The 67,652-nt window shown below is 47.2% G+C and overlaps 8 protein-coding genes and 1 non-coding gene across 28 annotated transcripts; 6 read left to right on the forward strand and 3 right to left on the reverse strand.

Annotated features, from left to right (window-relative positions):
* Positions 1-10,932: 10,932 nt before the first annotated feature.
* Positions 10,933-17,087, reverse strand: LOC120662924. Its single transcript, XM_039941971.1, has 3 exons — positions 16,890-17,087; positions 13,531-14,600; positions 10,933-11,042 (listed from the first exon to the last, which is right to left on the reverse strand). Exons 1-2 carry the CDS (start codon positions 17,085-17,087, stop codon positions 13,752-13,754), a joined length of 1,047 nt encoding a protein of 348 aa, XP_039797905.1. The 3' UTR covers positions 10,933-11,042; positions 13,531-13,751.
* A 2,367-nt stretch (positions 17,088-19,454) lies between these two features.
* Positions 19,455-21,541, forward strand: LOC120661821 (protein STRICTOSIDINE SYNTHASE-LIKE 4-like). The gene is made up of 6 exons (XM_039940783.1): positions 19,455-19,834; positions 19,954-20,175; positions 20,282-20,349; positions 20,453-20,689; positions 20,781-20,913; positions 21,021-21,541. The coding sequence occupies exons 1-6, from the start codon at positions 19,697-19,699 to the stop codon at positions 21,324-21,326; spliced, it is 1,104 nt and encodes a 367-aa protein (XP_039796717.1). The 5' UTR covers positions 19,455-19,696; the 3' UTR covers positions 21,327-21,541.
* Positions 21,542-24,409: 2,868 nt separating this feature from the next.
* LOC120661822 lies at positions 24,410-31,521 on the forward strand. 3 transcript variants are annotated; one of them, XR_005670097.1, is made up of 13 exons: positions 24,410-25,043; positions 26,259-26,408; positions 26,515-26,727; positions 26,832-26,921; positions 27,136-27,249; positions 27,620-27,889; positions 27,985-28,141; positions 28,497-28,574; positions 29,004-29,104; positions 29,579-29,754; positions 30,139-30,213; positions 30,624-30,719; positions 30,962-30,979. XR_005670097.1 is itself a non-coding variant. In XM_039940784.1 (13 exons), exons 1-13 carry the CDS (start codon positions 24,636-24,638, stop codon positions 31,295-31,297), a joined length of 2,274 nt encoding a protein of 757 aa, XP_039796718.1. In that variant the 5' UTR covers positions 24,411-24,635; the 3' UTR covers positions 31,298-31,521. The 3 variants fall into 3 exon arrangements, 2 of the variants coding, with proteins under 2 accessions (XP_039796718.1, XP_039796720.1); XM_039940784.1 differs by having other exon boundaries at positions 24,411-25,043; positions 29,579-29,749; positions 30,124-30,213; positions 30,962-31,521; XM_039940786.1 differs by having other exon boundaries at positions 24,413-25,043; positions 29,579-29,749; positions 30,962-31,521.
* Positions 31,522-33,969: 2,448 nt separating this feature from the next.
* LOC120662925 (protein NEGATIVE GRAVITROPIC RESPONSE OF ROOTS-like) lies at positions 33,970-35,465 on the forward strand. The gene is made up of 5 exons (XM_039941973.1): positions 33,970-33,975; positions 34,118-34,202; positions 34,292-34,857; positions 35,023-35,209; positions 35,446-35,465. Exons 1-5 carry the CDS (start codon positions 33,970-33,972, stop codon positions 35,463-35,465), a joined length of 864 nt encoding a protein of 287 aa, XP_039797907.1.
* A 2,758-nt stretch (positions 35,466-38,223) lies between these two features.
* LOC120661823 (elongation factor 1-delta 1) lies at positions 38,224-40,792 on the reverse strand. Of its 5 annotated transcripts, XM_039940790.1 has the most exons (9): positions 40,664-40,714; positions 40,172-40,315; positions 39,946-40,080; positions 39,757-39,873; positions 39,585-39,669; positions 39,214-39,337; positions 38,948-39,061; positions 38,681-38,842; positions 38,224-38,461 (listed from the first exon to the last, which is right to left on the reverse strand). In XM_039940790.1, coding segments are annotated over exons 3-9 (690 nt in total). In that variant the 5' UTR covers positions 40,032-40,080; positions 40,172-40,315; positions 40,664-40,714; the 3' UTR covers positions 38,224-38,459. The 5 variants fall into 5 exon arrangements, with proteins under 5 accessions (XP_039796724.1, XP_039796722.1, XP_039796721.1 ...); XM_039940788.1 differs by lacking the exon at positions 40,172-40,315 and having other exon boundaries at positions 40,664-40,792; XM_039940787.1 differs by lacking the exon at positions 40,172-40,315 and having other exon boundaries at positions 39,946-40,057; positions 40,662-40,777.
* A 998-nt stretch (positions 40,793-41,790) lies between these two features.
* On the forward strand, positions 41,791-44,599 carry LOC120661825 (transmembrane protein 87A-like). The gene is made up of 5 exons (XM_039940803.1): positions 41,791-42,158; positions 42,262-43,210; positions 43,301-43,396; positions 43,879-44,015; positions 44,111-44,599. Exons 1-5 carry the CDS (start codon positions 41,965-41,967, stop codon positions 44,307-44,309), a joined length of 1,575 nt encoding a protein of 524 aa, XP_039796737.1. The 5' UTR covers positions 41,791-41,964; the 3' UTR covers positions 44,310-44,599.
* Positions 44,600-44,604: 5 nt separating this feature from the next.
* LOC120663075 lies at positions 44,605-44,801 on the reverse strand. Its single transcript, XR_005670300.1, has one exon. It is a non-coding gene; the product is annotated as a U2 spliceosomal RNA (small nuclear RNA).
* Positions 44,802-45,066: 265 nt separating this feature from the next.
* LOC120661824 (pentatricopeptide repeat-containing protein At1g05670, mitochondrial-like) lies at positions 45,067-52,073 on the forward strand. 14 transcript variants are annotated; one of them, XR_005670101.1, is made up of 7 exons: positions 45,067-45,477; positions 46,106-46,391; positions 46,746-49,292; positions 50,118-50,408; positions 50,480-50,588; positions 50,663-51,849; positions 52,059-52,073. XR_005670101.1 is itself a non-coding variant. In XM_039940800.1 (6 exons), the coding sequence occupies exon 3, from the start codon at positions 46,907-46,909 to the stop codon at positions 49,091-49,093; it is 2,187 nt and encodes a 728-aa protein (XP_039796734.1). In that variant the 5' UTR covers positions 45,083-45,477; positions 46,106-46,391; positions 46,746-46,906; the 3' UTR covers positions 49,094-49,292; positions 50,118-50,408; positions 50,480-50,588; positions 50,663-51,386. The 14 variants fall into 14 exon arrangements, 10 of the variants coding, with proteins under 10 accessions (XP_039796734.1, XP_039796735.1, XP_039796728.1 ...); XR_005670100.1 differs by having other exon boundaries at positions 45,077-45,477; positions 46,746-47,689; positions 47,785-47,959; positions 48,456-49,292; positions 50,118-51,849; XM_039940800.1 differs by lacking the exon at positions 52,059-52,073 and having other exon boundaries at positions 45,083-45,477; positions 50,663-51,386.
* Positions 52,074-62,226: 10,153 nt separating this feature from the next.
* On the forward strand, positions 62,227-64,819 carry LOC120661827 (protein TIFY 10b-like). The gene is made up of 5 exons (XM_039940804.1): positions 62,227-62,658; positions 62,901-63,024; positions 63,705-63,982; positions 64,107-64,164; positions 64,260-64,819. Exons 1-5 carry the CDS (start codon positions 62,538-62,540, stop codon positions 64,378-64,380), a joined length of 702 nt encoding a protein of 233 aa, XP_039796738.1. The 5' UTR covers positions 62,227-62,537; the 3' UTR covers positions 64,381-64,819.
* Positions 64,820-67,652: the final 2,833 nt, after the last annotated feature.

A 67,652-nucleotide genomic window follows, 5' to 3' on the forward strand; every position in this document is an offset into this window, starting at 1 on the left:
GGTAACTTCCGGAGATGGCAGACTAGAGTCAAATTTTTGCTCATGTCTATGGAACTGTGGTGGGTGATCCATCCAGTTATGCCATTCACGGTTGAGCAGACCGCGGCGTTTCCGGGTGATAGTGATAAGGCACTTGGATGTATCCTATCCCTACTGTCAGATCAGTTGTACGATCTATACATAGATTACACAAACCCCACAGAGTTGTGGGATGCACTTGAGCGCAAATTTACAATCTCAGAAGGTGGTCGCTTACTCTATACCTGTGAGCAGTTCTACGACTTCAGCGTTGATGCTGCAAAGTGGATAGTTGCACAGGCACATGAGATGCTGCTACTGGTTGGGGAGATTGCAAGTCTGGGCTGTCCTTTGTCGGACAGGTTTGTGGCAGCGTGCATTATTGCCAAACTCCCTGTATCTTGGAGGGATTTTGCCACAACCCTGAAACACAAACGAGAGGATATCTCTACCGAGAATCTGATTATAGCTCTCGATGTAGAAGAGAAGGCAAGGGCAAAGGATGCTCTAGGAACATCCGCTCAAGGTGCAAGTGCAAACATCATAGTGAACAAGCCAACCTACAAGGGTAAGGGAAAGGGCAAGATGAACTATGGTGGAAAGCCTAAGAAAATGAAGCATCCCCTCATAAGAGAAGACTTAAATGTGATACAAATATCAGTCCCAGGAGGCTGATAACACATTTATTACATCAGATGGTACATCACCGTACAACTCTGCGCGGTAATGGGCAATCAAGCGCCACTATCGCGAGGATAACAACTAAAACCCAAACAACGATATTAACTACAAAGAGGTCATCAGAGTCTTGCGCCATACGGAGCTTCCTGCGGGTGACCCTATCCACAGGCAAGGTTGGGTGCAGAACGGAACCCCTACTCAACGTCCTCGGGAACAAAGTCCGGATCTTCCTCTGTAAAAATTAAGTAAGGGGTGAGTACAAACATACTCAGCAAGTCCAACCATACCCACGGAGGGGGTATAATCAGAATATAATGCACAGGATAAATTAAGGATAAGACTAGGGTTTAATTTGTGGAAAGTTAATTTTTATGCATGGGTTTATTTGAAAAAGATTTTTCTTAAAGCAATTTTTTTGTAACCGAGTGTGGTTGATCCACACAGGATCCAAGTTTTAAATTGCTACCAGACTCCTCATCCGCCGTAGCACACGACACAGCTGCCGGACACTTTTCCAAGACAACTCATGCCAACCCATCCATTCCCAGAAGAAACACTAGTTATGTGACCAAACCATAACTCACCCAGTACCGTGGGCACGGCTATTCGAATAGATTCTATACTCTGCAGAGGTGTGCAACTTTACCCACAAGCGGGGTACCACATCACGATTACCGTAGTGTCGGTGCAGATCCCAATAAAGCCATTACCCACCTTAGTTAGACCTGACTAGCCACCACGGGATCAACCAAGGGGCCATTGACCTATCTACAAGGTTTAACCGGGGCATAAGTCACATAGAGCTTATCCCTTCTCCTTAGTCACCCGTTGCTCTCAGCTCTCTTGATGGCTACCAGACTAACTAGTGGGGTTTATGCTAAATCGTTGCCACATACAACGGTCGAGTGGTTTGCACGGTGGTTGAGTTAGGCAAGATGACACATCAACTCGGTCCTTAATTGTGACCAGATGGATATCTCCCAACCTTGCTCAACCACACAGGTACAAGCACACCTTTTGGCAATTCACACAGAAGTGCCACCCATCTCATCTTTCTTTTGGTTTCCAGAGACTCCACACTTTCCCTTCTCACACACTCACATATTTTCCTTTTATAAAACAAGAGGTACCATGTTCAAGGCCCTAAGCATCCTAGCAGCGATTAACATCCAAATAGAATAACTCATATTTAGACATTAATATAGGTGGTCAAGAAATAGGTATAATAAATCAAGGGGTGGCTATCCAACCATGTTTTCAGCAGGTAAAATATATGCAGTTTTGTAAAACAGGCCAATAGGTTGTGCTTATAAAACTGGGACAAAACATGCATCAAAGGATGAGATTGAACTTGCCGTTCTCAAAGCCTTCCGGGGAGTCCTGATCGAGGTACTGTCCTTCATGTTCGGGGTCGCGGAACTGGTCCTCGCACACTTGCTCGCGGTACTGCTCGTCGACGGGTTCTCTCTCGTTCACACCGTGATCTGCGGCGCACACAAGCAAGCACCCAATAAAGAAAAAGAAATAAATGGAAATAAAGGTTTTATCATTGAGCTCGAATCAAGAATAAATTAGGAAACGATGGTAGAAGGAATATTTTTGGGATATTTTTGTATAGCATGGTCAGAATATTGTTGGAAACGGCGTGGTCGAATTTCGGGGTCATTGGAGGATTTTTGGCGCATGAAATGATAAGTCAAAAAGGTGTTTAAGGGTTAAACCAGGGTTCAAGGAGAGGTGAAAATAGGATGAATGGATAGTATATGATTTTAGAAGAATTTAGGAAAAAGAATCAATGAAATCAGAATTTGGATGGGCGAGATATTGTAATTGTAATATTGGGTGTTTATTTAATTCCGAAAATGAATTAAATAAAATAGGAAGGGCTGCACGGCGGTAATTCGGGTGGGCTTTTTGGGCTGCTCGACTAGCACTTTGGGGCTGGTGGACTTGTTTATTTGTGGGCTAAGCAAAACAGAGGTGGGGGCTCTTAAAAGAAGGGGTCAGTTGGATCCATGGCACTCCAACTTCTTGAAATTGGATTCCATGTTGAAATCCATGCCATTGAGTGGCATGATTTTGAACATGAAACCCAATTTCACGGAGTTGTGGTGGCATGAATCGAATTTTCCCTAAAAGAAAAATGAAAAGGGGAGGGGGCTAAGGGCAAACTTGCCTTCTTCCTCCTCTCTCCCGTGCTTTTCCCGATAAACAGAGGAGAGCAAGGAGGGGCGGCATCCAAAGGGATCCGGGGTTCCGGAGCACGGCGGCGGCCGGGGAGAGGGGGAAAAGGGAGAGGAGAGCAAGGGGATTCGATTCCCGTGCTCACCTTGGGCTGGGGCGGCTTGTGGAGGGCGGCCCGCGGCAGCGGGCGGAGGTGGCAAGCGGCGGCTCTGGTGGTGGTGCTGTGGTGCTGCGGCGAAGGGCTGGAGGTGGCGAGCGAGCTCGTGGTGGTGAAGGGCTGCACGAGGGCCTATTTATAGGCGCTGGAAGGCAGTGGAGGGGTGGGGCCGGCTGCTGTGCTCGCCGTCAAGCTCTGCTCGCGAGCAGTGCGGGCTCGGGCGGCGAGGTGGTGGTGTTGTGCTGGACGACGGGCGGCGCGGCAAGCACAAGCGACGGGACGGGTCAGGCAGGGGCGAGCGGCGAGGCGAGTATCCCGGCACGTGGAGCGCGTGGGGGCGAGGCGCGCGTGCGGCATGTGGGGCTCAGGGCGTGTGCAGACAGAGAGCAGGAAGAGGAAAGAAGAAAGGAGAAGGAGGGAGAAAAAAGAAAAGAAGAAAAAGAAAAAGGGGAAAAGAAGAAGAATAACAGTAGAGATAGAGGAAAAAGAGAGAGAGAGGGGCGGTCGGCGGGATTCGTGGCGACGGTCGGGAGCATGTGACGGCTTCAGCGGGACGCGACACACGCGGACGAGGAGAACAGAGAGATGAGACAGTGATTGGTGCGGGTGTCGGGACGGCGGATCGCTGGAAAGGATTTTGAGGGATTAGGGGCTCGGACGGAAAAGGGGTTTAGGAATGATTTGAGCTCAACGATGAAAGGAAATTTTAAAAATTATTTTTAGCACGTGATTTATCTTGGTAAATTTTCGGGATGTTACAGAAAACCACTAACTTCAAGAAGAAAGCTGAGAAGGATGAAAAGATCAGAGCATATTTTGTGTGTGGCAAAGAAGGGCATCTTGCGAAGACTGTCGCTACCGCAAGGACCGAGATGATGGCAAGCCTAACAAGAAAGTGAACGTCACCATAGACAACGGCGATGAGGCCGGTGGATCTCGGTATGGTAATTTTCTAGTTGTATTTTCGGCAATTCAATCTACAGATTGGTGGGTTGATAATGGTGCGAATATAAATGTATGCTCTGACATATCCTTGTTTACTTCTTACCAGGGAGAGCGGTCTTCCTCCGTCTTGATGGGAAATGGATCTGTTGCGCCTGTTCTTGGTGTTGGTACGGTCGAACTGAAGCTGAGTTCAGGGAAGATTGTCCACTTGAAGAACGTGCAGCATGCTCCGTCAATAAATAGGAACCTAATTATCGGGTCCTTGCTTTGTCGAGATGGTTTTAAGTTAGTGTTTGAATCCCATAAAGTTGTAATATCTAAATTTGGGAACTTTGTTGGTAAAGGCTATGAGAGCGGAGGCTTGTTCCGCTTAAATACTGTTGATCCAAATTTTCATTTGAATATTGCATCCATGAATAAAATTTGTGAGTCCAATGTGTGGCACTCTCGTTTTTGTCATATAAATTTTGACACCATTGCTAGAATGTCCAGATTAGAGTTAATTCCGAAATTGGAAGTAGTCAAAGGATCAAAGTGACAATCATGTGTACAAGCAAAACAACCTCGAAAATTTTTTAAGGGTTTAGAGGAGAAGAGAGACTTGGCACCATTAGATCTTATTCATTCAGATCAATGCGAGATGAATGGATTGTTGACTAGAGGAGGCAAGAGATATTTCATGACCTTAATAGATGATGCTACACATTGTTGCTATATTTACTTGCTGAAAACAAAAGATGAAGCATTTCACTACTTTAAAATCTTTAAGGCTGAGGTTGAGAACCAAATTGAGAGAAAGATCAAGCGTTTATGTGACGATCGTGGAGGAGAATACATCTCCAATGAGTTCTCTCAATTCTGTGCTGAACATGGTATAATTCATGAGGTCACACCACCATACTCACCTCAATCAAATGGGGTGGCTGAGAGAAAAAATCGGACACTTACAGACATGGTAAATGCCATGTTAGAGAGTTCCGGTATGTCCTATGAATGGTGGGGGAAGCTATTTTGACAGCAAACTTTGTCCTTAATCGAGTTGTGATAAAGAACAAAGAGGATGGAAAGGGCGAAAGCCTAATGTCAATTTTCTGCGCACGTGGGGTTGTTTGGCGAAAGTCAATATACCCGCGCCGAAAAAGAGAAAGGTTAGACCCAAGATAGTTGATTGTGTGTTTTTAGGTTACGCACAAAACAGCACGGCTTATAGATTTTTAGTTGTGAAATCAGATTCTCCTGATGTGAGCGTATACACCATCATAGAGAGTTTATCCAATGAGATTAGCAAGCAAGAGTGAAACTCAGATTTACAATCAATCTGAAACAATTGCTCCACCTGAACCAAATAATAAACCAGTTTTATCCGACGAAAATAATGATAAAGTCGATGATGCTCCACGCAGAAGTAAGAGACAAAGAGTTGCGAAATCCTTTGGTGATGACTTTATTGTTTATCTTGTGGATGACGTGCCAAAAACATTTACAGAGGCTTATGCATCTCCTGATGCAGAGTATTGGAAAGAGGTAGTCTATAGTGAGATGGACTCCATCATGTCCAATGGGACTTGGGAGATCACTGATTGTTCAAGCGGTTGCAAACCAGTTGAATGCAAGTGGATCTTTAAAAAGAAAATGAGGCCAGACGGTACTATTGAAAAGTACAAGGCAAGACTTGTGGCCAAGGGTTATACACAAAAGGAAGGAGAGGATTCCTTTGATACTTACTCTCCAGTAGCCCGGATTGCAACAATTAGAGTACTGCTTGCATTAGCAGCTTCCTATGGTTTACATGTCCATTAAATGGATGTAAAAACAGCTTTTCTTTATGGAGAGTTGGAGGAAAAAATATATATGGAGCAACCGGATGGCTTTGTTATCCCTGGAAAGGAGAACAAAGTGTGCAGATTAATAAAATCTTTATATGGCCTAAAGCAAGCACCTAAATAGTGGCACGAAAAATTCGACACCACTTTAACATCTGCAGGATTCAGTGTGAACGAGGCAGATAAGTGTGTGTACTACCGTTATGGTAGAGGTCAAGGTGTTATATTGTGCTTGTATGTCGATGACATAATTATATTTGGGATCAGCACTGCTGTGATTGATGAGATCAAATCTTTCCTATCTCGGTGTTTTGATATGAAAGATTTAGGTCCAGCATATGTAATTTTGAATATTAAATTGATGAAAAATGAGAATGGGATTACACTAAGTCAATCCCATTATACGGAGAAGGTCCTTAGCCGCTTTGGCTTTGCAGACTGTAAAGTCGCTCCAACTCCCTATGACGCTAGTGTCAAACTTTGAAAATTCGAAGGACAGGGAAGAGATCAATTGAGATATTCTCAAATCATTGGATCCCTTATGTACTTGGCTGGTGCGACAAGACCAAACATCTCCTATGCTGTGAGTAAATTGAGTCGGTTCACATCAAATCCAGGAGATGATCATTGGAAAGCACTCGAGCGAGTGTGTCGTTATCTGAGAGGTACTTCAGATTATGGAATTCACTACTCGGGATACCCACCTATATTAGAGGGGTATAGTGATTCCAATTGGATTTCTGATGCGGACCAGATCAAAGCTACTAGTGGCTATATATTCACTCTAGCGGGTGCAGCAGTTGCGTGGATGTCCTGCAAACAAACAGTCTTGACAAAATCAACGGCTGATGCAGAACTTGTAGCACTAGAGACTGCCACTAATGAGGCTGAATGGCTTCGAGAGCTGCTTATGGACTTGCCTTTGCTTGAGAAGCCGATACCACCCATCCTAATGTATTGCGATAACCAATCAATGCTAGCTCAGGTTATGAATACAAAGGATAATTTCAAGTCCAGCAAGCATATTAAGTGGAGGCTTAAAACTGTTAGAAAATGAGAAACTCCGGAGTTATAGATGTGAGCTATGTGAAAAGTGAAAATAATCTGGCAGACCCTTTCACAAAGGGATTATCACAGAATGTGATTTCTGTGATCTCTAAGGACATGGGTATGAGGCCCATTTGAGTATGTTACATCACAATGGTAACCTATCCTATGTGATCGGAGATCGCGTGAAGTAGTAAATAGGAAAAACAAGTTGATGTTGTAACTCAAAGAGTACATTAAAGTAATAAAAAATATACTCATGTCCAAATGACAAATATAGTACTCTTTACTGCTTGGAAGGATGGCATAGAGCCTTAATGTTCCCCGTTGAAAAGATACCAGCCAGCAGGATATTCTTGAAGGGGAACAGCTACGTGAGTCTAACTGTAGGTCGCAGTTCACAAGGCGCTCTCATTGAAAACTCACTAAAAGATACGAGAGTAGACCATTAACGCTCCGATTAGGCGAGGTTGTTTTGGCAGCCTAGTATCAGTTGTGATTTCAGGTGAAATCTGATCACGTATGACTGAGAATTCAAGGCCTAATCCATTCTTCAGTTGTGGGAAGATGAATCTTGTTATTCTAGGTATTAGTTCAACCCGTACGGTACTCATACCGAAAGACTGGTATATTAACGATGATACAGTACAGTGATCATGTTGTCCTTCATTTCTTACTTTGGAATTGGTGGGAGATTGTTAGAATTTGATCCATTTATGGCCCATTCAGAAGAATTCCAAAGCTACATGTGGCTGGTTAGTATTGTCCCATACTGCTAGTACAAGCAAGTGGACACCAATTTGAATATTGGAGCACTTTCCATGCGTTGAATGGAGCAGCCAAGAGATGAAGTGTGTAGTGTTTGCTAAACACACACCAACGCACGCGCGCGCGCGTATCCGCGTCTTTTGGCGTGTACATCCGCGTGACTTGTGACTTGCGACGTGCGGTTGTGAGGCTGTAATTCAGACAATATTTTGCCACTTGTGTCTCTCACATTTTGAACCGTTGTACATTGATTAGGCGCTAATTAATGGCCAGTTAATTCCTTAATACCCAGTAAATTGTCATGAGCATCCTGAATGAGTTTTAATGTCTTTTATGGACGTCATCAAAGTGATAACGTCTTCTTGAAGGCAGCCGCGCCTATATGAGAGGACTGGAAACATTAAGGAAAGTCTCTCTTAATTCGCAGCCATTCTTCCACCTCTTACTGTGCTGTAACATCGAGCTGCTAGATCTCGCCGGCCCCTCCCTTGGCATGCACTGAGGAGAAAGGTGGGCGGTATCTCCGAACCCTTGCCGTCGTGAAGCCTACACAAGGGACGGCAATAAGGTTTCTGGGCAGCGCAACTGCACGACCGCTGTAGGCCGATCGACTATGTTCTGCGCTGCTACATTCTGCACTGTATCGTCTCTTCACGAGGACGGAGCGCTGATCGGTAAGAGAAATCGAATTTAACATGAGTATGTTTGAACTCGATTTATTCGTACAGTTTTCAATTCTATTTGACATAGTAGTAGCGTTGCTATTTATATATTACCTCAAATTAAAATTTAGTATTTTTGAACGCATATTTCCAACAACCGCAAGCGTCTTGCGAAGAAGGGTTTCAGGGTCCAAATCAGAACCCTATAGCACGTCCACGACTGCAGGAGCAGTGAGAGCCGGCTGCTGCAATGTTGACGCTGCTTCCAAACATGCTGCGAATTGATTGGTAACCTGGCCTTTGTTTAGATGCGAAATTCAAAATTCCAAATTTATCACATCGAAAGAGAATCTTATATACATGGAGTATTAAATCTAGACGAAATAAAAAATAAATTGCATAGTTTGCTTGTAAATTGCGAGACGAATCTAATGAGTCTAATTAGGATATGATTAGACACTAAATTGCTACAGTACACATACTCTAATAATGGATTAATTAGACTCATTAGATTCGTCTCTTACATACGAGTTCTGTAATTAATTTTATAATTAATCTATATTTAATATTTTAAATATATAAAGATTTTATTTCAAAAATTTTACTGACGCAACTATAAAGGCCTTGCTCCGGTGACTCCACTACGATTGGCCCCGGGCTCCGGAACAGCCGGAGGCCGGCGGCGTCACTGCCACCAGCAGGGGCTAATGATTTGTCGTCTGAAACGACCGCACGAGGGCCCCGACGGACGCCACCGATCCCGGCGACCGGAAGAAACCGCTAGAGGGTAGTATGGACTAGAGAGGCATCTGGGCGGGCGACCGGCCGGCGAGAGAACGGGGGCCGCGGCGATGGCCCGTCACCAGGGTTTAATTTTTCGGCGAAATTTCGCCGAAATTTCGGTTTTTTTTTCGTTTCCGCTAGTTACCGGGATCCAAAATTCCGGTATTTTTCGATATATTTCGTTTCAAAATTCAAAATTCAATAAATTTCGTCCAAATGCACCGAAATCCACCGAAATTTACCGAAATTTCGGAACGAAATTTCGTTTCCGCTAAACACCGAGATTTCATCGGAAAACGAAATGATTAACCCTGCCCGTCACCCGTGGGGTGAGGTGAACCGGGGGTGGGGATGTTGCGCTGGGAGAGCGACCGCGGATGCCGGCTGTTGCTGGCTTGCTGCGGGCGCAGGCGGGCCGTAGCTTCTCTGTGTTGACACGTCCGTCGCGGTCCTGCACTCCTGCAACACCGGTGGCTCTTCGACTACAGTGGCAGTTGTCTATCACTTTTCTCCTACTAGCTGCCTTGCGGAGTACTCCGTACATCGGTGTAGAACACAGGATCGTGGCCTCATGGGGTAGAGCTAAGCAAAGGAAGCATGTGCTCCATGGAGTAGAAACTACTAGACGGGGATTAACTTAAGCTTTACTTAATTGGTTGTGATGTGGGTATGAACCTATGTTTTGAGGTGGTCTTCTCTCTCTCTCTCTCTCTCTCTCTCTCTCTCTCTCTCTCTCTCTCTCTCTCTCTCTCTCTCTCTCTCTCTCTCTCATTAGGCGACGCCTTGCCTGTATCATTGTATTGGCATTCAGAACGTGATTTCGGTAAAAAAGGATGAGAAATATTCTCCACCACGGATTGTTCTGACCCTTTTTATGGTTGATATGGATTCCGCGTCCACATCATCTTGGAGGGGGGCATGCTGATGTGGATCCATCCAAGCAGTCACCATAGGGAACTAAATCATCCTCCATCGACTCACTTTTAGCATCTTCACCGTTACCACGCTCCGGTGATAAGATCAGAGCAAAATATCCTCGTCATTTCTTTCAAAAAAAAACGATTCTCATCGTACCGCAAATTTACCACGAGGTAAAAGAATCCGCGGCGATTCATGCTATGAATCCGGCCCCTTTTAATGTGTTTCGCGAAAAATAAAAGAAATCCAGCACCTTTTCGAAACGAAGATGACAATATGATTACATCTAGTAGTGTTTAGATGGGCGCGCACCACGACCGACCCATGATATTTTTCCCCAAGTCTTCTTAATCAAATGCGAGTCGTGGCCACGTCGTCGGCATGGTACCCACCCCGTAGCTCAGGCTCCGGCATCAACGCTAATCCCCGACCGACTAGCCGCTAATCAAACCCGAAGATTTCTTTCAAGAAAAAAAAATCCACAAAAGATCTGTGTGTGAAACTGAAAGATAGCTAGTAACGATCGGGATGGCGGTGGATGGAGTGCTGTAGCACGGACACCGACTGGCTGGCGATTGCACGGACGGCGATCGCCGCCGCCGCGATCAACGTCAGGGGGCGCTCGCCCCCCGCGTGTACCATGCGCGGCGAAAAAACTACCCGCGTGTCGCTGTGCTCTACCCGTATTGGCTCGGCAGCGCTGATGCCTGGCCAATGGCAGCGATGAACTGATCGCTGGCGCCAGATGATCCACCCAACCAACCGTCCAGGGAATCAGAAGCCGGCCACCATCCGATCCGTTCCGACTGATCGAGAGTGGGAACAGGGCATGGCTTGTGCGAACAAGCAACAGTGCATTATTGCGTTTCATGTCTACTACACGTTACAGTTCCATCAGTGGGGAATTGAGCTTGCAGAAGAAGCACAACAAAGTACAGGAAAGAAATGCAAATCATTCCGTTTAATAAAACAGAAAGAGCAGAAATCATACTCCAGCAGAAGCAGGAATGTACATTCAGTTATTAGTACCTGAGAAAAACGTGGAATTACTTCCATCTATTATATTATTAAAGGAGTGTTAAAAGAAGCCACCACGCTCGCCGAGAGGGTCTAGAAATTCCCACGTTAATCTAAAAAAGAGAAAGATTTACACCGTTGGATTTTATAAAGATCTAACAGTTTAATATAACTCAAGAGTCCATATTAAATATGATTAAAAAATAGCTAATTTCGGATTAAAAATATTAAGAAAAATTAGGACATGACAAAGAGTTCTTGCCGAATTTGATTAGTAAATAGCTTAATTTGAAATTTAAAAATAAGGAAATTAGGACTTAACCAAAGATACTAAATAGGCAAATTTGAAATTATAAAATTATAAAAAATAGCATTACACTCGATAAAAAATGATATTAGCCGAATAGCTAAATTAAATATTTAAAATCTATTATATTATTAAAGGAGTGTTAAAAGAAGCCACCACGTTTGCCGAGAGGGTCTAGAAATTCCCACGTTAATCTAAAAAAGAGAAAGATTTGCACCGTTGGATTTTATGAAGATCTAACGGTTCAATATAACTCAAGAGTCCATATTAAATATGATTAAAAAATAGCTAATTTCGGATTTAAAATATTAAAAAAAATTAGGACATGACAAAGAGTTCTTGCCGAATTTGATTAGTAAATAGCTTAATTTGAAATTTAAAAATAAGGAAATTAGGACTTAACCAAAGATACTAAATAGGCAAATTTAAAATTATAAAATTATAAAAAATAGCATTAGCACTCGATAAAAAATGATATTAGCCGAATAGCTAAATTAAATATTTAAAATATAAAAAATTGGCATCGAATATGACTAATAAATAGATAAATGCAAGAACTAGAATACAAAAAATTATTGTTGATGTGTATAGTTATTAAGAAGCATATTAAGTAGGAAAATAGCTAAATAAATAGTATAGGTCAAATGCAATAATAAATACCCAAATTTGAGTTTCATGCCAAATAAAGTTAATAAATACTCCAATTTAATGGAGATCTACATAGTATTTGTGTATATGATTTACACTATTCGGTTTAATGAAGATCTAGCCATCTAAATTGGCAGAGTCCATGTCTAATTTAGTGAAGATGCAATATTCTAAACTACCCAAAAGTGTTTGTATCCAACTAAAGTTAAATATAGAGGTCGCATGACATAAAAGCTCATGTTACCATCTATGTCTCGCATTAACCCTCTTTAAAGATGCAAAAAAAAATGATAGCAGTATAAGCGTGACAGTGCGACCATAGTTGTATTGTGTCTGTACTATAGAAAGAGATAATTGCTTTCAAAAATCTTCGGAACGCCCTGCACTACGGCGCCACCATAGTCTTAGCCTTAGATTCCAAATCACAACTTTTCGAGTCTCAAGAACGTCCTGCAGTACATACAGATGCATGAAGCACACTGGATTCTACTCAAAATCATTGCCGAACTCAATCAATCCATTTCTTCTAGAGCAACCAAACATCAAGATAGGGATGAAAAAAACAATGACAATGCATAGAGTTTCAGATATTGCAATCTATTGCAAGACCATCGGCACCTTTATGATTGTCAGTGTGGGCCAATGAATACGCATGCCAATCAATGTGAGAGAAATATCCACCGAAGAATCAATGCTTTCTCCAAACAAGCATTATCATCATAAATGTTGCATATTCCTGAAGAACTTTAGTTATACAAACTAATCTGATGGTGGTCAACGAAGATTCATGATTCTGTGGGCATACAAATAGTTACATACAAATAATAATCGCTGGGATAAAGAGTAAAGCATTGGGAAAAATCAGGAACTTAGTCGTGTGAGGAATCAAATAGCATAAATAATTCTTAACTTTATTATCCCCGTCTAATCTTCTATAAATACATGAAAAAACACTAGGCACGGAACACAAATGTGATTTATACCTCTAAAAAGTATAGAGAAAGAGAATAGAAAAGGATAAAGAAGCAACAACGCTGAATGGGTAAGGAAACTAGAAAAAGGAGAATAGAAAAGGCAGGCAGGCATAAATGTTGCATATTGCTGAACACCTTCAGTTATACAAACTAATCTGATGGTGGTCAACAAAGATTCACGATTCTGTGGGCATATAAATACAGATATGTACAATATGCATCTGTATTCAAGATGACCCAAAATTAAATTCAGTCCTCAAATTAAGATTTTGCAGGTTAAAGTACTAAAATATGCAACTATAATATATAACAAAGCAACATAAAAATAGAATCTGTTCCACTAAAAGATCCCAAAGTTAGATATATACCATCGTGATCCATATGTCATTGACTCATGTGAGCCCCACATGTCAGTGATATAAAATTTGATGATTGATACGAATTCCTATGCATAGAAAGTTGCAGATAGTATTCAACAAGACCAAACGAGAGATAAATAAATTACCAAATACATCTCTTCTGTCAATGTAATTTTTTTAAAAAATAAATAAATAAAAAAACTAGCTACCCGTGCTATTAGCGCGGGCCACCTTCTAGTTTCTCATATATAGTTTGTCGCTCTTCTTCCCCATATGTACACATGTTTATTGATCTTGGATTCCACTAACTTTACTGCTAGTAGCTAGAGAAGCAAAAAGCGATAGTAAGAAAGGTAAAAACGAAGGCAAGCAAGCTGCAAAGAGACCACCAAAGTACCACCATTCCTTGATGCCTTTTTCTCTCTCTCCCCTCAGCATCTTGCGTTCTTATTAGCTTTCATCATTCCACGAGCGCGGCGAAGCAGCTCCCCGTCCTTGCCAGCGAGCTCCCGGCGGTGGCGACGGAGGCGGCGATGGGGAGCGGGTGGTCGCGGCCGGGGCTGCTGGGCGTGGAGCGCGCCCTCCTCGGGGCCGGCAGCGGCGCCGGCGACCCCAGCCTGCGGCGCAGGAGCAGGCGCAGCGCGGCGATGAGGTCGTCGGGGCTCCCCGCGGGGGACGGCGGCGCGGACGCCCGGCGGCAGACGCAGGCGTGGCGGTCGAGCGCCTCGGCGGGGGAGATGGGCGGGTACGCGCGCCCGAGCTCCTCGCCGACCGCGTCCCCGCACAGGCCGCAGATCCAGCGGCCCCCGTACCGCTCGCGCACCCCCGCGATGTACGGCGCCGTGCACTCCTCCGTGAAGCCGCAGCACTCGCACGCCACCTCCTCCTCCTCCTCCACTTGGATGACCTCCCTCTCCATGTCCACCAGCTCAGAGAACGCGCACCTCGCAGCAGATCGGCGGCTGCTCCTCCCCCTCGGCTCCCTCCGCTGCAACGACGACGGCGAGCACCCGGGCGCTGCCTCCTCCTGCTTCCATCCGCTGCCCCCGCGTCCTTGTCCCGTTGATCGCGTGATCGGCGAGGCGAGGCGAGGCGTCCGGCTTTTTAACACGCGGAAGGAACGCCGCACCGGCGTGAAATGAATTATGAGCTGGGCCCGCCCCGCCACGTAGGACGACGGGGCCACAGGACGCGTCGCCGGGGGGCCAGCTGTCGGCCGCCAAGTGGGCCGCGGAGGAGGCCCCGCTTCCTTCCCTCCCTCCTTCCGCGTGCCTGGCTGCCTGCTGGGGCCGCGCCGCGCGGGGCCAGGCTGACGTCACGCCCGCGGTTCCCGTTCCGTGCGACGGGGTTTTGCTTGCCCCACGGAATCACGGCACTCGCCGACCTTATCCCTTGTTTAACCGCGTAAGATTATTAACTACGTATTTTCAATGGACATTATTATTCAGGCAGACCGATAAAGTACGGGTCAAGCTGCAGCCTATCTATCACACCCAACTGTTTCGCTCGGCGATTGGTTGTGAGCGGTTTTCGTGCAACATGAAATGTATTTTTTTTATAGGGAGGCTTCTTGTGCAACATGAAACGTATTTTTTTTATAGGGAGGCTTCCTTCTTCGCTCTGTTGGCAAAGTGGCCGGCCAGGGGAGATCAAGCGCTTGCACTTGCACGCCAGGCGTCGGACGTTGCTTCGCAAGGAAGAAGGAACAAGTCGGCACGCCCGGCGTCGTTCACAGTTTCACACGCCACGCCACACCACGTTGCACTTGTTTGTTTAATGAATTTTTTGCGAGAAATGGTTCCTTCCCGTGATCATTTTATCATTTCACTCGTGCGACGCACGCGTGCGCAGCGGCGAGCAAGTGACGTCGCGCCCGCGCGGGTAACACGTAAGCACACGGGGGTCAAGTGCTGGAACGTGCGGACACGGACAGCCGGCGGCGGAAGCGTAAACAACGGAACTGGCCGGCGGGGCTTGTTCTGTCTTGTTCTTGTTCTTCTTCACTTTTTCTTTCTTTATTATCGGGAGGCCACGCCACGGCAGAGGCTGCAGCTGGGCGGCGCTGCAGGAACTGGCCCGGCAGGCCGACCGCCCGGCCGTCTCGGCGGCAGCGCGCGCGTGGCGTGTGGCCGGTGCCCCCTCGGCACGAGCGGCGGGCGCGGCGTGCAGGGTGCAGACCGCCCGCGGGACGGCATTGGGTTCGGGCTCGGGAATAGTTCGCGCGTGCGTGCGCGCGCCCGACGGTCTACGCGTTGGGCGGCGCGGACCGAAGCGGTCAACGTGAAGGCGTCGCGCCGACCGTGTACGTGTACCCACCGTGCGCGTGCGGCGCCGGCCGCGGGGCTTGGACGGGCAGGCGCGCCGTGGCGAGGTCGGAAGCAGGCAGGCAAGGGCTCTCCTGGTAACTGGCCGGCCCATCATCGAAAGATTCAGAAGCTCACTGTTTCTACTGGGTTTACTGGGCGTGGCCCAACTGAAATACAATAAGCAAAACATTCAAGCCCAAGAGCGTAGCGGCACTTTTTGCTGCTGCTGCGGCCTTTGGTTCAGTTCAGTGTGCTAACGTTGCAATGCTGAGTTTCTTTTCTGACGATGGGACGATGATTCCTCACGGCGACCCTGTGTCATTAGAGCTCACCAACAAGACACAAGACACAAGACCAAATTGGCGAATAATGCAAGTAGGTCTGATCCATTGGGCCTGTTTTTTGTGACCACAATGGCCAAGATGAACAAATTACTTGCAACTTAACAAGGCAAGGTACCGTACCGGTACTGCTGCTACTGACGTGAGAAGCAGCAGTCCAGTCCACATGCTGTGAGCGTGCCGTGGAAGCAGCGCCGCGCGCTAGCTCGTCCTCCCACCGCCCTGGAGCGGCATCCAAGTTCACGTGGTCTGCCGTCAAACCTTTCAGTACCATTTACCTGTTAAAAAAATTTTGGGTAAATTTTTTTGGCAACATTTGCAACACTAATTAGAAGTATTAAATATAAATTAATTATAAAACTAATTACATGAATAGATAGAAAATCACGAGACAAATCTATTAAGTCTAATTAATCTATCATTAGAGATTTTTACTATAGCACAACATTATTTAATCATTGCATAATTAGGTTCATTAGATTCGTCTCGCGATTTCACACGGGAGTTATGGAATGAATTTTGTCAATTATTTATATTTAATACTCATAATTAGTGGTCAATCGTTTGAGTTGCATTTGCAGTTGCAGAATGCCCAAGTCGAACTCTCTTCTTCAGCGACGGCGGCGACGCCGCGACGGTACGCTCTCAGCTTCAATGCATATGAATCTTTCGGTGCTACCAATCCAATACTTGAACATTGGTGAGCAACATATTTGCAGTTTTCGAAGCATTGGTGATATAGAAAATCTCTTATCTCTCGGATTCGCCTAATAAAAGTTTAAATAGAAAGTGGATTAGTTCGACGACGGAAGACCTTCGTCGACCCAGTTCGAAGGCACGGACGACGACCACATTTATGCAGAGTTGCAGACCAGTCCGTCGCGATCTACCTACAATTCGCTCTTCCCGCTGATGCGCGCGGAGCGTTCATCACGCCATGGTGCCTCTCGCCGTGGGCGCCGTGTTGGCGCGCAGGCTTGAGGGCTTGAGGCAGTCGGCGGCCAGGGCGACGCCCACGAGCGCGTTGCTGCTTCCAGGTCGCAGGCGTGCAGCGGCGCTCCGGCGAGTCATGATGGACTCGCGATGGCTTCGGAGCCCAGACGGCGCGCGCGGGTAGGAGCAGAGGCCCGAGGAGTGCTCGCCGGTCATGGCTGCTGCAACGCCAGCACCGAGAGAGAGAGAGAGAGAGAGAGAGAGAGAGAGAGAGAGAGAGAGAGAGCGGAGTAAGAATGGAGGTCTCCGGGTGGAAGAAATGGTAGAGAGAAACCCCCGCGACGCGGCGGTTACGCTCCGGCGAACCACGGAGAGCTGCGGAGGCGTCTCGTTTGCAGTGACCAGGGGGCTGGACGGTATTCTGAACGTATTCTGAACACCGACCGGGTGGACGGTAATTGAAATACCGTCCACCCCTAAGCCCCTTTTAGCCGTTGGATGGGAGATGGGCGGGTAAAATTGGCCGCCTATTGCAGTCAAGCCAGGGGAGCCCGTGTCGTCCTCGCCAGGAAGACGCGCGAGCTGGACGACTCCATGGCGGAGGCGGAATCCTGATGGTGTACTCGTCGAACGTCGGTGCCGGCGAACCCGGGCGGTGGCGGCAGGTTTTGGGTACGCGATGAGGCAGGGTGCGGTCCAGTTCTCTGACACGGAACTAGTTGCCAGGGGATCTCCCTGACGGGTGTCGGCATCCTCGTTCCATCGATACCACTCGCGGGGTCCGGCACTCCGGCTAGCTTGGCGGCGCGGGGAACGCGTCGATCTCCGCCGCCGCGCAGAGGCTCGCACAGTTCTGGTGGTCTCCTCTCTCCTTCTCCGGTCACGGCCAAGGCAGTCATTTGGACGCCACCTGGATCGCGAAGCTGGCAACATTGGGCTATGGCGCTGTGGCTCGGTAGGAGGGCGATGTCTGAACCTCCACGATGAGACGCCAATGGCGCAGAGATTAGTAATCGAGCTATTCATTCGGTTGTGTATGCGCTTCTGGTATTGATGATTATTCCATTTCCTTTCTATTTGCGAGGGGCTAGCATGAGTTCTACGTGTATTGGTAGCATGACACTCTGAATATAAACACGTACGTGACTAGCATGCTACAGATCAATACGGTTTTCTACTTTTCTCCGTTCAAGATAAGGTGACTTGACCTTGGAGCCCGACTGATGACTGATGTGATTCCCTCTAGAACAAAAATGACAGTACGGACGCTGTATGCCATGCATCAGATTTTTTGGCAATAAATGAAAATGTTCAGGCCTGCGGTACTTCCACAGGGGAAAAAAATACACAATGACAGTATGACATGCTACTCCATGGTGTCCAGGCAATGAGGCTGTTATTTCTGAAGTGGAGGTGGCCGTGGAAAATGTATCTGCAATAACTGATAGTGAATGCAGATGAAGGGAAAGAATTAAGTTACGGCATCTGATCCCCAAAGCTATTGCCCTTGGCTTTACAAATTATTTCCTCTTTTTCTATAGAGATTGCTCTTTCAAATTTTCTGGCAGTTCCTAAACTTTTTTCTTGCTAGTGTAAAATAAATAAGGGAAAAATCTAGTTTACACCCTCGAACTACGAAATCAAATAACAGAGGCCATCCAACTGTCGAAACCGAGCAAGTTTGGCCATTAGGGTGGTTTCAAAAGTAGTTTTTAAATTTTATAAAAATTAAATATAAAAATTATAAGAATTAATTTTAAATTAGAACAATATGAAACTAGTACCAATTTTTTTTCTAAAAATGCAACCTACCTATTAGCAATCTACTCCTCAGTTATTCGGATCCATTTTTTCACATTTCTAGGTTATTTGCTTGTAGTTATGCCTATTATTTTTGAATAAATTAGACTCAAATAGATCAATAATAGATAGGCCACATTTGTAGAAATTTTTTTGTACTTTTTTCATATTTTTTTGATTTAAAATATTTTTTTATTCTTTTATATCTAATAAGTAAACTGTTTTATTTTTTAAATACAAAACCACCTTTGAAACCACCACCCTAAGGGCCAAACTTTTTCAGTTTTGGTAATTGGATGGTCTTTGTTATTCGATTTTGTAGTTTAAAGGTGTAAATTGGATTTATCCCAAAAAAGTAATTACTTCTTTCTTTCATGTAGGTTGACGTTCCTCCAAGTACACTAGTACAGCCAACCATTAGCTAGTTTCTAGTTAGATATAATCATTTGTGTTGATGCCCAGCATGGTACACATCAAAGCACTATATCTCACAATCACACGTAGGCTTCATGCCTTCACCTTCACGTCGTAGTAGAGGGTCACTTACGCTACAACAGAAAGGAACGCTTGAGCTGGCTCTTAGCGGCGAGTCTAGCAATGCAAGTCCTGCGCTCGCGGCTCGTCGTGCAGACGGACAAGGCATCACCGATCACGCCGCTTGCGCAGGGCCACGTCCCTCCCGTAGCTCTTGGCTACTAGTCGGAGCCCGCCTTCTTTCCTGGACCAGTCCTTTTGTTGCGTGCGAAGCCGGCGCAGACTGAGACCTCAGAGCCCTGGCGAGTTTGGGCCACTCTACTCGTTGTTTTCGTCTCTGAAATCTGCACCGTGAAAAAGATGCGCAAGCCCGTTCCAAGCGTCGACGTCCACTGAATCTCTGAAAGTTTCATTGCCCAGCTCTAGTACGAGGGGATAAAGCTTAACAAAGTTTGAACATCCGTGATCCTATCTACACCCCAGCCAGGCCTTGGGGAATCGACTACCAACTGGAGGTGCTTTGGAGGCTTGGAGCTCGTCCACTGGTGGCCATGGCGCTTGGGCTCTTCGCCACCGCCGTGCTGGCCGCGGCGGCGTCGCTCGCGGCCCACGTGTGGCTCAACTGCCCTATCGAGCCGGTGCCGTCGCCCACGCTGCCGCCCACGCCGACTCCCAACAACCTCCTCCAGGTTAGCGGCTGCCTCCTTCCTCTGTAATCTGAACTCTTGTTGCCCGGCCCGCCCGCAATTCTAGCGTGCGGTTTCTCATGGGCGTGAGTGACGCGCTCCTGCACGCGGCGGCGGCGCAGAGGCTGGAGAAGCTGGGGGAAGGGGCGCTGGACGCGCCGGAGGACGTGCACGTGGACGCGGCGGCGGGCGGCGCGCTGTACACGGCCACGAGGGACGGGTGGCTGCACAGGATGCACCCCGGCAACGGGTCCTGGGAGCGGTGGCGCTTCGTCGGCGGCACCGGGCTGCTCGGGATCACGCCGTCCGCCGACGGCACCATGCTCGTCTGCGACGCTGACAGGGTACGGTACTAACGTTGTTATGGTGTGAGTTGGTGATGAACAGCCGCATGAAACACGTACAGATGAAATTGTTAAAGAAATGGTTCCTGAACGTTGCATTGACTAGGGACTTTTGAGAGTTGGGGACGAAGGAGTGACCCTTCTTGCTTCGGAGGTCGATGGCTCCCCGATCAGGTTCGCACATCCTAGTCAAATTTCGAAGCAAACCGCCCCGTGCAGCTCCGTGAACCCCTGAAGATGTACTCCTACATGGTACATGAACATTTTCTGACTTCAGGTTCGCGGACGCGGCGATCGAGGCCTCCGACGGCGCGGTCTACTTCAGCGACGCCAGCACCCGGTTCGGCTTCGACAGGTGGTACCACGACTTCTTCGAGTCCCGCGCCACCGGCCGCCTCCTCCGCTACGACCCGCGCACGGGCCACACCGCCGTCGTGCTCGACCGCCTCGGCTTCGCCAACGGCGTCGCCCTGCCGAGGGACGAGGCCTTCGTCGTCGTCTGCGAGTCCAGCAGGTAACTCAACGTCTCAACTGAACCTTCACGGCTCTAATAATCATACGGCATCCATGGAACCAACTCTGAAGAAGAAGAAGAAAAAATGCAGGTTCAGATGCATGAAGGTGTGGCTGAAAGGGGAGAAGGCTGGCCCTGCCGAGACGTTCATCGACAACCTCCCGGGGTGTCCAGACAACATTCACCTCGGATCAGACGGCTACTTCTGGATCGCCCTCCTCCCGGTCAGCCTTCCAGCCGCTACTGGCTAACAGCTCCTCCAGATCATCGTCCACACGAAGAGTATATATCACGCCTGACAGCTTCGTGTCCGAAATTAATATACCTGCAGTCGAGGTCGCCATGGCTGGACCTGATCACCCGCTGGAGCTTGACGAAGAGAGTCGTCGCCACGTTCCCGGCGCTCCTCGCGTGGAGCAAGTCGACGATGAAGGGAGCCATGGTGGCCCAGGTGTCGGAGGACGGCGACATCATCCGGGTGCTCGACGACTCGCAAGGGAAGGTGATCAACTTCGTCACTTCGGTGAGCGAGTTCAACGGGGACATCTTCCTCGGAAGCCTCGCGACCAACTTCATCGGGAAGTTGTCCCTGGCACAGGTGACAACACAGAAGCAGGGCACAACAGTTTCTTCGTAGAAAAATTCAGTGATACCAACATCGGTTCAAACCAGAATAAGGCCTTGTTCGGTTAAACATAAATTCATTCCGGATCGGAAATGATAGAAATAAGAGACATAACAAGAGATTAGGATTCATTCCGAGTCAAAAACTAATTGCAACAAAATAGACTCATCATAGGTACAACAAGATATCAGGATTAATTCCACACCTCTAAACTCATGAATTGATTCCATGTCTTTTAATGCAGCTATCATAAGATTCAGCGCTTTAGCATTCTTACAGCGCGCTTCTGTACAGTGAACGGTAACCAGTTAAGATTTCACGAGCCGCAAAAGATTCAGCAAGACTAGTGGCAGACAGATGGTTCTGCTCAGCCTTCAGCTCTGCTTGCCAGGGTTGGTAGCTTTCTGGTGCTCTGAAAATTGGATCATCCTTCCTGACAACCCCCACCTGGAACAGTCGTTAGTAAGTTATTAGTTACTAGTTTATTTTCCAGAGCATGATGCAGAAGTTAAAAAAGATAATTACCTCAATCTCAATGGGATTGAACCACCAAGCAATGAAACTGATCGCCGGCATCGGTTTCGGCCCCGTGCTTCAGAGAGCTGGGGGACGCGAGAGACGACGGGGGTGTTTGGGTTGGGCTGACGGTGGGGTCGCTCACGCTCTGCCGAAAATGCGGCTGCCCCGGTTTCCACTCGCGCAGAGCCCAGCACGGCGCGTTATGGCCCGCTAGCTCGGGCGTTACGTTGCTGGGCCGCATCGCGGCTGAAAAGGCCGCCCCAAAGCCCTAAATAAAGAAAAAAAAGGAAGCAATGGCCGCCTCAGCTTTCCTCTTTGGGTGGCAGGTTTATCTTGGAGCTTTGAAGCATCACGATCAGCTCAGCTGCTCTCGTATCCGTCGCACAAGGCGTACAGATATTTTTTGAACGCAAAATTAAGTACCAGCATTCACACAGCCTGTCAATATACCAGCCTTTCTCCGTCAATCCAATTCGCTGTGACACTCTCATCCGAACCGAAATTATTGGGGTCTTCGACCGCGACGAAGGAAGCGCGAGCAAAATAAGCGCACGCGGTGTGCGAATGATTCGGGCGGCCTCGGCAGTTCGGCGGGGATAAACGGGCCAGAATTATGGCACGATCGCGAGCGACACAATGCTATCCTCAAGGCCGGCGAGCGAACACTTTGACTCCCCCGTGGCGCCGTGCCGTGGCCGTTCTCCAATCTCAGGTGACCTCCACAACGGCGGGTAGCACAGCAGGCCGAGGTCGCTGCCAGCCCTCGTCACCTCGCACGCCACGACCACGAGCGCCTCGCGGGGAGGGGTGGGGCCGGGGGGCGTCGCTCTCGCCGGCGCGTCACTGTTCGAGTGTTCTCGCGCTGTCGCCGTGGGCCGCCACCGTCGAGAATCAGGGTGGTGTTTAGTTGGTAAAAAAGTTTGGATTTGGATACTGTAACATATTTTGTTGTTATTTGATAATTAATATTTAATTATGAATTAATTAGACTTAAAAAATTCGTCGCGTGGTAATTAGTTATTTTTTTCAAATGCATTTAATGCTTTATGCATGTGTCCGAAAATCCGATGTAACGGTTACTGTGCAAACTTTTTCACAAACTAAGCGCAGTCTTTTAAAGAGATCATGTCGACAGGTAGAGAAAGAGCAGGGTCGTTGCTGTCGAGTTTTCAAGACGGTCTACTGAATCTACAGTCAGCGGATCAACTGATGCTCACCGCGGATTATAATCCGCGCGTGTCCCTGTCTGAAGCTGTTCCTCCGGCCGACGCGTAGCGTACGCATGCAGAGCGGTACAGGCAAGCAACGCCCCCGGCTCCTCCGTGTCTGTCTCGTGCCACAAACATGGCCAGCCGCGCCCATGGCTGCTCCCGAGTCCCGTAGCTACAATTATTTTTTCCTTCTATTTTTAAATAACTCTTTTTATTTTTTGTATTTAAAAAAGGTCTCAGCCGAAAGCTCTAGAACTGTCCAAGGACGGCCCGCGGCCCCAGGAAAGAGGACCCATTGGGGCCGTACTGGGGACCCACATGCACGCAAAAAAGGGTAGGCTACCGACTAGCCGTTGCAGCAGCCACGGCCGGGCCGGACGGGTGCCCCCGTCGGTTCCGCGGAAGAAGAGAGCGTCCCAGCGGCCTCACGTGGCGCGGCGCAAGCTGGCTGGCCAAGGCCAGTGTGGAACTGGCCGTTGGGACGGCGGGGGTTTCGAGATTTTTCCGTGCGTGAACAGGGACGGGATTTCGATTCCGGCTCGTGCGTGTCCGCTCACCGCCCGTGGAGCGGTGGAGAAGCGCTGGGCGCCACCGTCGGCAGGCTGATGGCGCGATCAAAGCTGGCTAATCTGATGTTACGGGCGGGGTTGTGTGATCGATCACATCTAAACACTGCGCTAACAGTTTGGTGAAAAGCGCGTGGCCCTGATGGTGGCCAGGATCATCTATAAAGGTAGAGCGACTAAAATGGACCAAACGGGAACGTCCACGTCGCAATTCTTAGAGCTTTGGACGGCCGGGCAGCGTCTAGAGGTTATTGTACTTTGCAAAGACATTCTTATCCAGCGCTTGCGATACTTTAAGTTGGGCAAACCGAGGGAGAGGGAAAAGATTGTGCTGCTTCTTGTAACCTAGAGAACTTCGAGATCTTTGCTGCACCCAAATGCATATCTTGCTGCCTAACTTCACAAAACCTTGCTATCTAGGAACACAAATCAAGCAATTCCATATCCTAACCTATCTATCATAAACAACTAACAAAGCATCTCGCAAGCTTTCGGGAGTAGGCAATGTGGATGGTGACACGACGTAGTAAAACAAATGAAAGGAAACAGCGAGGGCCAAAGCAAGATGCCAACCCCCCAAACTCCACAAGATATCAGACAGCACTGTACCAAGCACCAACCAAATCTTACTGGGAAACGCCCGGTTAACGAATCCAACAAGGCCACGGGTCGACGCCACCACGCGCACGGCGCCTCGCGCTTATTCTCACCGCCCAGGGGGCAGGGGCCCCACACGCAGCCGGCCACTTCCCCAGCCCGACCCAGCTCATCATTTCCCTCCCCGGGGCGCGGGGCGGCTTCATCAATCGCCCCCACCTCGCCTTCCTTCCCCTCGACGCACCAGCACCACCCAGCCAAATAAAAACTCGCCGCGCCGCCCCGACGCGGCGCTCCTCGCCTCCCTCCCTCCCCGCGAGTCAAATCAATCGAGCCATCCGCCTCCTCTTCCCCCGCATCGCGATCCTTCTCGCCACGTCGGAACCCTAGCGGATCGCCCATTCGCGCGCGCCCGCCCGCCCGCCGCCATGGACGAGTTCGCGCGCGCGGTGGAGGACGGGCTCAAGCTCTCAAAGCGGCTCGTGCTCCCGGGCGGGCTGCCGCCGCCGCGCCCGCCCTCGGGGATGGACCGCACCGTGTCGGCGGCGGCTGCGTCGGGGCCCGACCCGCGGCTGCTGCCCACGGCGCCCATGGCGTACGCGGTCGTCACCGACCCGGGCGCCGTCGACACCCCCGACGTGCCCAGCTACCAGCCCTACGTGTACGGCCGCCTCGACCCGCCCGCGATGATCCCACTGCAGATGAAGGAGGTCGACCTGGCCGTCGACTGCGCGCTCGACGCCGCGCACGTCACGCTGCGCGCGCGGTGGTGGCTGCACTGCATCACGCGCAGCCGCGAGTGCGACGTGCGGCTCGTCGTGCCCATGGGCGAACAGGTGAGCACGATCGGGCTCCTGCTCTCTCTTCTGTCGCGGTTTGGCATTTCGCTTTTTTTTTTTTTTGTATTCTCTTTCTGTTGACCGGTCTCGTTAGATTCAGTTTGGTGGGGATTGAAATGGATTGCCGTTGCAGTGTAACTGGAGCTGTTTGACCAGCGTGATTGGGGGCGGGTAGGCCCATTGATTTTGTTGGTCGGTGTCTGGACATTCCCGCTTTGCTTGTTTTTTTTTTCAAATTTGCGCAAATGATTTGTTATTTAATGGTGTTAATTATCAGCATGACCATATGTCTTACTTGATGCTTTGATGTTTTTACTTTAACGTCGCCTATGATGTTGGACTGGTTGGTTGCAATTTATAATGCAAAGTTTGTAGAATCCAATTTTTTAGGACGAACACTTCACGAATTTGACCATGCTTTTCTCATGTGTTTTGATTAATCCTTTTGTGGTAAGGCGACTATCTGCGATTGTTGGTTTTCTTTATAAACCACAGATATTGTTGAAGCTTTATTCATATTGATAAGCAAAAGGAGTTTCTTCACTCTACAGTTATAATATAATAGAAAATTTCAGTGTTGTTGCTTAAGCAATCCAAAGTAATCCATCGCTTTATCCAATGGAAATCAAACACTAGAAGTGATATGTTGGTCTGCAGAGAGGTAACCTGTTTTGGATAACAATAAACCTGTAATAATTTAAACATTCTAACTCAGAGAGCGCAGAGGTGATCTTGCGTTCCCATTTGGTCATATGTTGCATTACTCGGATCCTAATTTACATCTGGCAGTATTTTTTTTTCTGTTCCTTGCACATCCACTAAGCTTATACTTGTTTTGAAAAAGAAGAAGATCAATATGATTTTGAAGTTCTTAAGTTATTGGGTTCATGCAGGGCCATTTCTATTTATCTTGTCTTGTTGATGGGGTTGAAGGACTTGGATGATATAAATAATTAAATAAGAAAATGAAGCACTCGCATGGACATTTGTTTTGTTGTTGATTGAGATTCTGATAGCTCAAATTTAATAATGTTATAGGTGCATGTAATAAAGATCCTCCTTATTTCTTTATTTTTCTCTAGACATTACCGTCAAACAATCAAGCATTGAATATCCTGCATACGTATATTGTGAAATGTCTGTACTTATTATCATAGCTACATCAGTTTCCATGTTGTATTGGTCTCAACCTAAGAATGGTTTGGCTAATAGGGTTCAATTCTAGGCGCTGAGGTTACCATCGGAAGAAGATCATTAAATACACAAGTAATTGAAGTAGAAGACCATACTGTGCAGAATCATGTAAACATTGAGAGTGGCAGTCTTCTGAAGCCTCAATTGTTTTTCTTGACAATATCTCAGGTATGTGCTACATACTTAAACATCTTGTGTCTCTGGTAATTGGTTTTTGATTACTGGAAGCGTCATCATACTTTGTTGATTCACTGCTTCTGTCTTATTAATCAAGGTTGAGGGTGGAGCAGATATATATGCTACATTTCGATGGTCCCAGAAATTACTATATGACAGTGGACGCTTCTCTGTCGACATACCTTTTCGTTTTCCTTACTTTGTCAACCCGCTACCAAAAGTTTTCATGAAGCGGGAAAAAATTCAGTTGACTGTGAACAGTGGTTTCAGTAAAGAGGTTTTATTGCAAGGAACTAGCCACCCGTTGAAGGTAGTAGTCTTTAACTCCTTTATTTATACTGTTTTGATGTGCATTTGGGATATTAAAACCTCTTCATATGTTCATTATTCTGTATTTTTTTATTTCTATTTCAGGAAAAAGGTAGGCATGGTGATAAATTGTCTTTCATGCATGAAGCTGTTGTTGAGAATTGGTCAAGCAAAGATTTCAACTTCTCTTACAGTGTGAGTTTTTATTTCGCTATGATATTTCTTGGTTAGCTCCCTAGTTCCTTTAGAATCTGTCATCTCAAGGCATCTTAAAGGAAAATTATACATGCAGATGATGAGCTATCTTGCTGCTAGCTTGTCATAATACTCAACAGCTAACAGTTTGTAATCTTGCTGAATCTGTTGTCGTTTGCTTAATTTAAATTCAAATCCATGTTGATGTGTGTAGGTTTACTCTGCTGACTTGTCTGGTGCTGTTCTCGTCCAACCTGCAACATTGCGTGACTACGATGATAGAGATATGTTCTGCATTTTCCTTCTACCTGGAAGTGGCAACAGAAAGGTTTGTCGCTGCTACTTGTGATATTTTCTTACTTGAATGAGATGTCTGCACTTAGAAAGCTATCCATTTTAAGGACAAGGACATCAAGCTGATGCAGCACTTTTGATAAGCTGCATGAAATTGTTATCATGAAATTCTTCTAAATTATCACTCAGCTCTGTTCTCCTTCCTAAGATTAGTACATATGTTGTTATAGCTTGATACTTTGCAAGTGCGTCACTAAAGTTGGAATAAACTATCAGTACTTTGATACCCTTTTAAGTACCTGTTTGGTTCATCAGCTCAGGAATTTATTCTCATGTCATCCTCTTTTATATGTTATATGAAATATGCCTTCCTGGTCCTTATCTCACATGAGATATTTCGATAGGTCTTCAGAAAAGCAGTTGTGTTTATTGTTGACACAAGTGGAAGCATGCAAGGAAAGCCTCTTGATAATGTGAAGCATGCGGTGTCTACTGCTCTTTCAGAGCTTGCGCAAGGGGATTACTTCAACATTATAACATTTAATGATGAGCTTCACTCATTCTCTTCATGTTTAGAGCAAGTAAATGAAAAAACAATAGCAAGCACGACTGATTGGATTAACTCAAACTTTGTTGCGGAGGGCGGCACAGATATTATGCATCCGTTGAGTGAGGTATTATATTTCGGATAGCTTGAGTTGGCATTTATTTTATCTTATAGTACCCTTTTGTTTTGTTATTCATACTGTCACTTGTTTCTTGATTTAAGGCAATGGCGTTGCTATCAAGTGTCCATGATGCACTTCCACAAATATATCTCATTACTGATGGTTCGGTTGATGACGAACATAACATCTGCCAAACTATGAAAACAGAGATCACGAACAGAGGATCTAAATGTCCCCGCATTTCTACTTTTGGACTAGGTAATATTTTGGAGTGCTTCCAAAAAAACTCTGTTCATTTAAAAAAAATTTGGAGCACTTCCAATCCTCTGCTCTTGCAGTACCTTAAACTCTATAGAAGCAGTTCTTGACTTGAACTAGACTCCTTCCTGTTTCTTTTCTCTACCACCTTCTCATAACTTTATGTGCAAATATCAGTTCCCTCATGAACAAAAATAGCTCGGAATTAAAAAAAGGATTTGTAACTATGGTGATTTAGTGATTTATGACTGTTCTAAGTCCAATCATGTTTCATACGTATTTTTTAAAAGTTTGTTATTTATTAACATTGCATAGTTTCTAATGGTTTTTCATTTCTGTGAATGGAACATGTTAGGATTGCATTGCAACCACTATTTCCTGCGCATGCTTGCGTCAATTGGCAAGGGACATTATGATGCTGCACTTGAGACAGGTACTAGTGGTTCTGTCTTTGTGATTATGATCTAGCTGCATGCACCCTTTCCATCGTCAGTTGGTTTTTTGGCGTTATCGTTCCCATTTTGTTGATGTATTAATATAAGCTGTGATAAGTTCAAGCTATATGTACATTTTGTTGAGCTTTTCTCAACCTGTACTCAGCTTGAACCCAATTTTGTTGAAGCTTTTTTGCAATCTGGGTGTTCAGAGCTTGCTAACCCTTATTCCTTCTGCATTCTATGATTGGATTGACATTTGCTCTATTTTTTCTGTTACAGTATCACCTTTGTTGTGTACATTATTGTTTGTATTTTCATATACGAAATCCATATTTCTGAATCGCCATTCTGCCTTTTTTGTATGCGTACATTGGACTAGTAAAAATATGGTGTTAACATGTTTTTTTTCTGAATTTATTATTCAGCATCAATTGAGAGTCGTATTCTTAAGTGGTTCGGAAGAGCATCAAGTACAATTGTGGCAAACATCTCCATTGATGATATAAAACATCTTGATGATTTCGAAGTGAGTTTTTGTGTGGTTCAGTTAGTAATTACTTATTTTTATTAAAGTTTACGTTATCAGCTTGTGCCTTTGCTATTGGCCATTCTTGGTAGCCAAAAATCTCATTGCAAAGTTCATGGTGCCTTAACATTTCATTATGCAATATCCATTTTATGTCACTGCATTACCTGATTTTAGGTAGTCCAGCCCAATCTTCCAAGCAATGTATAGATGAACAAACTGGCTTAGTATGCTTATTTGTGGAGATGCAGATGTTGAGACTAAAAATTCTACTATTAATCTGGGAGAGAAATTTCATTTAAGTCCCTAGTGTTTCTACAGCTTGGGCCACTCTTTGTTAATTGTTACCAACTTATTTTTTTGAGAAAACAGTTAGCGATTTTTTTAATGCTGGGTTGATGGCTAGTCAGAGTTTTGTTAGTTTTGCGGAACATGCTATTTTTTGTTGTCTAATTCTGTGCTTTTGTTCTTTAGGTGGACTCTGAGTACATTCCAGACATTTCAGCGAAATCTCCTTTATGTGTATCTGGGAAATACCATGGCAAATTTCCTGACACAGTTGTAGTTAAAGGTTACTTGGCTGACATGAAGGAAATCTCGATTGAACTGAAGGTCCAACATCTAAAGGAAATACCTCTTGACAAAGTAAGGTGATCAAGCTATTTTTATACATTGTGTCCAAGACTTCTAACTTGGATGTCCTACATTTCAAACTACACTATTTGACTTAAATCTGAACAAACTCCATGCCTTCTTGTCCCAAGCAAGTTGGCTACTAAGGCGTCTCGGAACTATTTTTGAGAAAAAGAGTTTCCATAAAACATGTCCTTTACAACATGACTTGTAAATCTACACTTTCAAACCACATATACTTCCGTGATAGTATGGTAGAAATATGTTTAGACAGATGAAATTTATTGATTCATTAAGCGGGTCTCCCAAGGACATCAATGTAACACCTGTGTGATTCAAAGCTTGGGATAATGGTGTACTGTCAAAAAGTCTTCACAAGGACATAGTTTTATGGATTTCAGGTGTTGACTACACAACAGATTAATCTTTTGACATCAAAGGCATGGCTTTCTGCAGACAAGCAACTGGAGAGAAAGGTGCGTTGTAAATCAGATAAATGATTGTATTAGATTTTCTTCGCTTTACACTTGTCTTTTTAGCAGAATTTTACACTTTGATTATACATTGAGGAAAAACATGGTTTAATGAGTGAATTAGCCTTGAATCAAAGCTCCATGTCATGATCATGATATGGTGTAAAATAGAGGGGCAAAGGACCACGTAACCATTTTGATATGAGACATACAACTGATAAATGAATTTGTTCAACTTCATTCTGTTTGCGAAAGGCTGCTAGTTTACAGAAATGCTTTTCTATCGCAGCCTTGAAAGGACATACCACACAAAACAGCAAAACGACCACGAAGTTACCTTTACATAGTGGTTTATACTTTTACTCTAGTTTACTCATTTTTTGAATAATTTGGGATTCTTCTTAATCTTGCAGGTGATTAAATTAAGCATACAAAATGGTCTGCTCTCGGAATACACAGAGATGGTCTTACTTGAAACCTATCTGGATAAAGTAGATGCAACACAAAAGGTAGGTCCAACATGATTCTTCGATGACTATTCATTTTCCCTTCTGATGTACTTCATGAAATGACCTTTGTTCACATGCTGATGTTGCTTTAAGCAAATATATAGATCAGGAAATGGACCTTATTTCAGAAATGGAGGCAACAATTCTAGTAGTAGACTAACTATTTGCTGCTGATGTTAAGCCTATGAGCTGCAACTGTAAATTGGCAAGAGCGAACATATAGCTGACATTTTGTGTACCAGGTGAAGCAGAAATTAAAAGGAAAGAAAGGCCCGGATGAGCGACGTATCCCTCTTTATGGGTTGAAACTGGGATTCGGTGACAAAGACGCTACAAGGGAAAATCTTATCACAGGATTTGGAGACGCAAGACCGGAAGAGAAATCCGTGATACTGAAAAAGGCAAGCGGCTGCTGCAGCCGACTCGCGGACTGCTTGTGCTGCATGTGCTGCATCAAGGCGTGCAACAGAATGAACGATCAGTGCGCCATTGTGATGGCTCAGGTCTGCGCGGCGCTCTCGTGCCTCGGCTGCTACGAGTGCTGTTCGGAGGTGTGCTGTGGAGGATCGGAGTCATAGTAGGAACTCGGGCGTTGTGTTTTGTATTGTATTGTATATGGAGGATGGGAGATTCGGAGTGTACATAATAGAGTTCGCGTAAGCCTGAGGGGGGTCAAATACTATGCATATCCGCTTGATAAAAGGACGATTATCCTTGTTATTAAAACGTCGAGTTGAGACTGGTCCAACGATCCTGTTTTTAGGGTGTCGAAATGTTCAAATAAGCTTTGCTAGAGATGCAACAGAGCAATGACACCATCCACAAAGTAGAACTGAGCAAATCTAGCTTGAGTGTGTTCCTTTCCTTTTTCGCCAGCAAATTGTTCTCCTGTTTGGTACTGGAGGAATGCAGACACGAGCCTTGACCACGTGCAGTGCAGCTGAACTAGGTGGTAGAGTTAAAAGAGAATCATATACGGTTGGGACCAAATTAAATGGCCTTTCAGCATATTGTAATAAGCGGTGGGTCTGAGATCTCGGCGCGGTGGGCTGTGGGCAGGCAGGGCAGTGCGATGCGCCGGCCCGGGACAAGTGTCACGACAGCGTGCACGGCCAGGGCTCCCCGTGTCGCGCTGACACCTGTTTGTTAATGACCCCCGGCTAAGCACCCTCCTCCAGGATTAACTAGCGATCCCCGCGATTGATTACCCCCCACGAGACTCCGCCCCCGCCTAATTGCCGGCGATGATATGATCTCGCGCGAGCCCCGACGCGCCGGGGGAATAGAATAGGAGGCGGATGGCTGGGTGCGTGCGAGCCCACGTCGGTTCCGGCGCGGGAGGCCATGGCCATTGGCCATTGGCTGCTGCGCCCGGAACCTGGTACCCGCTCCCGGCTTGGGATCTGCCCGCCGCGCTGTTGGACTGGACCGGCCCGCCGGCTTGGCCAAGCGATCGAGCTTCCATGATCCTTCTGGTTTGCAGGGCGCCGGCCCGGCTGCGGGGAGTGGAGGATGCCGCCGCTGCTGGCACTGAACAATCTATCCTTTGGGAAAGGAAGCTGACCTTTTCACTCTCGTGTTTGACGGTGCGCGCGTGCTACCCAGTTGTTTGTTGAGCAGGAGAGCATGAACGACGATCGCAGATGCACCTGCATGCACAGCTGTGCATCGTACCTCTGTGTGAACACTGAACACCGCCGATCAGCAGATACCGAGACACGGTGTCGTTGCATTGGCATGTCAGCTACGGTAACGGAAGTCACCGCGCGCGGATGACACGAAAGCTTGAGACCAGCCGGTGCATGGTTGATACATGCGTTGTGGGGTTCTGATGGCGAGATTTCTCTCTCTCCATAATCCAGCTCTTGTGTAGACGCAATTGGAGTGGACGGTGTCTATGCCTGATTGCCTGTCAGCCTGTGTTGGTCACAGTCGCTGGACCAGATCGCATAATCCTCTGTGTTGAAACCATCTTCGAGGGGGATGCTAACTTGCTACCAAGGGATAGATGTGCATGTTCCAAGTTGTAATAGGGACAAGGTTGCTATTTTCATCGTTCTAACACAGGTCTGCCCATGCGTCTAGACGCAAGGGCTATTCTTCAAACACCCCCACTACAACATACTCCCTCAAATGGTTGAGAGCGAGTTATTGGCTCTTTTTCATATTTTTTTGTAAATTACCTGAGGCTTTCCTACTCTAATTTGGACAAAACCTCAAATGCTTGTAATGAGCTACTGGCCACTTATACTAAATAAATCTCAGAGAATATCTTAGTTAGGCGAAAAGTATTGTGCTGTCAAGATCACACAGTGCACAGATCGACCGGGTTTCCATTGATCAAGTCCGAGCTGGGCTCTGCCGTTGGGCTAGGCCCAGCCCGAGATCAATTCCAACGAAAAGAAGTTTTTGGTTATTTCTAAAGGAGATCAATATCCACCAGCCATTTGCAGAAAGCAGTCCGGAAATGTTAAAATCTAATGACAGCATACGAGATGGATCCAAAGCTAGAGAAAATACAAAAACTTTCTTATGGATTGGGAAAATAAAACAAAGCTCCCTACGATGCAATCTTTGGTGAGGACATACGATTATATTAATAGCCACTTAAAAGTGTCATTGTTATATATGAAAATATGACATACGATTATATTAATAGCCACTTAAAAGTGTCATTGTTATATATGAAAATATGGTTATATATATTTTCAAACAAAACTTTATGCATATTCAGAATTACATGCATAGAGCAAGTACACTTTCGCCAAGTTGCATTGCTCACTAAACAGTACGGACACAGAGTATTGGCCAATTAAATTAACGTCCCATGTATATGTAAGCACGTAACTGGATGAACTGTGCAAATTGGCCACTACGCTCAATCTAACCATGGGTTTCCGTGGCAGACTATTGGCCAGCTAACCCTATTTAAATTCAGTGGGTAGGGGACCCTGGTTGCAATCCAAGCCACTACTTCACACGGCTTTTCCCTAACTCCATGGCAATGCTTCTCTCTGCGCTATGGAACGACCCCCTAGTGAATATGTAGTAGCTAGGTGCACGATAAGCAGGCGTCGTCCTCACTAACCAATCAGCTAGATCGAGGACACCTCTTCAAAACTCTGCAGGAACTGATCGAGCTTCTTTTACCTCAAAGCCTATTCCCTGCCGCTCTTGCAGGCTGTCTACACACTGCTCAGATTCACAGCGTGGTCATTGTTCTCCGGGAGTAGTAGAAGAGCAAGGAGTTATGGGGGTAAGCTACTAGATCAACTGCAAGCTAGGTTTTGATCCACTGGTCGCATGGCAGTTCTCGTCCATATCCACCATGTACCTAGTCTTTATGTTCGTTTTTCTCTTGTGTTTCACGGTTATACTTTTGTCTGTTCTCTCTGCAGATCATTAACTGGATGCAGAATCGCTTCAATAATGGTAAACAAGAGAAAAGACGATCCGAGGCCGGTGTCGGGAACTCGGCTCGCGGTGAGTGCTCCGTTTCATGCTTGTTCGTTCCTTTAGCTTCGCGATCACGCGAGCTAGCTCTTGAATGCATGCGATTATTTCGACGTCAGCAGATGTCCCTGGTGTCCGAGAGAGCTGCCGCCAAGAACACGCTCGCGAGGAGAAGCAGAGCCCTAACGGCGACTGGCCGCAGGGCCTCCTCTCGATCGGGACGCTCGGGGACGAGCCGCCGCCGGATGGAGCCCCGCTCGCGTCGCAGGCGGCGGCCGACGTGCCGGACTTCACCATCGAGGAGGTGAAGAAGCTGCAGGACGCGCTGAACAAGCTGCTCCGGCGCGCCAAGTCCAAGTCCAGCTCCCGCGGCTCGGGCGCCATGGACGAGGACCGCGCCAGCAGCCAGCTGCCGCTCGACAGGTTCCTCAACTGCCCCTCCAGCCTCGAGGTGGATCGCCGGATCTCCCTGAGGCGCGCGGCGGGCGACGGCGGCGAGAATGGCGAGTTCTCGCCGGACACGCAGATCATACTGAGCAAGGCCAGGGACCTCCTCGTCAACAGTAACGGCGCCGCCATCAAGCGCAAGTCCTTCAAGTTCCTCCTCAAGAAGATGTTCGCCTGCCGCGGCGGCTTCGGGCCTGCGCCGAGCTTGAAGGATCCAGTCGAATCAAGAATGGAGAAGGTAAAACTAACTGTGCTAGCCATGCATCCACGTAAAAACTACTATGTCATTTTTGTCCACAAGCTTCGTCCTCACTTATCACAGATGCTTTGAGTTACAACCTCACTCATGTCTTCTGTGGTTTAATTAAGCTCATGTCTTTCGTGTTTAATTTCGTGCGCGCAGTTGTTTAGGACGATGCTGCAGAATAAGATGAGTGCTCGGCCGAGCAATGCCAACGCTGGGTCATCGAGGAAGTACTATCTGGAGGACAAACCGAGTGGGAGGAGGATGATAAGAGATCGCCGTCATGAAGAAGATGACGATGACAAGGGCTCCGATAGCTTTAAGTGGGACAAAACTGATACAGACTGTAAGAATACATTTCCTCCATTTCTGCCTCACATTGACATGAACACAAATAAATAGTAATCCATGGAAACACACACACACACACACACACACACACACACACACACACACATATATATATATATATATATATATATATATATATATATATATATATATATATATATATATAGCATTGCAATGAACTCGATTTGCCAATAAACATGGACTGAATGAAATTTTCCTACTTGTTTGCAGTCATTGTTCTGGAGATTTAGAAACAGAGACATGAGTTCAAGGTCATTATGGTACTGTTCAACGTGGTAAGTTACACCCTTTCGCAAAAAAAAAACGTGGTAAGTTACACATATTTACACAAACCCTGAAATTAATAGTAGAAGATATGGTATTGTCAAAATTATGTACGATTCCGTCATCACCTCTCGTTCAAAGATGCTTTTTTTTGCTGCTGTTCCTGAGATTTGTACAGCATGTTATGTTCTTTTTTCACAGCTTGTATGTGATGTTCATGACGCGGCGGAGAATTCCCATTATTGTGGTGCCACAATAATTCCCTATTGAAGCGGGTTCAGTTGAACGGCGATTATTCGATCAGACAGCAGGGTGTACTACTACTGAATGAAGATCACAATCCAAACTTTGCATTGGCGGGCTTGTTCAAGCGCAGCACTTGTTCATAGGAAGATTTTTTTAGCTGTGTTCCACTTTCCATTTCTTTCTAGTCTCCAGATGCCAGATATGTTAATGTTCCATATACTATTATCCTACATATATATACTAGTTCATTCGCCTATGGGTTAAGAAAAAGTTTCAGTAAGCGGCCAATGCCTCTCCAGAACATGATCTTCTTCCCCATGAAGCATGCATATGATTGCATCAAAACTATATACCTGAATGTACAGAAACGGGCACTGCAAGTAGGGTTCTTGGAACATGTTAATTGCCGAAATCGGAAAGACAGGCTGGTTGAAATGCATCCCAATCTCCATTGGCGCCAGGATCAGGGGCAGCTCCCCGGCACACTCGTGTGTGTCTGTGCCCAATTCTGAGATAAAAAGGCGCCAAGGAGTGAGTGCCAAGCAACATTGTACGCCTTTGGCAGATGCCGAGATGCGCATTGAATATGCGCTCACTACTCACTGTAATCATATACAATTTTATAGATATTTCCAGGCTTGCAGATGGTTCTTAATGCAATATGAATATTGTAGTAGTATGAGTATATTAGCTAGCATACAGTTTTAAACTGTGCTTCTACCTTCTTTTAGATGGTTTCTTAGTAGCTCCTCTCTGGTAGAGACATTTGGTCTTTGTTAGTAATGGGAAGGATCCTTGGGATCCACAAGATAAAAGGTTGCCATTGGGAGCCATGACCTTTTGTTTTGTTGAGCTCATGCAATTCTTTTTCTCGGTGTGTGTCTGGCTGTGCAAGAATGTTTGGGCAGGGTAGAGACACCCATCATGGACCATTCCCGGATGGCTCGGTCGATGCGCAAGAGTATCGAGAGATGGGCGAATTGGGGTGTTCTAGGAGAGCCGAGAAGGTGCTGCGATGTGGTCCTGAATCGCGTGTCGCCTTTGGTTAAAAGAATGGATAGTACTACACCTTCATTCTTTTTTTTCTTTCTTTTTTCCTGAATGTGTATCTAGCAGATGGTCAACTCTGAGCGTGTCGTATCAGCGGTGAACCGGCGAGATATTCAGATAGGATCACAGCTATATCACTCTGGGAACTAGGAACCCGGTTTTGGGATTCAGATGTTGACTTGCTGAGTAGCATGCTGCTGAAGATCCTGACGAGGATGTGTCGCGAGCTTTAATTTTATCCGTGATATTCAGTTGATTGCAGGTTGGGGTTTCAGATGTTGACTGACTGCTGAGAACTTTGGAGGGGGTGACTTCTCTCTGCTGAAGATTGATATCAACATCTTCTCATGAATTTGAGCGAGTTACAGTGAGGTAATTTGAACGAGTTGCTACTTGCTAGGCGTAGGCTTCTGATCGATGCGCTGGGTGGCTTCAAAGGATGCATCTTTTACCTTCAGAAAAATAAGGATGCATCCAGAGTTGCACTGTCTCCACAGGGCCCGTGCAGACGTGTTTCTGTTTTTTTGCCTCATTATCTAGGGGGGAAAGCTTGCTTGAGATTTTGCTAGAGAAGGTAATGGTAAAAAAATGTTTATTTGATAATCCGTACTGCTGTCCTACAATACAACGGCATTGCAGGGTGCGATACTTTTTTGGCTTGATTGTTGTAAGAGACGAGTCATTTGTACGTTCTCAGCGTTTTCGTGCACTTTGTTTTCTTCATTTTTTTTTTCTCATGTGTTTTAGACTCTTTTCATGATATACCGTAAGTTACCGTTTTGCAGGGCAAGCTGGGACGGTCTTTAAGTTTGACAATGTGCAGCTGCGCTCAAGCAAACTTATCTTGTAATTTGTACATGGCAGATTGTAAACTTCCCTTATTTGTATGCTTCGGTATTCAGCGAAATTGCCCAAACTGATGCTAATAAAGCGGCTTCGCTGCCTGGATGACAAGTTCAGCATGTTTGTCCTCCAGATCGCCCTTCATGGCTGAAATAGTAAACATTGGCAGTCCTCACGCCAAAGCTGGGAGCAGCTCTACCCTATTGCAATTAGCACGGCCAACTAGCCAAGCCAGTAACTAAGTTATTCAGGCATTTCCAAAGCATAGTTCAGTACCCGCTTCAGTTTACATCGATTAGATGGACAGATGCAGTTGGGCCTACATCAAGCCTGAGCGTCCCAGGCTTCCGCAGACTAGCAACACCACTGCAGCTTACACAAGTCGGTAATCACCTCGCAAACACAACCAAAGCTTAACGCCAAGATTAGGTAGTGCGGCGAAATCAATGGCGAGGACTCGCGCGACAACGGCAGCAGCACCACACAGGTCCTAGTCCATCGGAACCCCTCTGCCAGATGGACTCGTAACATTTCACAAAGGTGGACGGCCCAAAATATACAACCGCCAGGCAGCCAAAGGGCAAATCAGGAAAGCGAACGACTGTAAATATAAGAGCAGTGGAAACGAAAAATCCAGCCAGTCGGTCTTTCAAATAAGGCAAATTAACCCTGGTAACAGTAACTGGTACACTTTTGACTAGGTTCCAAAAACCTCACAGGCAATAACTAGTCGACACACGGGGCAGACATAGTGATGCAAAACTCTGGATAAATTGGACCGGTGCACTGTCCACTGACCACACAGCCGGAGCTCAGCAGATTTCTGCAACACAGAATGAAGATCAACGGGTAGACCAACAGATCAAAAGCAGAAAAGATAATGTAGGCCCTGAGGTCTCATCGCATTCAGTGTAGTAAAGGTTACAAATGGAAGAGAAATGCAGAACAATATGGGTAGACAAGCAACTTCTTGGAAACAAAGACATCCAAATAATGTGCTTCAGCTGTATGAAATTTGGAGGTTCACGTATGGGAGACTTACAGATCTTGTTGAAGGCAACAATGTCACAGCTCTGGACGTACTCATTCACTGGCTCAGCGCACAGATGGTCCTCGATCAGAGTGTCAACAGAGACAAGGTCATCAACAATAGTCAACATGATCTGAAGCTTCTTGATGCCATACCCAACTGGGACAAGCTTGGCTGCAAAAGGGTGGTAAGAACACGTCAGAAACCAAACTAAATCGCCAAACAAGTGTGACAGTCACTAAACTTCGTAAATAGGAAAGCATGTGAGTGGTAACATACATGCACCCCAGAGCAGTCCTTCCATCTTGACATTCCTTACTGCTTCCTCAAGCTTGGCCATGTCAGTCTCATCATCCCATGGCTTCACATCAAGCAAAACTGACGACTTCCCAGCTGACAAGGTAAGGAAACATTAGCTCCAGGATTAGAAGTTCATGACTCATGATTTTGAAACATAGCTCCAGCAGGCAACATCAATGTAGCGATACGACTGTGCATCTTTCCAAAACAGTGTCAACACAGATAAATAAGAGGATCCGCCATACATTCTTTCTTCTTGCCAGAAGCCTTGACAGCTGCAGCACGCTCTTCAGCAGCCTTCTTCTCCTCTTCGGTCTCCTCGCCAAAAAGGTCAACATCATCATCGTCGTCGTCATCAGCAGGTGCAGTCTGCATTTAGAAAGTACACTTCAGTGATCGAACAATCCAAGCCAGTGCTAGAGGAAATTAAACCACAACAATGATAACTGTCATCAACAACAGTTTAAACCCATGATCAGCAGTTCATCACCAAATTGATTATGTGGGCATTCAAGACTATGTGTCAACTATTGGTAAAACAAAAGGAAACAGCAGCACAACAATGAGGTCGTTTGATAGCTTTCAGAGAATCAGAATAGAAGATGAAGAATTATACCACTGTGTCAGCAACATCAGGTGTGGATGCTGATGGAACAGCAGATGATTCAACCTTGACACCTTGGCCCTCTGCAGTAACTCCACTGTAACAAGTACAGGCCATTAAGCACATTCATACCTCACAATGCTCAACAGGACATGTAGTGAGACAGATTGGAACAAGTGCATACCTCAGCCTCAAGAGTGCATCAATGTGACTGAACCACCTTGTGACGTTGATATACTTGGATGAGGGAGCAGCAGAAAATGAGGAGTAGACAGCCAAGTCATCCTTGGAAGCTTGGTAACTAGAAGATTAATAGTGTAAATTCAGTGTAAAATATGCAACACAGATACATAGGGTAGCCCCAAACACATACCCAGTAATGTAGCTGCGAGTGAGAAGGTAGTCGTCAAGCTTTTTAAGCCCTGCCTCAGAGTTGAGGTTAGCGAAAGAAACCGCCATCTCCCCACAAGATAGTTTCACAAGTGGGCACAGAAGAGAGTGCTGTTGCCTGTTAGAACAACTTGAAAAGGCCGATCATGATAGAAGTCTACCGATCAGCTATAAATTATACCACGTATTTCACATGTAAAAAAGCATACCCATGAGCCAGCAAGTTGATATTTTATCTTGTTAAAAAAACTTGATATTTAACCTGTCAAGGATCGTTAAACCCTGATCCTAAACCTACTTTGAAGCGGCATAACTTCAAATCAGAGTAGAATCAACAATTTATGAGCAGCATGCTGCAGAGCACAAGAAAATATTCAACTAACAGCTTATCCAAACAGTAGAAAAAGACACATAAGTATGATATCCAATAGGTCACTAGAACAAGCAGACTTCTATAGCATGATAGTATCCAGGGCAAATCTAGGACCCTAGAAACTGAACTCACTCCAGCCAATTATCCCAGGTGCGGACCCAGCATGGAACACGGGTGTACACATGTAAACCCGATAATTTTTCCAAACAAAATCGAATCTAGTGGGTAATATATCGTAACTGGGTCAGATCCGAATACGAATGCTGATATTAAGGTTCGGCGTTCCCCGTTTCGCACAGCGTGAAGGGAAGAGAAGGGGACGGCATACCTGGTGGCCGCGGAGGTGATGCCGGCGCCGAAGGGGAGAGGAGGGAGCAGCGCGCGGCGGCTGCTGTGGAGATGGGGAGAGGGAAGACGGCTAGGGTTGGAGCAACACCTTATATGGGGCCATGGGGGGAGGCGTGGCGTGATCGGGGTGGGTGCGGGGCCCTTAACAGGCTGGCTTGTTAAACGGGCCGTGTCCCGTCCGCCGGCACTCCGTAACATTAGTTGCGGCCCATACCCCTCAAAAAAAAGTCGGGGCCGCGCCGTTCGGCCTGGCCTTCCTGCCCCACTCAACTCTCGCCCGTTTCAAAAAAAAAAAAAAAAAACTCGACTCTCGCCGCAAGGGGTGTGTGTGTGGTCGTCAGCCAAACGGGACGGGGACGTCTCAAGATTATCTGGTGTCCTGCCCAACTCTCGCGTGGTTTTCCGCCCAATTGACCCATCCACACGCACTTGTGTTTTTTTTTCAGCGAGTTGGCCAGCCAGACCACTCGTCAGTTTCTTGATTTCTTCTCCCTCCAGCCCGTACGCACGCAGGGTTTAATCTGTGACTAAATCGACCTCGACCCCGTACGTGTCCGCACGGGAGGACGCGATTAGTGAGGACGGGCACGTGATGATCCCCGGTGACACGGCACGGCGCCTCAAATTCAGCTCCGCAGCTCGCCCAAGATGCTTAAACAAAAACAAAAAAAAAACACATTGTCAAAGCGTACTCGCGATCTCCAAGGTCTTCTCGACCCTAGATCAAGTAAGTGCTGGTGTTTATTCGCTCGAGGCACCGAGCAATCTGCCCCTGGTATCGAAGACACGACTATCCCGTTGCATCCTCGATGCCATCCTTCAGCCCACGAGGCCACGACATACCGGGAAGTTTCACTTATTTCTACGTAATTTATGATGCATAGCATAGTGCCTAACGGAAATGAAACCAACAGCAAGGTTTAGATAATCTCAATGCAAAATCCTGCATGCCGGTCAGTTTACATGCCGGTCAAATTTCATCATTTGGGCAGGAATCCTGGTCACTGTTTTTCCTTTTTGCGCCCCCCCCCCCCCCCCCTGTTCCGTGCCAACGAGTTTTGGGCGTGGACCTAACAATTCATCGCTTCTCCACGTCAAAGTCTCCGCTTCCTTCTTCTTCCACTCGACCACTCCACTCCTCTCCTTGGGATCCCACCTCTCCTCCCGTATTTCTATCCTACTCAACTCGGATGCTCCAGCCAAGTGCCGGTGCTCCACGAGCCCGCAGCCACGCGCAGCAAGCCTAGGCAGGGGCGCCACCTCTCTCGCCGCGCGCCTCGGATGACGCCGATGGCCTCCTCGAGGCTCGCCCACGTCGTGGCGGCCTTGTTGCTAACGTCCTGCGCCCTCCTCTGCGCCGACGCGTCCGTGCACGATTACACCGGCGAGCGCTTCGTCGGCTCCGGCAACGCCTTCGTCCTCTACGGCGGCAGCGAGGGCGTCTACGCCACCTCTAAGGCCGGCGCGTTCATCCGGTGCGCATGGACCGGCGCCGGAGGATCAATTCAGTGTTTCTCTGGGTTATCCGGGAGGTGATTGTGAGTGTTGACGCGGTGGTTCGTTTCTTGGTCGTTGCAGTTTCGAGAAGGTTGCCTTCAGGAGGACGCCGGAGTCGGCGGCCGCGGCCGAGGATGACGGCAACCGCACGGCCACGGTCACGGCGGTCATCTTCGAGGCCGGCCACCGCGACGCCGTCGGGGGCACGGACGTCTCCGGCGAGCGCGCGCTCTGCTGCACGCCGCGCATGGCGAAGCTCGGGGTGTGCACGGAGGGCGCGGTGATGTACCGCGCGTGGAACGCCACCGGCTGGCCCAAGGTGCTCGCGGCCTCCTTCCTCCCGGGCGGGCTCGAGGCGGCGTTCCCGGACGAGACGGTCGCCGTGTCGCGCACCGGCATGTACACCCTCCTCTTCGTCCACTGCGACGCGTCGCTGGCCGGCGGGCAGGTGGCGGCCGCGGGCAAGACCATCTGGAAGAACAGCCGCGGCTACCTCCCCGGCCGGATGGCGCCCCTGGTGCCCTTCTACGGCGTCATGTCGCTGGCGTTCGCGGCGCTGGCGGCGTACTGGTTCGCGCAGTACGCGCGGTTCTGGCGGGAGGTGGTGCCGCTCCAGAGCTGCGCCACGCTGGTGATCGCGCTGGGGATGGTGGAGACCGCCACATGGTACCTCGACCTCGCCGAGTTCAACGAGTCCGGCGTCCGCCCGCGCGGGGCCACGTTCTGGGCGGCCACCTGCGGCGCGCTCCGCGGCGCGGTGGCGCGCGTGCTGGTGCTGGCCGTGGCCATGGGCCACGGCGTGGTGAGGCCCGCGCTGGCGGGGCTCAAGAGCGCCAGGGTGGCCTTCCTCGGCGCCGCCTTCTTCGCCGCCGCGGAGGCCCTCGAGGTCTGCGAGAACGTCGGCACCGTCAGCGACCACTCGCCGTCGCCGGCGAGGAGGCTGTTCCTGGTGCTCCCCGCGGCGGCCCTGAACACGGTGTTCGTGTACTGGATATTCAGCTCGCTGTCCAAAACTCTGAACAAGCTCAAGGTGAGTAGCACTGAGGTATCTCAGAATGTTTTCTTCAGATTTCGTCAGTGACCCCAACAGAATTTAGCATTGTAAATCCATTTTCTGTAGGCGAGACAGATGACGGCAAAGCTGGAGATGTACCGGAGGCTCAACAACGCGTTGATCATCGCGGTGGCCGTGTCGCTCGGCTGGATCACATTTGAGGTAAACCACACCAAGCAACTTGGACACCCCCCCTTTTTTTTTTGTGTAAGCAAGAGTGCGAATTCATTCAACCACCATTCCTGCACAGTCGGTCACTGCTTTAGAATCGTACCGTCGTTCAGCGTCTGTTCTTAGCAAAGTGGACTAGATTGAACATTGCACAGCTTTTCAGAGTCGTCGACCTTGCAGACTTTTCTTTGGATCTTTGCTCAGAATGTTTAGTCCGTCACTCCCATCAACCCAGCTGCGACTTTTATCGATCTGTCGCGGCCACTGCACTAAATATTCCCAGGGTATATGATCGACAGCGAAATAACATATTTCTTGGAACTGAGATAATTCTGAATTCTGATGCCGTGGCCTAAGGGTCGTTTCCCTGAGCACAGAATGCTCATCCTATCCAGTTGTCGCCGTTGAAACGGTGACAATCTGAAAAACAGAGCCGGTTACCAGACGGCCTGATCATGTGAATGCGCGAGCAGATCCACTTCAAGTCGACTGAGGAGTACAGCGAGCGGTGGCGCGCGGCGTGGGTGATCCCGGCGGTGTGGCAGCTCATCTCCTTCTCGCTGCTCTGCGCCATCTGCCTCATCTGGTCGCCCTCGCAGGGCTCCACGAGGTAAACTGAAGTCTGTTGTCGCTTGCATTGCAGCGACATCACCCAATACACAAAGAGGGCATCATGTACTAATGGCGTCAGACTTGCAATTCCAGGTACGCCTACTCCTCGTCGTCGGAGGGCGAGGACGTGGAGCGTGACCTGGAGGACACGCGGCCGCTGATCAGGCCCGGGCCGCTGTCCTACGTGGACACCTGGGCGATCTCCGTCTCCCAGGACGCTACCAAGATCATCCTGCGAACGGACTCCGGCGTGTACGCCAAAGCCGCCGGCGACGGAGGCAAGCGGGTGTAAGCCCCACCACGAGCTGAGAATGGCTGACGGTTTCCTAGTAAGCATGTTGGAAAAAAAAAAGGTTCCGTAAACTGTAGCACGGAGGACTTTGATTGCACAAGCGAAGCAGGTGGATGCCGTCTCCACGTCCTTTCTTGTATTTTGTTCTTTGGGTGAATTAGCCGCACCTGTGGTGGGTCGGGCCCATCTTAGTGCATGCTATCTAGGCCGAGCTGAATATTCAGTACAAGAGGCCCCACCAAATATCTTGAGGCTTGACACCACGAGATACAATAAAATTTTGATTTCGATTTGGTTGGGGCGCGCCAGGCTCGGGCTGTAGTGCAACGCCCGAGCGACACTCGAGGGCCCCAGTGGCAAGCCACTGTGGTGGACCCTCCCCCACAAAAAATAAATTTAATATCAAAATGGACACATGGCCCACATATCAGATATTAAACTGATAAGAACAGATACTACACTTGATCTTAGCCAAAAGGCCGAGAAAGGTATGAGTTGCTACGGTGCCCTGCCCCTTCTTTTGTAGCCGTCCTCCGGCTCCGCCCGCTCTAACGCGCCGAGGTGGGACTAAACTGAAGCAGAAGCGCCGCACCGCAGCGCGCGCTCTGCTCCACCACTTGGGCCGTTTGGGCTGCAAATTTGTTGAAGCGTTACGGCCCAGGGATCGTTCTTCCTTTCGTTTCCTGTGAGCCGCCGCCGCGGGGACACACTCGAAGCAACCCCACAACCCCGTCGCCGCCACCAGCGGGCGTGTAGCCGTGTATCCTCGCTACTCCGCTTTGCTCCTAGCCCAAGTAAGTCGCTCACTCATCCCTCAGCCCACGCACGCGCCGCCATACTCCGCTCTTCCGTCTCCAGACCTGGCGACCCGCCGCACCGTTGGCCGCCGACCGTCGGCGCCAGCCACCGCCGCCTGCGAGGCTGTGCCTCCACCCCACGCCGCGTGGTCTCCCTCCCTCGACCCTCGACTCCTTCGTCTCGCCGGGCGTCGGCCCCTGCTTGGGCGCTGGCTGGGCGCACCGCTCGTCCGGTCCCGCCGCCCGTCGGGGCCCCGCGGCATCACGCGGTCGCGCCCCTCCACTGCTGCACGCTAGCCTGCAGCCGCCTCCCGCCTGGCCGCGGGCCACCCCAACGTGTCCGCGCTCGTGTTTGGTAGTTGGTACTGCTGGTCCGTACTTCTCTCTCTCTCTCTCTCTCTCTCTCTCTCTCTCTCTCTCTGTATTCCGTAATCCCATTCAGTACTGATTCCATTTATATTGTTTCTTACTTTCTTTGTTCAGGCATTGAGTGGTTAATTGAATAATTGTGCATTCATTTGTATTGTTGTTGTGTATTCCTGATCCTTAAATTGGCATTGATTCTACCGGTGGCAACTACAACTGTGGAAAGAGTATTTTCTAGGTTGAATCTTTACTCTAGGTTGAATCTAGTAAAGAATTAAATGAGAAATCGCATGGATGATAAGTTATATTGAATGATTGTTGCTCACTTTTATTGACCGTGAAATTTTCTATAATATAAGTGAGGATGACATAATTCACACTTTCATGGCCATGAGGAAGTCTAAAGCAAAAGCTTTAGACTAGACTAGTATTGTCATCTTCTATTTATGTAAGATCTTACTGATGTTGCAACCTTTTGTATTGTAAATTATTCTAGTTGTGAACTAAAATATTGAATCGAATGTATTGTAGGATCCTTTACTTATGTTGTTATTGTAAATTTGATCATTATATACCATATTATTGCCCAAGTGCTATTAGATTACACTAAACTGCGTTGAATTTTTTTGCCAGGACTACCCTAGTTTTAATTCCTGGGTCCGCCGCTGGGTAGAGAGCAGCGCGCCACATCGTCGCCTGTGTCTCTCGCAGCCAGGGGCGGGAGGGGAGCAGGAGCCTGGGGGCTGCAGCGGAGCGCCGGAGCAGGTCCCACCGTGGGACGTGCGGCAGCTCTAAGGAGAATACTGGAGCCGCTACCACCACGACCACCTCGCCTTCGTGCCAATCCGTGACGCCGTCGAGCCCTTCGCCTACTGCCTCTCTGACCTCTTCATCGACTTTTAAGGGGCTCGGCTAACAGGTGCAAACTATTTGCCCACTGGATTTTTTTTTTTGGAAACAAGCCCACTGGAATTTAGTGTTCATACCTATCTTAGGTTACCTGCTGTAATTATCTCAGTATTTGCCCAAATTTTCCTTGGTCGGCGAGAGGTTTCAGAACTTGGCTTTCTATTACCTAGCGAGAATTTTGTGAAGTTGCTTTTTCACCTAGCCTTAATTTAGATGTACTGTTGTTGAGAAACTTGTATGTTAGCTACATGGTTTTTAGTAGTATCTGAAGGTTGGATCTGTTGCTTCAGAGGTGACTTTAGTAGTTGATACAGCATATAACTTACAGTCAGTAGCGATTATGTTTTTTTTTTGTTTCTTGCAGGAGCATTTGATGTAATCTGGAAGCTGCGACGTATTATCTCTCAGCTGGTTCTCTCCATCTAATTATCAAGTAATATTTCTCCATGAAGTGTAGTTTATGCACAGCTCATTCCTGCTTCTGCTGTTTCTGTAAATGTAAGGAGGGGTCGGCTTCCCTCGTCTATGCGCCGGGCAGTCCAATGGTTCCTGCGGCGAGCCCTTGCAATCAGGAGCTACCCCCCAGTGTTGCGTCTTTCCTCTCAGGCTTGTTGCCTGAACAGCTCGGATAATGAGGAGCCCATTCGGAGTTCTGCTTATGTTGATTATAGAAGCCAGTGTCTGCTTCCCTCGATCACGCTAGCAGTGCGGACTTCAAACTGGGATGCTGCCAGAAATATAAGCTTCTGGGAGTGTGTGACGTTGTACGGGCTATCTCAATCAATTGGTCTGTTTGCATTGCTTGTGCAGTTGTTCTTGCCAAGGAGAATCAGAGAAATCCGGTGCTTGATTCAGAGCATTGTTGATTATTGTGGAAATGCTGGACAGGAGTTGTTTGAGTTGGCTCCTATGCTGGTCAGTAAATTGGGTGGGTCAATGACGCTGTTACAAGTTTATGCTGCTGTCATCCGGATTTTTGTAGAGTTGTCGATGTTTGAGGATGCTCTTCTCACTTACATTGAGGCCAAAAAGGTTGGTGTTGAGCTACGTCTGGGCAACTTCTTGCTGAAGTGTTTAGCCCAGGGGAATCAGATCATGTATGCCAGGAGTTTATTTGCTGACATGAAAAGTTCCGGTCCTTCACCAAATGTTTACTCTTATTCAGTTTTGATGAGTATGTATACACACGGAGAGAGGTTATGCTTAGAGGAAGCTTTTGAGCTTCTTCGTGAAATGGAAATGAATGGTGTGAGACCGAATGCTGCAACCTATGGAACTTACCTCTATGGGCTTTGCCGTTCCAGACAGGTAACATCTGCATGGGACTTTCTCCAAGGTCTTTGTCAGAGAGGGTGCCCTTGCAACACTTATTGTTTTAATGCCGTGATTCATGGTTTCTGTAGTGAGGGTCAGGTTCACAAAGCCGTAGAAGTGTTTAATGGGATGAAGAAATGTGGATTTCTACCGGATGCCCACAGCTATAGCATATTAATTGACGGGTTTTGCAAACAAGGGGAACTATTGAAAGGTTATGACATGCTTGATGAAATGGCAAGAAACGGAATCAGTCCTAACCATGTAAGTTATAGTTCACTTTTGCATGGTCTTTGCAAGACTGGAAATGTTAAACTTGCACTTGGGATTTTCAAGAGGCTTAAAGGCCAAGGTTTCAAGCATGACCAGATAATGTACAGCATCCTTTTCAATGGCTGTTGCCAACATTTAGATCTAGATATCGTCAATGATCTTTGGGACGTCATGATTCATCATGATTTTGTTCCAGATGTTTATGATTATACCAATCTGATCTATGCATTATGTAGACATAGATACCTTATAGAAGCATTGGAAGCATTTGAACTCATGCTTGAGAATGGGGTAACTCCCAACATTGTGACATGCACAATCCTAGCTGATAGCTTTAGCAAAGAAGGGCTGATAGGTGAGGCCTTCCTATTTCTTAATAAAGTACATCAGTCGCTGGGAATTGCTCCCAACCTTTTCACATACAAAGTTATTATCAAAGGCCTTTGCGAGATCAACAAATCGGACAACGTTTGGGAATTTTTTGCAGACATGATAAAAAGGGGATATGTTCCTGATGCTGTCTTCTACAGTATTATTATTGATGGTTTTGTGAAGGCTTTGGAGTTGCAGGAGGCATTCAGGCTGTATCATAAAATGTTGGATGAAGGGATAAAACCTACTATTTTTACATATACTAGCCTCCTAAATGGGCTGTGCCATGATGATGGACTTCCTGGATTTAGGAAATTGATGAGGGATATGATTGGGGAGGAACTGATACTTGACAAGATTTTGTGCACATCTATTATTGCATGCTATTGTCGACGTTCGAATATGAAGGCTGCCATGGAAATGTACAGAAAAATGGAAAGCTCTGGTTTATCACCAGATGCTTTTGTATATACTTGTCTAATTAGTGGTTTCAGTAAAGTTCGTGTGATGGATGGTGCACTCTTGATGATGGAAGAAATGGAAAAAAGGAATATTAAACCTACTGTAGTAACCTATACAGCACTCATAGTTGGATATCTGAAAACAGAGGATGAGAAACAAGCTATTAAAACGTGCATAAATATGCATCAGGCAGGCATTGTTCCAGATGGCAAGCTGAGTTGTATATTGGGCCTTGGCAATGGCAGGGATGATTCTGATTATTATTCTCAGAAAGCAAAGGATATAACATAGATTTTCAAATAGAGCTTTATTAACTTATCAAGGGGCTGCTGTGTGATGGTGATGAGCTTGCCTAGTGTGGAAAAATGTTGGCTACACTCTTTTCCTCCACTTCCACACTGCTGTCGGATGAACAAGGAACAGGAATGAAGTAACCTGAAAGTGACAGTTTAATCCATGGACAACACCTGGAGGGGTGCGATCATTACAGGTAGCCCATTGCATTGTGCATGTGTCTAATATAGGGTATTAGACTGCATTTTAGAAAATCACCTTTTTACCTAATCAAAAGCCAATTTAATCTTTGGGTCGCTTCAGTTCATATGTGCCATCTCCATCCTTGAAATTTTTGTTGGTTTCCTAGTTTCATATTTAAAAAGATGACCACTAGTCAACTATTTCCTTCCACAACTGCTACAAGATGCGTTACATTCAATCATGCTATTATTTCAAAAAAACACTTTTCTGTAACTTTACTATCTAATTATCTATACTACTCGTAAAGGGATGAGCTTGGCACATCTGTAAGATTGCAACAATCCATTATCCATCAAATAAATCCAATGGCTAAAATCTAAAGATGTTCCACACCTGAAATCATTACCATTCCATTAATCAGTTTAGTGTTCAATTGGTTCACCTTCCCTGCATTCTCATCCTCTGCAAGAAAAAAAAAGATCACATTCTCTCTGGCATGCCCCCTTGGGATTTTGTCTCCTCCTGTAGGCTGACATCTCAACATGTAATCCCCCTCACTGCTGCATAGAAAACTATGCACTGGCTGAAGCTGCCAGTTGGCTGAAGAGGCAGCATGCTCCAGGTCACCGTGGAAGGCACCACTCTGTTTACAAATCCTTGTATAAATATAATTGTTTGGTAGAATTCACATGAAGTTCGTCATGGCGCCCATAAATAAGTCGTAGAAAATCTTAAAAGGCATTGATAATATTCTGCACTGAAGGAACTTAAGTCTAGGAATCGAAATTTTGTTTCTGTGAAATGTTCACTTACTGGTATATATTCCAATACTCTGCAGCTTAGGCCTTTGAGAAGCATCAAGCATGGTTGTTACTCCATTTTTCCGGCCTATTGATTTGGACTAAAAAGGGCGTACCCAGTGCCGTAGGCTTCCCGCACTGTGCGGGGTCTAGGGAAGGGTTGTTTTTAAGCCCCAAACCTTACCCACACAAATGGTTGTTTTTAGGCCTATTGATTTGGACTGCAGAGCAAATACCAACAGCAGTCTACGGTTGAGTTATCTGCTTCCTAGACTGACCATCAATCAATCTGGAAGGTACAGAAGCTCCCTCGACATATACCACTAAAGGTACAGGTTTCTGCTGGAGACTGCTGCATGGTTTACTGCTAATTCGGACATTTTACATATGTGGCATATAGAGATCCTGGGAGCTGCGTGACCTGTGGAACATAAGGGGATACATCTACAATGCTTTTGTTAGGAGTAATTACGCCAAATTGTTTTTGAAGGAGCTGTACACATACTAAGGTGCAGAATTTCCCCATCTACAGCCAAGATCTTGCTTGAAAGATATCCCGGATGATAATTATTGTTCGGTGCAGATGTGAGCTGTGTTCCTTCAGAATGTGGGCAATCTGCACTGCCAGAAATGAAAATAAAGCATGGCATGAAGGAGTGTAAGCTGCTGTCAGATGGGTTTGGGAGGCAGCTGCAGACTCTCTGAGGATGGCAGCTATGCCAATCGAAAATAAGAAGCAAGAAGTAGAAGTGCAGTGGGGACCACCAAAGATAGTAGGGGGGTGAAAGTAAACACAGATGGGACATTTTCTTTCACCAGCTCATACACAGGGGCGAAGAATGTCATTATTTGAGAGTGAAGAAGAGGCTAACTCATGCTCGCATGATAATGCCCTGATGTGTGATGTGCTAAGGGCAGTGATGCTCACTTGCAGGAATGTATTGCAAGGTGCAGAATTAGGTGAATCTGAATACTGGTGAGGAAGTGGCATGAACAAGAAATAAATAAATCAGAAATCAGCATCATCCTGGAAGAAATTGAGATAACCTGGTGTTTTTATTATTTCAAGATTTACTTTGTGAACTCCTTCAAATAACATGGTGTGTTCTTGTGCTCAATAGACATCGTCAAGGTCCTCAGCTCTGTGTTTGATAACCATCTTTGTATTCCCCCATGTAATCTGTTTAATGCTATACGATAAAAGCTGAGCTGGGCCTGTTTCTAAAAGAGAGAATATTGAAGTCAAGCTTGTGCATGATCTTGCTTCGGGAATATATAATATATTGATTATGTGATACACACAGAAATTGGGATGCTGATTGTTCCGCCTGTTTCTTTGCCCTGTATGAAACTCCATTTTGGTGTTTAAATATGAACAGTGCATTTTGAAGTGCGAATTTTAAGACTCGCATTCACATTGTAGATTAGGAATACAAGTACCAAGGATTACCGGTATCTTGTAGAAAACCAAAAGTTTGAATTAAGCTGACACTTGAGGCATATAGATTTGCAGAACATTTTGTCGGTTTCTTTGGAGAGTAGGATGGAGCATTGGACTGCAAAAATGAAAGTAGAGATAAGTCTTAAAACTAGTTGAGAAATCAGTTGGTGTAGGGTTTAACCACGTGGCGTCATATCCTATAATATATTGATGAAAGATGGTCATGAAGCAACCATTGCAAGAAGTGGTCGGGATCCATGTGGTATTGGGATTGGCCAGCCATGAACCAACATATTGATCATAGGAATGACTCCTCAGACTGTTGGCAGGTGAGCATCACATTTGTATTCCAAAATGCATCGCATTGCATCTTTGTGCTAGAGTTGCGATCTTAACTTTAGGCCCCAGATTGATGGCTCACTGGAATTGTTTATCCCTAGCGTTGATGATAAAGTTTTCAGGAAGTGTATCATGGTGTTTTGATTCAATTCCGTTCCATAAGATAACCTTCTCTTTTCAAAACTACATGTACATGCAGATGCAGTGCAGGCATCTCTATCTTGGAAGGTTATCATCCACGAACCACGCTGAGCAGGCGTGGCTGGCTTGTGAGCCCCAGCATGCCAGAGGTCAGCGTCGACGACGAGGGGGCTGGGAGGAGCAGCGAAGGTGTCGCGCAACCAAACGCTTGGGTTGCACGCCACAATTGACTACTTTCTTTTGCGAGTTTTTGGCCGTCGCTGGAGGGAGACGGGGACGCATCGGGCTCCATGTGGCCGTCTCCATCGGGCAAGATCTCGCTTGTCCCCTGCACCCATGCTTTCCAGATTCCATCATGATCGAGGAGCCGCCGAGCCTTGATTGCAAGTGACTGCACAGGAGCTCGCGCCTTGTGCGCTCTGGTACACGGCTCACATGATTGCAACTGCAAAATGTTTAGATACCGATGGACCAGTGCAAATAGTAGCCTCCAACCCTAGCCTTTCTTCCCTCCCCGTGAAGCATCCGGCATTCAGGCTAACTGGAGCTTTGCTTCATTTGGTCATGTACACACTGCAGATTTTTCAGATTTATCATTGCACAATACAGAACCAGCATGTTCTGAAACGCCCTTCATTAATCAACCAAACCCGGATGCATCTTCTGCACAGCAATTCGCTTATCGTTAGGAGTTGGAGCCCAGCGACGCCAGGTGTAACACGGTTTCTGACGTGAGCCCTGTATCCGATGGGAAATCATACTGCTTGCTACTCATATCCTAATGAGTGAAATGCACCGTATACCCATAGACTTGTCTGGGTGTGTCATTTAGGTTTATGGACTCTCAAATTGCATTTTTGGCACCTTAAACTTGTCAAACTGTACCATCTAGGTCCATCAACTTTTAAAATGCTTATTTAGGTCCTTAAACTTGTTAGAGTGTGTTATTTGGGTCCATAAATTTTAAACTCATCACCATCAGTTGATTAATAATTAATTAATTGCATAACTCATGCCCGTATATGTGTGTAATTCAAACGGTCGAGACGACATATGGGTGGAATTCAGTTCATGCATGATGCATGACGACAGATAACATGGATGCTAGCTAGCCACAATCAGCAATGCGACCAATCAATTCTACATGCATACGGCGAGTCAACAGGTTGATCAAGTTGGTTGATGAGCATCGATCGAACTCCTGTTAATAACTACATTCATCTCGTTGTCGTCGTCTTCGTCCGCCACCGCTGCCGCCTTCGCCGCCGGAAGGACACCCAAGTAGGCGACGGAGAACAGGCGGACGTCGAGGCTGAGGTGCCACTGCGCGACGTCCGCGTGAATGGTCCGGATCTCCATCAACGGTCTGCTTAGTCTACTTCCTCACCGATGCCGCTGGATTTCTCACTGTAAGAATGCCGATCCTCTCTCTTCTATTCGCGATCTCGTTGTCTCTGTTGCTAGCACTAGATTATATGGGTTTGTCTCGTACCGTAGTGCTAGTGATAGATCATATATCTATTCTACATGTTGTTGCAGAGACTCGATTTGTATGAGTAATACAATTAATTAATTATTAATCAATTGACGGTGATGAGTTTAAAGATCATGGACCCAAATGACACACCCTAACAAGTTTAAAGACCTAAATAAATATTTTAAAAGTTAGTGGACCTAGATGACACGATTCGACAAGTTCGAGGTGACAAAAATGCAATTTGAGAGTCTATGGACGTAAATGACACAGACAAGTTCATGGGTATAGGGTGCATTTCCCTCTATCCTAATTCCTGTCACTGCAAGTTTCTTTCTTTCTTTTTCTTGACAAAAGAACAAGTTCAGCAGATTCTTGCAGCTCGGTCTTTCTGTTCACATGCTGTTTCCCTGCATCGTGGCATCATCTCTTCCAACTGCACATTTGTCATCGCTTTCTGCAGAATAACGCCCTCCTTTCCCTGATTTCCTTTTTTCTTTTTGCGAAGATCCTTTCCTCGATTTCAACAGGGTGACCACTGACAACTCCTACCGGCCACAAAATAATCTGAAAGAGAGAGAAGAAGAAGAAAAATCTCTGAGTCACACGTGTCACCAAGACATTTGTGGAAGTGGCTCTAGGCTTTAGCAGCCGTTCAATCAGTACTGTTCGCGCACGTGTCTGATTCGATCCTCTCTTCCACACTCCTCCTCAACGTGTTCGTACCACGAGCGGCCATTGCCCGGCGCTCTCCAGAGGCCAGTTGGCAGTTGCTGAGTGAGTCAGTGAGTGAGTGAGCGGTAGTACTGTCTCTGTCCCAAAATAAATGCAATTCTAAGGCTAATTTCAGTGGAGTGTTTCATATTTATGTTTCCAAAATAACTATATAAGCAACTAAGAAATGAAATGGTCTATGAAACCAACTCTACAATGCATAATTTCATAGCACGGTTTCATAGGCTCCAAGTAGCATTTAATTTTATGACTCAACAAGAGTTGGTATCCGTGTAGACATGATTTCATCTAGATGAAACTGATTTCCTCTCTCTCTTCTTAAATTTGATGTCATGTCATCAAACAATCCTATGTGGTATGCTATTTAATGAGAATGAAATCTCATAAAACCTCCCACTGCGAATGGCCTAAGACCAAACACGCAAAGCAATAGTAAGTGTAAAATTAACAAAATACTCTTTGTCTTTTGTGGCGAGTGAATGAGATATTAGTTGTCTTTTATGAGAACTTTTTAAAAACTGACTTGTATTTAGTAGTAGGTGTGTCAAAGTTATAGATGTTCATGCAGCCCGCAGCCCGTTAGCCCGTCCGAAGCACGGCCAATTTGGCCCGGCCCAAGCACGGCCCGACCCGGTCCAATCTGTGCCCGGGCTTGGGCCGTCACCCTAGCCCGTGGGCTGGCACGGCCCGGCACGGAGTTAGCAGGCTGGCCCGGTAGCGGCCCGCTAACTCCAACAATAGAGCCCAACCGGCCAGCCCACAGCCCGCGCACGCGCCCCCAGTGGCCCAGTCCCCCACCCCCAATCCCCCCCGACCCCCGCTCTCGAACCCTAGCTCCCATTTTCCCACTCGGTCGCCGCCTTTCCACCTTCGCCGCCTGCCCGCCTCCGCACTGCAGCTCTGCTCCCTCACCGCGCCGTCGAGGCGGCCCCCTTCGGCCTGCGCTCCCTCGCCCCGTCGTGGACGGCTCGACGCCGCCCCCGCCGGCCTTCGCACTGGGCTCTGGCCAACGCGCGCCTCCCTCTCCGGTGTGGCGGCGTCGCCCCCTCCTCTCCGACCTCCGGCGCTCCTCCACTCCTCTCCGACCTCCGGCAGCCGGCACTCCCCTCCTCTCCGACCAACATCGGCGGTGCGGCTCCCCGTGACGAGCAAGCCGCCGCTCCTAGATCCAGGACGGCCAGGGCGGCACGGGGCTTCTAGATCCAGGACGGCGGCGGCTGACGCTAGCAGCGGGCAGTGTGCGGCCGAGGGGCGGCGGCCAGCGGGCGGGCGGCGTGCCCGCCCGCGGCGGCACGGGCACGAGAAAGCTCCCGTGCTTCCCGGGCCAGCACGGCACGAATTCGGCCCTTGGGCCCGTGCCTGGGCCGGCGGCGCAGCCCGTGGGCTGACCCGGCACGGCCCACTAAGGCATCGGGCCGGGCTAGGCATGGCCCGGAGGTGACCGGGCCAGGGTCGGGCCGGACGGCCCGAATGAACATCTATAGTCAAAGTTAACATCTTTTGTTGGACACATTTTAAATTCTAGAATTATATTTATTTTGGGATGGAGGGAGTATCAGTCATGGCATTCAAGCAAGTCGGGTACTGTATAACCACGATTCCCCGAGACGAAGCACCACCAGTGCCTGGGCAGCTGACTCTGCCTATCTTTCCCGGCCCGCGGGCCCACGGACCAGTTGCGGTGGCGCGGCGTGGCTCCGACCACCGCGCACAGCACGGGCGCTGACACTGACGGTCAATTTATGCATCAACTGCGGCGACAGATTTTCCAGGATCTCTCGCGCGGCGTACGAGCTGCGATTGGCCACACAACAGCAGCGTCACGGCCGCGGTGATTTGATTTCGTTGCCGCCGGCGAGCCGTACTTCGTGCACAGCACAGGCCGCGACTTGGGTGTAGCTAGCGTTGGCGCCAGCCGCCAGGGGAAAGTCGCCGCCGGGGCCTCACGTCGCGCGTGCCCGCGCACGCGGAAACACTCGCTAGTGGGCGGCAGCGCGAGCTGGACGACGACCCCGGTCACCAGAACGAAGTCGCTCCCGTGGCTCACTAGAATCTCGAGTGGAGGCCGTCCGACTTGTTTTCCAATGCGTTGTTTGGGTATTTTCTTCTGAGGAGCTGATGCTGATATCTTCTAGCGTCTTTGAAGACACCTGTCTAAAAATCCACCCAGGACTGCGTAGCCGCAGTTGAATTTGCTACTAATGTGTAAGTATTATCCTCATGCTTCTTTATGGACTGCTGCTACTTACATTCGTAAATCAACCTTTTGGAGTTCCATTCTTATTATTAGGCATCATCTTGAACAGAATGTCACCATCCAATTCATTGATGGCAACACCTCTATTTGGAATCAGCCTTGGAGTCCTTTTTGGAGGCAAATGCATGAAAGACTAAACCTTGAGCAAACAGTTTATCAAATACCAGAAAGAGTTTCTGATCTGTGGATGCCAAACACGAAAAGTTGGGATTCTGATAAAATTATCACCATTTTTGGGCAACAAACTTGGGATGCCCTTGTGCATGTTCCTATCATTGCAGGTACAGGACCGGATATTTTATGCTGGAAGCTAACATCTAATGGGCAATGTACTTCCAAGAGTGCTTACAAGATACTTGCAATTGAAGAGGCAGCGATTTCACCACCCACTAATATTCCTATGCAGGTTCTACAAATCCTACGCCAAGTATGGGCTGACAAAACAATCCAGCCTCGAATTAAAACATTTGCTTGGAGGTTGCTTAGATTAGCTTTAGGAACAACAAGTAGGATTCATAGAATAATTCCTAAGATCAATGAAACTTGCTCACGTTGTGGAGGTGTAGAAAATGATGTTCACTAGTTTTTTGAGTACAGTTATGCTAGGGCAGTGTGGTTTGCTTCTATGATTGGAATTCGAGCCCAATAGCCCATACTCTGTCTTCTTCAGGTCATGGAGTTCACATGCAGATTATGACAATATTGCAACAAGGACCATCACAGTCAACTGCAGGTATGATTTTTTCCATCATGTGGTGCCTTTGGAAGTCTCGTAATGATCACAGGTTCAACAACATTCATTGGTCGCCTGCAAGAGTGCTCCATGAGGCCAAAGCTATAGATATGTCTTACAGCTTGGCTATGGAAGAAGATATGAATCCTCCTGATCCTGTAATGCAGGCCCGTCACCAACACCTAAGTTCACAAGGTACAATTTATAGAGCTGATCCAATACAGGTACATGATGGTCCAAGAGTGTTCTGTGATGCTTCAGTATGTGTGCATCAGCCCCCACATCATAACCAAACTGGGATTGGAGTCTTCATACTTTCTTCCCCAAGGCATAGTCTATCCTCTGGATACTTTTTTCAGGTTGCAATTCCACGCATCTTGGAGCCATTGGAAGCAGAAGGTTGGGCACTGCTACTAGGTGCAAGGCTTGCTGCTGCACTGAACTTGCAGGTGGTGAACTTCCTCACAGACAATAAAATACTTGCCGATGCAGCTAAAAGGAGATCATCGCGCCAATACCCGGGTCATTGGTCATTGCGACCAATTATTGCTGAGTTCGCAGAAATCACTGAAGGCATGCAACATTCGATCATCAAGATCAACAGAGACACAAACAAGATGGCTGACAGGCTCGCAAAGCAGGCAAGACAGGCAACAATTTCTAGTTCTTGCCTTTTCTCTTGCGAAGCAAATGTACATTCTACTCAATGTACTGTGCAAACTGCACTCCAAAACTTTGATTGGGGTATGTTTTGCCCCATATCTGTACTGTGCCTTTAAGTAATGGAATATATCTTTTTCAAAAAAAATACCAGTCAAGTCCCGAGTGGCTTTCCTAAATAAAAAAAAAAAGTTCCGAGTGGCCCATGAGGCCATGACTGGACTGATCGTATGGGGGCAAAAAGTCTCGGTCTAGAGGCGCACAGATTGCCGGCAGTTCTTCAAGAACGAGTCAACTACGGAGGTGTGGAGATCTTGTACCACCGGCATTTCAGCTCGATCATGGACTGTGGAATCCAGATTAAAGATCATGCAACGACGACCACGCATGTGCATAGGTCACTGTCATGGAATTGTCGCTCATCGATCAGTTGGTAGCAGGGTTAACATATCCGACTGCTAACCGGTAACCGCCGGCCTCCGGTTCCGGTTTACCGGACCGGTTAGGCCGGTAACCGGTGGAAACCGGTTGAATTCAAATCCAAATTCAAATAAATTCAAAAACTCCCATGCAACCGGTTCCGACCGGTTTACCGGCCGGTTTGACCGGTTTACCGGCCGGTTTTACCGGTTTACCGGTCGGTTTGACCGGTTTGAAATTCAAAAGCTCCCGTGCAACCGGTTTACCAGCCGGTTTGACCGGTTTATCGACCGGTTTGACCGGTTTACCGGCCGGTTTGACCGGTTTGATCGGTGGGCCTTCATGGGCCGGCCCATTTTTTCTTTTTTCTTTTTTGATTTAACTTTAAATTCCCACAAACTATACTAAATGAATGAATTTTTGAGAAAATTTGACACCATTAGATTCATCACACCTTGAAGTATTTTTAGGAATTTTTTGAGAATTTTTCATTTTTTGAATTCAAATTTAAAATTTAAATTTTGGCCGGTTGGGTACCGGCCGAAACCGGAACCGGACCGGACCGATTTGACCGGTAACCGGTCAAACCGGACCGGTTCCCACCGGTTAGGTTAACCTTGGTTGGTAGTGGAAGCTCGGTGCTTTGCATTTTTGAATGCGCCATGTGCCTTGGGGTTAGTTGAACATCGCCTAGTCGTAGGCTCGTAGCACCCCACTGCTAGAGAAAGCACCACCCTCCAGCCTGCTTCCATCTTGGAAGAAAGTGACGGTGCTGAAATACATCTTTGGAACGATGCAGATTCAGAAGAGTCTTGTAGGAAATGTCTAGTCCCCACATGAACAAACCCTTCTTTTTCCCTTGAAAGCGCACCAAAAGATCTACTGATGACCATTCGAGGATTACTGTTCTTGAAGGCTACAGGCACTGTATTTTAAGGTATAGTAGTCTGTTCTTCATAGTCTGAACTCTGAACAGCAGGTTTGATTTGGGAACAGGTGAGAACGGTCTGACTTCAGAGCACAGTTGGATGTGAACGAGACACTTGTACAGAAACTAAGAGAGCCGGCCTTAGCACACTAGAAGTAATCAACAATTAGTGGGGGTTTCTTGCAGACAACAAAGACCAGGGTTACCTACAGGTCATTATCAACTATCCACTTGTTTATGACTAATGCCAAAAGAAAAGATAAACATATATAAGATCGATGCGCATACATGATGCTTCATGCTTCTGCGAGGTGCGCGTACTAATCAACAATTAGATAGAGATAAACGAGGCGCTTTGGTCCAGCAAATCCATCCCTTCTTTACTACTTTTAAGGAAGCAAGTGTGCCTCCTTTGGCTCATTAAATACGTGATTAGTACGATCTTAAGGCCAATCTGAGTGGGAGTGTTGTAGGAGTGTCATGGACATTAAATTTGCTAACATGTACCAATAGTTATGAGGAGAAAGGAGAGAGAGGAGTGTCATAAAATGTGAGAGGAGTGTCATCACCATAACACTCCACTAGCACAGTTCTCAAGTTTTCAATCTTGGTAACTGTGTCGACGACACTCCCACTGAGACTGGCCTAAGAAAATATCGCATCTTGTCAACGTTGTTGCCTGCCTTCGCCTCACCCAAGCCAATGCAACAGGGAGAAAATATGCTGCAAGTTTCATCAAAGATGCTGCGATTTGTCCCGAGAAAAGTGCTGCTTATCGGCGCTTTTGGCTTGGTTCATGTACGCGTGCAACACGAGCTCGTTTTTTTAGTGATGGACGCGAAGTTGTTCTTCATTGTCGATTCCATGCCTCGTCTTTAATTTGTAGTTTCCCACGGTTTGCATTGCCCGGTAGTCCGGTATGCGATGTTGATCAAGTCTTAATTAAGTTCAGTCTTCCAAGCCTAACCAATGAATGGAGCTTACATCATGTAGCCATGAAAACAAAACATTCACCAAACTGAAAAAGAAAATGAGTACCTCACGTTGACGATCGGAGGCAGGACCTCTAGTCTAATCTTACCCAGATCAATACCGTGGGCTAAAACTTATGTTTCCAAGCCTGGTAGAAAATCTTTCAAATCAGCTTTTAAAGGGATGTTCACATCAACATTACAGTGCAAAGGTTACTCGGAAATGATATTCCTTGGTAATTCTTTTAACCATGAGCCCAGACACTGGAGTGGGGCATCACTCTCGTGTGTCACTTTCCTCTGAGCACAGTATAAACTAGAGATCTGACAGCTACTGCTGGAAGAATCGTGGTCTAGTGAAAGGAGCACAAGAAAGCAACACAAACCAGTAACAATGACCACAGCAGATAAAAAAAAATACAAGTGGGAGCAAACAATGCCGGAAACTAATCGAGCGTTTGGTCGATCGATCAACAGTAGCGCAGATAGATTAACACTGACCACAGCAGATAAAAAAAATGCGGCAAAGAGGTGGGTAAAACAGTAAAAGTATTGCCTGCCACTCACACGCTTCCAACGTCTCCAATTTAATTCAGATTAGACGCGGTACGGTGCATAATACTTGAGCATTGGATGGTTTGTAGGATAAATGTAAGCTTTGATCAAGCTGCACCATGTAATTTTGCTGTTTTTATTTGTGTATAAGAACCTTTTATAGATAAAATACATATAAAAAGGAAAAGCAGGCTTGGATGAGCTAGTACAGAAGAATTTCAGCAGACAAAGATAGGACGAAAAGGATGGTCGCAGTAATAATCTCCACATGTCACAACAAGGTACGAACACAGCAGGAAGTTTCATGGTGACAAATACCTTTTTTTTCTTTCTTTAGAGGACCGTGGTGATAATGATAACATAGTTATATCCTCCAAAAGGAGGGCTAGGCCCATTACGATCACCTCCTGCTCCTCATGGCGTGTTGATGTTTCGGTTGGGGGTAATTACTTGATTTTGCTCTTTTTAAAAAAACAAAAGTATCTCAAGGAGTTACTTCAACATGTGTATTTTTTATATAAATAGTTTACATGGTTTAGAAATGCTTCCCCTTTTAATAAGAGAGATAATAGTTTACATGAATTATTAACATAAAGAAAATGCCGTGCTAAAAAACATAAAGAAATTGCCTTGCTATTTAAGTCAGAAGAGAAGGAAGAAAACAGATAGTATTTAATACATCCTATACTTCGAAAGTTCCAATATTGTCCAACCTTTTTCCATAGTCTAACTTCCTTAAGGCTTTAAGGGTCTAAGTTTAATATCAAAAAGTTAGGAAAACACTAACACATAATGTGACAAATTTGCTTGGAACTATAAATTACATGTTTGCTAAAGTTACATGGAAGCCACAACTGTGCAACAAAAATGTCCACGCTAACTCTTTTTAAGCTCTATTTGGATCCTCTAGCTAATCCAAATTATATATTTTTTGAAATATTATAGCCTCGTAATTAAAACATCTCTATAAAGTAATAATAATTGTGTAAAAAATAAAATATCTAAAGAAAAACCACATGGTTAATTGACCAGCCTGGTCCTACAATGCTACTCCTGCTAGCCAAGCGCCCAAGCCTAACTCGTCTTATCAAATCATCAACTCGGTGAAGTCAAACCAAACAAAACCCACCCGGCCCAACCCTGACCCAACACCAACTCGTGTTCCCGAACAGTCCAATCCGTCCGTCCGCTCCCGGCCCGCCCCGATCACGAGCCCCCCCCCCCCCCCCCCCCCCCCCCCCCCCCGCTCCAGAAGAAACGCGCACATGGCCGGCAGTAGCACGGGCGACGAGCCCCACGCCCCCGTCCAATCCGAGGCGAGCGCTCGGTGGACGCAACCTCCCAAAAGGAAAAACCCTTTTTCCCGTCCTCCTCCAGTCTCCCGAAACCACCGTCTCCGACCGCCCACACGAACCACGTGCGAATTCTTTCCGAGCCATCATGGCGCGCCCTCCGCCATTAAACTCCTCCTCCCCTCCGGCCTCCCACGCCAGCGAAACGATAAATCAATTCCCGCGGTTTTTAATTGCGGGGGATTTATATTCATTTACGGCCGGAAAACTGGGGACTCCTTTATAAGCGCGTCGGGGCGCGGCGTGCTCACACGAGGAGGCGGCAGCGCTTGGTTGCATCTCGCGCACGAGCCCTGGGGAGAGAGAGAGAGAGAGAGAGAGAGAGAGAGGTGAATAACCACCGCTGCGAGAAGCGAGGATAGCACGAGCTGGGGCGGAGTTGGATTGGAGGCGGCGGCGCGGGATTTGCTTGAGGGAGGTGGGGGGAAGGAGGAGGAGGAGAGAGGCCGGCGATGGCGGCGTCCGCGAGGCCCGGGGAGAGGGCGACTAGCTTCGCCGTGGCGTGCAGCCTCCTCAGCCGCTTCGTCCGCCAGAACGGCGCCGCGGCCGCCGAGCTCGGCCTCGGGATCACAGGTGAGCGCGGCCCCGCCCCCGGCCCAGGGTTTGGCTGCTACAGCTGGTTGCTTTTGGGGGGAGATTGCAAAAGTTATTTTTTGGGGGTCTGCCGTCTGCGTCTCGATTACTGCGGGAAGCTTCTGTTTGGGGCTGTTTGGTGTGAGATCTGAGCTGAGCTTCAGTCCTAGGGGCCAAAATTGACGCCTCTCGGCTTGAAATTTCCAACTCTCTGATCCGGGTCTGGCTTGCTTTGGTTTCAGCTGAGGCCGAGCCGCAGACGATGAGCTTGCTGCCTGGAGCCGAGGCCGAGGAGGCGGAGAGGAGGAAGGAGACCATGGAGCTGTTCCCCCAGAGCGCCGGGTTCGGCGTGAAGGATGCTGCTAGGTACGTACAGTACTTCTAGATCGCAGCAAGTTTTTCATTTCGTTCTACCCTTCTAGGTGTGTGCAACAATTCATAGGTACTAGTAGCTAGCATAACACAAACACGATACTCGTGCTATCTTCATGGACAAAAAGGCTAGTATTTGATTCTAGAAGCCTTGCAATCCGAAGTTTTGTGTTTTATTCAGTGATGCATGTTGCAAGGTGGTCTGAAGTCGAGTTGAGCTATGTTCAGTCTCGTTTTTTACAGAGTTGGGTACTTGTGTAAGCATCCCTGTAGTTTTATTTTGTCATGATATTCTATGGTGAAAACTGTATCTTTGTAGTTGCAAGAAGCTATTCCTGCTCTTGTTGAAACAATATATGTTCTTCAAGATGAAGCTACAAAGATACATTTTTTACCCTAAAATTAGATATTTCTTTTTTAGGCGAAACAATCAACCCTGCTCATTTAGATTGTAGCTAATGAAACATGAGTTCCTTCTTGATAAGACTTGAAAATCGGTTAATCTGAGTGACTGAGCTGGAGTTTTGCCATCCATGTGTCAAAGATGAGGTCTTTCAACCACGAAAAAGGGTCTGTGTTTGGTAGTGAAGATATATTAGACAATCTATATGCAAAACTGAAGTCGTGATCTACAGGCTCGTTCTTACTTCGTGTTCCCCTGTAAATATTCTCAGGGAGCCAGAAAAAAAAGATAAATCTCAGCAGCTCACCATCTTCTACGGAGGGAAGGTGCTGGTGTTCGATGACTTCCCAGCGGACAAGGCAAAGGACCTGATGCAGCTGGCCAGCAAGAGCAACCCCATGGTTCAGAACGTTGGCTTGCCTCAGCCCTCTGCACCCGCAACTGTCACCGACAACACGAAGGTCCACAAGGCCATGCCTGCCCCTGTGAGCAGCTTGCCTGTTGCACAGGCTGCTGATGCTCAGAAGCCTGCTCGTACAAATGCTTCTGGTACTTGCTACTCCATTCGTTCCTGTTGTTGCTGTTTGGTCATTCATCATTCAAGCTTCAAAACAAAGATTGGTGAACTTTGTCATGCTGATTATTCACCGAACCTGTTTCTTCTCTTTTGTAGACATGCCTATTGCTAGGAAGGCATCACTTCACCGCTTCCTTGAGAAGAGAAAGGATCGGTAAGCAGCTATTGCTGTGATTGTTCTCCTAATATGTTCAATCTTCTTTTACCAATCTTGTATTTGGACCTAATTTATTTCTTATGGTTCTTCAGCCTCAACGCAAAGACGCCGTATCAAACTTCCCCTGCCGACGCCACACCTGTCAAGAAGGAGCCTGAGAGTCAGCCATGGCTTGGACTAGGACCAAATGCCGTGAAGTCCAACCTGAGCTAGCACAACACAACACTCGACCAATAAGATGGCACCTCACCAACCTTTGCATAAGGTTCTGAATATGCTTGCCATTAGAGTAACGAAATCATAAAATATTCTCTCGTTATCATGTTGTTTAGAGCTTTCTTTAGGTCGTGGTTCTACGTCCTCTTGTCACATAGTTCTGGATGTAAAGAAAAAGTAGCCAGTCATGACCATTACCGAGAGTCCGAGAGATGTTTTGGGTTAACACACGGCGACTCTAAATTGGCCATGCTAAGTAAAATGATAGTGCAAAGAGACCTATATGTATTTTTTCTGAACCTGGATCGTTTGGCTGTAGCCTTGATGTATGCAGAACAAGTGATTGTAATGGATCCAGCGTATCATAAGACTAGTATTGCTGTTTTCTGATCACCTGGCTGATTGCCAAGTTTATATGGATTCTTGTTACACCTGCTGTTGCAAATCTTTGGTAGTTTCCGGTAACTGGAGCAATCTGGTGATGTAAAACTACATATAAGTAAATTTTTTTTGTGTTTTTGTTCCTGTTGAACTATTACATGCCTCCCCAGTATAGTATAGGGCATGCTCAAAAGAGGTAAAAATAAAAAACAAATTATGAAACATGATATCATAATGCTGCACAATCAATGGTACATTTGATACTGTAAAAAACAAGAGTAATAGGTAGTAAATTGTATATGAACCGAACCATGGAATAATTTTACCTTGCTCTTGACCTAACAATCATGCGGATGGATAGATTCATGGCAGCACATGTTGAGAGCCGGTAGGTTGAATGGCGTTGTCCGGTTGAAATCAAAAGGCTGGAGCACATGTGAGAAATAGGGGCCCTGACAGCAAAAGCTAAGCGAAAAACTCCAAACACTCCACGGAGGAAACCAACGGGAAGTTGTTTGGAAACTGCGTGGGGACGGAAAGACCGGGGGGACACTCGAGCCCACCTCGCCCAACTTGCTGCACTCAACTTGCTTGCAGTAGTATTAACTCAAGACTTCAGGGCCCTTGCTGGTTGCTGTCTTTTTTCGAACTTTTTCCCTCGAGCTTTTGATTGTTTCTTGTGGAAGTTTCGTTCTCGTGGCTTTGATCATTGCCCCTTTGACTGAATTTCGTCAAAAGGGGTTTTGCGGGGGAGGTTTCCACGGACCGAGTCGCTGAATTGAGGAAAAACATTGCATGGTTCAGTACTAGAATACTCGCTTCTGGTGCCGTAGCAGAGAACGGAGAACCAGAAAGAAATCAAAACCTTTCGGCAGTTGTGCAGGTTTACCTGGAGCCTGGCTTGTGTGTCACTCAGCTTCTTTGCGTGATGCGTGTGTCCAACCACCAGAGGTCATCTAAAAAGGAAGAGCCATGTGCGAGTTGCTCACATGCACAATCTTCTGACCAAAAAACCGTGCACCGCCCGCTGGTCCAGGACGCAAGGCGCCCTGGTTTTCAGGATGGCAACGTTCTTGCTCGCTGGTACAGTACTGACTGCTCGTTGGATGGATCTCTCGCACCCAATGGCAGCAATCCGGCAGAGGTCGATGTCACGGCGCGAGCGCACGGGAAAGGGCCTGCCTGGCCTGGCCTGACAGTCCTCCACCCCATTCGGCCATTCCATTCCACTGCGTGGACCACCGCACCGACCCGATCGAGCAGCGACTGCCACAAAAGTTGTCGCCGTCGAGCTCGCTGCTGCTGTCCACGACGAAGTCTTTCCGGAGATCGATCGCGCCGACGGCCGAACAGCCGTGAGTGTGGTCCTGGAACGCCGTTGCAGTGGAAGCAAGCAGGCAGAACAGCTAGCCGTGCGTCGGCAGAGTAGCGGAGCACCGCAGCAGGGACGGGAGCTTTTGACGACGCCGACGGCCGGAGGCGCGCCCGATTTTTTTTAAAAAAATTATGTCTCGTGGTCAATGGACATGGAGTCGTGAGACACGGGATAAATAATTCTCAAGTGCGTGCGTGCTTGCTTGCTTGCTGAGAATTGGGTGACCCTGAACCTGACCAACATGCGTGCATGGGCAGCACGCAGGAATCCCTCGGTTTCTCGGCCATGCCCTCCCTCTTCTTGGCTCTTCAATCTTTCAGGTTCAGGTTCAGGTTCAGGTTCATTTCACCACATGGCGATTGTTTGTTTAAACAAGACGCGAGTGGCTGGCTGGCTGTACCTGTGGGCAAGGCCGTCAACAGCCTGCACGGGGTCGGCCGGGTTCATGTGCTCCTGGCGACCTTACTAGTTACTGTACTACCTTCTGAATCTGAAACAACCCGTCGATCGGCCTGTATGTACTAGCGCTCCCAACAGCCCACTTTTTCTTTCTTCCGCCGAGGACGGCGAGACGCACGCATCCCCCCGTCATATTTTTTTTTGTTGCAAAAGTGGCTTAGCACGTATTTTATTAAAAGAAAAACAGATTACAAACATAATTTGATACTAGCCAAACAAGAATTGACCGGCACAAGCACACAAAAGAGTAACAATAGAGAAAAAAAATGAAAAGAGACTAACGAAAACAAACAGCCACGGCACTAGCAGAACGACGACCACAGAGCAGAAGACCTCACCAACCCGCCAAGACCCACGAAACAACCTAACACAGATGAACCTACATAAAGAACAACATCACCGAGGCCGCCAACTGACCACGAAAACAACCAATGGGTGGCCAAGCATCCACCAGAATAAGCAGCTCCACAGTGGTGAAGCATCCGTCAGAGATGACCAATCAGCAACGCAAACACGGCGGCAAAGCATCCGCCAGAGTAGGAGTAACAAGGGCGGCAAAGTATCCGCCGGACCGAGCGAAATATGGGCGGCAAAGCATCCGCCATCACAACGACGGCAAAGCATCCGTCAAGGTAGCTGCAGCATAAGCAGATCAAGGTGATGAAGCATCAATGGAGCATGGTAGGTAACATCCAAAGGCCGACCACCCTGAGCATGAAGAAGTCCCAAGACGACGCCCTCAACAGGGACCATGACACGCTAGACGCCAACGTCGTCAGTCCGAGCACCGGACATGGTTTTCACCAGGGAACCAATCTCAATGCCAGGGCGGATCGCCGCGACCGTAGCCCAAGGCAGACCCGAGGACAGCAGCCGAGATGCGAAGACCAGCAGAGGAGGCATAGGAGGTGTCCATGGCGACGCCCCCAACAGGGACATGACGCACTAGGCGCCATCATCGCATGTCCGCAGCACGGACATGGTTTTCACCAGGAGAAAGAACCTCCATGCCATGCCGAGCCGGCATCCAGGCTCCACAAGGGCGGCGCAAGCC

Source organism: Panicum virgatum, chromosome 2N (genome assembly GCF_016808335.1).
Source record: "Panicum virgatum strain AP13 chromosome 2N, P.virgatum_v5, whole genome shotgun sequence".
NCBI lineage: Eukaryota > Viridiplantae > Streptophyta > Magnoliopsida > Poales > Poaceae > Panicum > Panicum virgatum.

Excerpts from the sequence above, each read along its gene's own strand:
- LOC120661824 (XM_039940794.1), top strand. The coding sequence starts at position 46,907 with ATGCGCCGGGCAGTCCAATGGTTCCTGCGGCGAGCCCTTGCAATCAGG.
- LOC120662925 (XM_039941973.1), top strand. Across the intron at positions 34,858-35,022 it reads TCGAATCAAGAATGGAGAAG|TTGTTTAGGACGATGCTGCA; the intron begins GTAAAACTAACT and ends TCGTGCGCGCAG. Across the intron at positions 35,210-35,445 it reads GGACAAAACTGATACAGACT|TCATTGTTCTGGAGATTTAG; the intron begins GTAAGAATACAT and ends ACTTGTTTGCAG.
- LOC120661821 (XM_039940783.1), top strand. The coding sequence starts at position 19,697 with ATGGCGCTTGGGCTCTTCGCCACCGCCGTGCTGGCCGCGGCGGCGTCG. Across the intron at positions 19,835-19,953 it reads CTCCCAACAACCTCCTCCAG|AGGCTGGAGAAGCTGGGGGA; the intron begins GTTAGCGGCTGC and ends GCGGCGGCGCAG. Across the intron at positions 20,690-20,780 it reads GTCGTCTGCGAGTCCAGCAG|GTTCAGATGCATGAAGGTGT; the intron begins GTAACTCAACGT and ends GAAAAAATGCAG.
- LOC120661822 (XM_039940784.1), top strand. The coding sequence starts at position 24,636 with ATGGACGAGTTCGCGCGCGCGGTGGAGGACGGGCTCAAGCTCTCAAAG. Across the intron at positions 26,728-26,831 it reads GAACTAGCCACCCGTTGAAG|GAAAAAGGTAGGCATGGTGA; the intron begins GTAGTAGTCTTT and ends TTTCTATTTCAG. Across the intron at positions 28,142-28,496 it reads CATTTCTACTTTTGGACTAG|GATTGCATTGCAACCACTAT; the intron begins GTAATATTTTGG and ends GGAACATGTTAG.
- LOC120661827 (XM_039940804.1), top strand. The coding sequence starts at position 62,538 with ATGGCGGCGTCCGCGAGGCCCGGGGAGAGGGCGACTAGCTTCGCCGTG. Across the intron at positions 62,659-62,900 it reads GCTCGGCCTCGGGATCACAG|CTGAGGCCGAGCCGCAGACG; the intron begins GTGAGCGCGGCC and ends CTTTGGTTTCAG. Across the intron at positions 63,025-63,704 it reads GGCGTGAAGGATGCTGCTAG|GGAGCCAGAAAAAAAAGATA; the intron begins GTACGTACAGTA and ends AAATATTCTCAG.
- LOC120661825 (XM_039940803.1), top strand. The coding sequence starts at position 41,965 with ATGACGCCGATGGCCTCCTCGAGGCTCGCCCACGTCGTGGCGGCCTTG. Across the intron at positions 43,211-43,300 it reads AAACTCTGAACAAGCTCAAG|GCGAGACAGATGACGGCAAA; the intron begins GTGAGTAGCACT and ends CATTTTCTGTAG. Across the intron at positions 44,016-44,110 it reads CCCTCGCAGGGCTCCACGAG|GTACGCCTACTCCTCGTCGT; the intron begins GTAAACTGAAGT and ends TTGCAATTCCAG.
- LOC120662924 (XM_039941971.1), bottom strand. The coding sequence starts at position 17,087 with ATGACCGGCGAGCACTCCTCGGGCCTCTGCTCCTACCCGCGCGCGCCG. Across the intron at positions 14,601-16,889 it reads GCGCCAACACGGCGCCCACG|CCTGGCCCCGCGCGGCGCGG; the intron begins GCGAGAGGCACC and ends GCGTGACGTCAG.
- LOC120661823 (XM_039940788.1), bottom strand. The coding sequence starts at position 40,031 with ATGGCGGTTTCTTTCGCTAACCTCAACTCTGAGGCAGGGCTTAAAAAG. Across the intron at positions 39,670-39,756 it reads GATGCACTCTTGAGGCTGAG|TGGAGTTACTGCAGAGGGCC; the intron begins GTATGCACTTGT and ends TACTTGTTACAG. Across the intron at positions 38,843-38,947 it reads AGGACTGCTCTGGGGTGCAT|CCAAGCTTGTCCCAGTTGGG; the intron begins GTATGTTACCAC and ends ACCCTTTTGCAG.